This window comes from Hibiscus syriacus, unplaced genomic scaffold, assembly GCF_006381635.1.
Source record: "Hibiscus syriacus cultivar Baekdansim isolate YM2019G1 unplaced genomic scaffold, ASM638163v2 tig00110458_pilon, whole genome shotgun sequence".
Lineage (NCBI taxonomy): Eukaryota > Viridiplantae > Streptophyta > Magnoliopsida > Malvales > Malvaceae > Hibiscus > Hibiscus syriacus.
The window spans coordinates 1276981-1349069 of record NW_024062745.1 but is presented as its reverse complement, the minus strand read 5'-3'; the positions used below and the strand labels follow the sequence as shown (position 1 = coordinate 1349069).

The 72089-nt window shown below is 32.6% G+C and overlaps 4 protein-coding genes, 1 non-coding gene and 1 pseudogene across 6 annotated transcripts; 3 read left to right on the top strand and 3 right to left on the bottom strand.

Annotated features, from left to right (window-relative positions):
* Window positions 1-17130: 17130 nt before the first annotated feature.
* Window positions 17131-20972, bottom strand: LOC120126460 (probable ubiquitin-conjugating enzyme E2 16). Its single transcript, XM_039144650.1, has 7 exons — window positions 20943-20972; window positions 20763-20802; window positions 19359-19422; window positions 19142-19244; window positions 18976-19039; window positions 17471-17559; window positions 17131-17387 (listed from the first exon to the last, which is right to left on the bottom strand). Exons 1-7 carry the CDS (start codon window positions 20970-20972, stop codon window positions 17289-17291), a joined length of 489 nt encoding a protein of 162 aa, XP_039000581.1. The 3' UTR covers window positions 17131-17288.
* A 16037-nt stretch (window positions 20973-37009) lies between these two features.
* On the top strand, window positions 37010-39528 carry LOC120126459 (annotated as a pseudogene).
* Window positions 39529-40364: 836 nt separating this feature from the next.
* On the bottom strand, window positions 40365-41213 carry LOC120126586 (bZIP transcription factor 44-like). The gene has a single exon (XM_039144753.1). It carries the CDS (start codon window positions 40872-40874, stop codon window positions 40416-40418), a length of 459 nt encoding a protein of 152 aa, XP_039000684.1. The 5' UTR covers window positions 40875-41213; the 3' UTR covers window positions 40365-40415.
* A 6314-nt stretch (window positions 41214-47527) lies between these two features.
* On the top strand, window positions 47528-47601 carry TRNAK-CUU. The gene has a single exon. It is a non-coding gene; the product is annotated as a tRNA-Lys (tRNA).
* A 1348-nt stretch (window positions 47602-48949) lies between these two features.
* On the bottom strand, window positions 48950-49678 carry LOC120126458. The gene has a single exon (XM_039144649.1). It carries the CDS (start codon window positions 49676-49678, stop codon window positions 48950-48952), a length of 729 nt encoding a protein of 242 aa, XP_039000580.1.
* Window positions 49679-61191: 11513 nt separating this feature from the next.
* Window positions 61192-63553, top strand: LOC120126585 (proteasome subunit alpha type-1-B-like). Of its 2 annotated transcripts, XM_039144752.1 has the most exons (3): window positions 61192-61710; window positions 62922-63299; window positions 63357-63553. In XM_039144752.1, the coding sequence occupies exons 1-3, from the start codon at window positions 61360-61362 to the stop codon at window positions 63411-63413; spliced, it is 786 nt and encodes a 261-aa protein (XP_039000683.1). In that variant the 5' UTR covers window positions 61192-61359; the 3' UTR covers window positions 63414-63553. The 2 variants fall into 2 exon arrangements, with proteins under 2 accessions (XP_039000683.1, XP_039000681.1); XM_039144750.1 differs by having other exon boundaries at window positions 62922-63553.
* Window positions 63554-72089: the final 8536 nt, after the last annotated feature.

The following is a 72089-nucleotide window of genomic DNA, read 5'->3' as shown; positions in this document are numbered from 1 at the left end:
CTATAAGTCCTACAGTGCATGATGTTTCCAAAAAGCCTTCGGGAGCTTTTTGATGTTTCAAAACCTTCGAGTCAGCTGTAAGCCCTACAGTGCAGAATTTTTTTTTCTTTCTTAAAACATTTCCAGGTAGAGTTCATAATGAGAAGAACTCATCTGAAGAAGGAAGAGGAAGTTCATAATGAGAAGAACTTGTTTAACCTTTTGTTCAAATCCATCACTTGATGGATCAACATTTCCAGGTAGAGTTCATAATGAAAAGAACTCATCTGAAGAAGGAAGAGGAAGTTCATAATGAGAAGAACTTGTTTAACCTTTTGTTCGAATCCATCACTGGATCAACATTTCCAGAGAAAATTCATAATGAGAAGAACTTATCTGAAGAAGGAAGAAGAAGTTCATAATGAGAAGGAATTGTTCAACTTTTTGCTTGAATTCATCATTCGATGGATCAGTATTTCCAGAAGAGTTCATAATGAGAAGAACTCATCTGAAGAGGAAGAATAAATTCATAATGAGAAGAATTTGTTCAACCTTTTGCCTGAATTCATCACTTGATGGATCAACATTTCCAGAGAAAGTTCATAATGAGAAGAACTTATCTGAAGAGGAAGAAGAAATTCATAATGAGAAGAATTTGTTCAACTTTTTGCCTGAATTCATCACTCAATGGATCAATATTGCCAGGAAGAGTTCATAATAAGAAGAACTCATCTGAAGAGGAGAAGAAGTTCATAATGAGAAGAATTTGTTCAGCCTTTTGCATGAATCTATCACGAAAGGAGATAGATCAGCATCAACATTTCCAGAAGAAGTTCATAATGAGAAGAACTCATCTCAAAAAGGAAGAGAATTTGTTCAACTTTTTGCTAGATTACATCACAGAAGATGATAAATTATCATCTCCAGTGGAAAAGTTCATAATAAGAAGAACTAATCCAAAAAAAAAACTTGTTCAACATTTCCGAGTGAAGTCAAATAAAAAAAACTTATTGTCTTTTCGTCTTTGCTCTATTCTCGTTAACACAAGAATGAGCAAAGAGGGGCAGCTGAAGACACTAGTTTTTTTTCTCTCTCATTTGCTTATATTAATTATTATTATTATTATTATTATTATTATGTTATATTATTATGTTATATTATTATATTTATTAAATAATTAATTAATTTTAATACATTGCTGGCCCAAAACCATAGGCCAGATTACAAACCAGACTGGCCCAAACAGACCGGCCCAAACCTAATAAAAAACTCTAAACCCTCTTAGGGTTTCAGCATCATCTCTCAGCCGCCTTTCTTCTCAACCGTTGGATCTGGCCTTGATCCACGGTCCCCATATGTGCTAGAGGAAACCCTAGGGTATCATCACCCTAGGGCCACGTCGTTGCTTCCCTTACTGCTACCACCCCGCCGCCTCAGGAAGCTGCTGCCACCGCTTAAACAGAACGCTCCAGAAGATCCAGATGCCCCCCACACGTCGCGGCTATGGGGTGAGTCACCACATAGCTCGGTGACTCACCGAACTTCCCCCTCTGGACCGGTCCGAGCATGGCTCCGTGGTGGCTATAATAGCCACCGGATCCTGCAAAACAAAAAAAAGAAGGGAGAAAAACAGAGACGATATCAAGAACTACACCAACGATCCCAGACAACTACGGAAGAGAAGAAGACGAGAAGACTTACCACCGAGGAAACTCCGCCGTCGTCAGAATCTCCACGCACACCGCCAAAGAAACCGAAATATCGTGGGTATTTCTGTAGATCTAGGTAATTTCGGGGCTGTTTAAGGGAAAAAGAGGTCAGATTCGATCAGGGGAGGTTCAGAGCTTCATTTTTTCGGCCACCATGGGTGGTGGTCGGCGGTGGTGACCGACGCCGGAGCTCGGCTGCCGGCCGGTGGTCTCTCTCTCTGTTTTTGAGGGAGGCGAGAGAATTAAAACTTCTCTCTCAGTTAGAGAGAGAAAGAAGAAAATAAGAGACTGGCCCGAAGGGCCGGTCGTTTGGGTTCAAATACCCTCCACCAAACGACGTCGTTTTGGTGGAGGGGTATTTGTGTAAATTCATGTATGGTTAAACCATACGCATAGTCACCAGAAGTTTATAAACTTCCATTTTAGCCACTAAAACCAATTTATATGTCTTTTAATTTGGTATTTTAATTTTATTTTATTTATATTTTCGTCACTAATTAGATATGTTTACATATATATTTAGAATTATTAATGTCCATATTACATTATTACTTAGAATTATAGTTTTAAGTTTTAATATTTTACATTTTAATCCTGATTAATAATTTAGGGTAAATATTATAATTAGTCCCTCAGATTTTAATATTTTAATACCTAATAATTAATATAGGTTAAATCACACTGTTAGCACTTAAGTTTTATAATATTTTGAATTAGGACTCTAGTTTTATAATTTTACATTTTAATCATTAATTTTTATTTTTGACTATAAAATTTTAATATTTTACATTTTAATACTATATTTTTAATTCCTTTTATTTTAATCATTATTTGCAATACTATTTTATTATTATTATTATTTTATTGCTTTAATTATTATTTCATTATTTATATAAATATATATATATATATAATAAATAATATTTGTTTATTTATTCTATTTATTTTCTATTAAAATCCTATATTACTTTTAATAATCATATTTTAATATATATTTATTTTTCAATATTAAGAAAATGACTGTCTTAAAGCACCTAGAAGTCCGTTTTCTGATATTTTTACTAAATATCCTATTTTTATAAATCATATATTAACTTTTAATAAATGTTTTATTTATTTTTTTTATCAAAGAAAAGAGCTGTCTTAAAGCACCTAGAAGCCCTTTTCTGATATTTCTAAATAAATAAATATTTTATTAATATATTTTCATAAAAATAACAATATTATAAAATAAATATATCTTTGAATTTTTAAATTTCTAATAATAGAGACAATTTATAATTAAAAAGTATCAATTTTGGGCGTTGTAGGAGTGTTAATCCTTCCCTAAACGTAACCGACCAAGAATCCCTTTTTATTATTAAAAAGAACGAATTTTTGGTTAAAACGCAGACTAGTTTATCTTTTAAATGATGTTTTCTTAAAAACTCTTTTAAAAGATGATTTTTTAGGTATTCGACCTACCTGACCCAAAAGGCCGATGGCGACTCCCAAAATATTTTTTTAAAAAATCAAAATCATTAATTTATTCACATCACTTTTACCGCCAAGAAAAAAAATTCGTACCCGGGCGAAAACCTGTTACGACACCAAGGAATTTCTTCTCCTTTCAATCTGGCCCTTCTATCTTCAACTCTTCTTTTCATCTTTTTGTTCTTTTGTTGAAAATTAGGCTTAAATCCAAGCCCAAAACGATATTTCTTGATCTTCATACTTACAGGAACTGAACTCCCCTGAAGATTCTTTCCCAAACCTTTCCCAATTTTAGCTCCTATGCCTAAAGTCTGTCGTACAGTCATTTTGGTGCAATCGGACAATCTGGGATATGGAATTTTGCTTCCCTCAGCAATAACGGTTGCATTAATAAATTCCAAAGCTCGGAAAGAGCATTCGAGAGCATTATCATTGGTTTCAATATATGGAGCATCACTTTTCACAGACGCAATGATTTCTTCCTCAGCTATTACGTATATCAGTTGACCGTCAACAACGAACTTCAATTTTTGATAAAGCGAAGAAGGAACAGCTCTTGCAGAATGAATCCATGGCCGCCCCAATAAACAATTATATGTAGGGTGGATATCCATTACCACAAAGTCAATATTGTACACTACATGACCTATCAACAGTGGTATTTCCATTTTTCCTAGCACTTTTTTATGAGTGCCATCAAAAGCTTGCACTACATTCTGATAATTCTTCATGTGCGATTTATCCACCGGCATCCTTTGCAGTGTGACCAATGGCATCAAGTTAAGAGCAGATCCATTATCAATTAGTACTCCTGGCAACACATGGCCATGACAATGTGTGGTAATATTCAAAGCTTTCACTGATCCCATTCCACCTTCAGGTATTTCATCATCAATGAACGTTATGTAATTATCAGCAGCTATGTGCCCCACAATCCTGTCAAGTTTGTTGAGAGATATATCTTCAGGGATAAATGTTTGATTAAGAACTTTTATCAAAGTATTTCTGTCTACTTCTGAATTCATCAACAAATCAAGAATTAAAATTCACACTTGCTGTTTATGTAGCTGTTCAACCACACTATATTCGCTATGTTTCATAAATTTCAAGAATTCTTGTGCTTACTTTTCTGTTACAGGCTCATTGACTATTGGCAGGGATTCATCATCAAATACCTTTTGGGGTATCACTATAGCTTTTCCTTTTGCCTTTGCCTGTTCTGATGCATTCAATGTTTCGGGAGAGTAACATCTCCCACTTCTTGTAAAGAATCCGACTTCACTTACTGCTTCAGATGTCGAATCTACACTCTGTACTTTCTCTTCTACTTTTTCCAGATAAACAAATCCTTCTACCATTGAAACATTGGTAGTATAATTCCAAGGTACCCTGTGGGTATCCTTGTATGGAAATGGTAAAGGAGTTGTGATAACCACTTTCGACTTTATTGGTGCATGATTCATTGTAGATGATTTCACAGTGATGATTACGAGATCACTTGTTCTCTGCTTAGGTTTAGAATCTTCTGATGCGCAAATATCATCTTCTCTTTTTCCTGGTTCTTCTTCAAAGAACTATATCTCTTTGTCATTCATCAATTTTTGCACCAAATCCCTAAATTCTAGGCATAGTTGAATTCCATGTCCCTTTCTTGATGATATTCACAATAATTCTCGCGTTCATTATACTTTGGCTTGAATTGTTACTGAATCATACCAGATAGGGAGAGTTGTTGAAATATCCAACTAAAAGGAGATTTAATCTTAGAAACATCTGTTTTTGTTTTCCTTCCATTATCTTCCTGGATTGTGTTCACGTTTATATCTCAATGATTTGGCAGTGGATGATTTGATGTAGCTGGTGAATTGAATTCCAATTTTCCAGTATTAATCAAATTTTGGACCACCCTTTTGAATGCCAAACAGTTTTTAATAGAGTGACTCGTAATTTCGTCATGATAAACACAGTGTGCTTTCACATCGTACCATGGAGGGAATGGTGGTTGCATGGGAATCAACGGATAGGACCGTATAACATCTGCCTTTAACAACGAATCATAGATCTTAGCATATGGTACTAGTAAGGGTGTAAAGGAAAGCTTTTCATTTTCCCTGTGAGATCCTCTGGATTCCATTCGATTAGTGTTTGTTTCCTCCTTCTTAACCCTTGGTTGGGTTATCGTAACACTTTTCGAGGTATCCTTGTTGTAAGCGTTCGCATTGTTAACTTCATTCTCCTTTTTTCGGTACATGGGTATTTTGGAACTAGACCCTTCACTTGATTCAATTTTACCACTTTTCATGACATTTTCAATGAGTTCTCCAGAAATAACCAGATCTGCAAAATTTCTGGTTGCGTTCCCCATTAGATGGCTTAAATATGGAGCCTTTAAAGTGTGGACGAACATAATTGTGACTTATTTCTCTGATAAAGGTGGTTGGACTTGGGCTGATGTATCACGCCATCTCTGGGCATATTGTCTGAATGTTTCGTTGTTCTTTTTCTCCAGATTTTAGAGAGTCCATCTATCAGGGACCATATCTGTAACGTGGTGGTACTGCTCTAGGAATGCTTTTTCCAGATCATTCCATGATCTAATATTGGCTTTGGTCAGTTGAGTATACCTCTTAAAGGCTGGTCCTGTCAAGCTATCTTGAAAGCAATGAATTAACAATTTCTCGTCTTTTACATGACCAGCCATTCTGCGGCAAAACATGGTAATATAGGACGAAGGGCATGTAGTACCGTCATATCTCTCAAATTCAGGAACTTTGAACTTGATAGGGAGGATTAGGTCCGGGACCAAGCTCAATTCACTAGCGTCAAACCCATAGAATGATTCAGTTACTTCTACGAATTTTATTGTTTCCTCTAAGCTCTTGATATATCTGGTCAATTCTTCATTGGCTTTTTCTTTCTCATTCAATTCATTCAAATCTGGAATTAGATGCTCAGCATTAAATTCCCCTATCTTCACATCTGATATAAGCGGATTTTTGCTTGAAGAAGCATGATCCACTTGTTGATTTTCATGTGGTTTGTTCTCTTGAAGTGCTGATGTGCGGGCATGGATTTGTACATGTGTGATGCCAGAGTGGTAAACTGGTTCCGGCGGGAAACCTAAAGGATACATAGGTTCCTGGTCAAAAGATACATGATTTTCATGAATTTTTCCAATGGTAGCCTGCTTCCTGAGCATATCTTCTATTTTCTGCATCATACTGTCTTGTGAGTTTGCAATTCTGGCTTCAATTTTCTCTAACTTCATTCTCATCTCTTCTTGTTCTTTATTAAGTTGTTCTTCGAGACGTTGTATTTTATCCTCCATTTTCTTAGTAACTTGTCTAGTACCGTAGTGATGTTGAATTTCTCGTTTGGCCAGGATAACTGCTATTGAAAATCCTTTTTATATTAATTTTTCAAATTTTAATTAATGAATGTTTACCTTAATAAAAATTATACATAAAGAAAATAATGCAATGAATAATGAATGTATGCAAAATGAATGTATGCAAAGGTATTGATCCCAAAAAGTTTACTATCATAGAACAACTTTCATTGGCATACAAAAGTTTCTTTATAATAGTTCATAACTACAGATATGACATAGCTTTCCTATTAAGCTCTATGATTTCCTTCATCAGCCATGACATCTTCTTTCCAAACTTAGAAATTGGATCAACGTGATGCTCAATAATTTTTGCTTCAGCAGCTAATTCCCCAATATATCTGGCAACTTTGCTCATTTGTACCATGGCCTCGAACACCATACTGCTTCTTTCTTCACTTCTTTCTTTATAGAAATCAGTCGATTTTTGCCATTGTTCATTAGTTCCCTCGAGAGTCTACTCTAATTCAGTGATTCTTACTTGACAATTGTGTAGAATTTTTTCAAGATCTCGGATTCGTCTTTGTAGCGAAGCGTTCTCCTCATAACTTTCTTTAAGATCACTAGGTCCTAGACGAACCTTCTCTTGGAACAATGATTCTTCAAGTTGCAAGATATAAGCATTAAAATTTGAGTTTTTGTTTCTACATTGATCCAAATCCTCTTCAAGTTTTGTTCGTGTTTCATGTGTCCTTTGATTAAGCTTCTGGATTTGCACATTCTTGTTTCTACATTGTTGCATCCAATGGCTGGCCACTTCTTGCTCAACTTCAAGTCTGGTGTTGAAATTCTTTCTCTCCAATTCCCATTTTTCCTTTTCAACATCGAACTCTTCAATCCTTTGGCCCCTGACTTCAAGTTTGGCAATCATATTGTTCAATTCAGATTCATATCCCTTGAACATGGTGTTTTTCTCATCTTCAAATCTCTCAAGTATGTCGTTCTTCATCTCTTCTAATTCTTTAGCTCGATCTTTTTCTTTCTGCATTTCATTCATAATCTCGCGATTTTCGGCTTTGTGCTTTATAATTCGCTCCTTTTTGTCAACCTCGATATCCTTCATTTTCTGCTTTCCTTTCTCAAGGCTTTTGAGTAAACGACTATTCTTTCCTTTCAAATCTTCAACTCAACATTTCTCAATGTTCAATTCTTTGGTCATCTGTATTATTGCTTTGCTCGATCCTGATGTTTTCTGGGATTTGTGTAGCTCGTGGTAATTATTTTTTAAAGTTTTGAACTCACCATCAACTTTTTCTTTGTTTTCCCTCAGTATTGCATATTGTGCTGAATGAAAGTCAACGTCGACGCCAGTATAGCCTTATCTCGTCTCATTTGCTCTAATTCTTTCGACCAACATTCTCTTTTTGCTTCAAACTCAGCTCTTAGAATTTCAATCTCTGATGGAACTGACCGAATGCGATCTTCCATAGAGATATCCTCATTTTGATATGGTAGAGGAATATTTTCATTTTTCCTGACAGACCTCCATTCCTCATAATCAGGAGTTAACATTACCTTCGCTGCTTTGGCTCGAATACAGAAAGTTGTTTTCCAAGCTGTAACGACATCCATGATGTTTCTTTTGTAATTTTTGCTATGAAATGTGAAATCAAACGAATGTAATCCAGTAGTAACATGAACAAATTAATGACCCTCGTACTGCCTTATAACCAGAAGTGGTAGATATCTAATTTCTCCCCACAAACCGAGCAGCATCACCCAGTTGTAATCACCATATTTGTAAAAGAATTCCCTTTGAATTTGCCACGGGGCACGCCAAACGATATCATCACTTTCTAGATTTCGAAGGGCATTGATCCACATATCTTTCGTGACTTCTTTCGGCCATTCATGCTCCAGAAACTCTTTCAATGATGAGTAGTCCGCACTAAAGCGATGGTATAAAACCTTTTCTGTCCTCCAAAAATGGCTACGGATCCATACATATAACAATGGTGCACATCCCGAAAATCGTCCACCTCCTAGCCTTCTGCAAGCGCTTAATGATCGAAAAGTCTCTGCTAGAATTACAGAAGCAGGATTGACCATTTTTTGTAGCTGCTGGAACAAATCTACTACTGCGGCCTTAATGTATCCCAATGCTTTCGAGAAGATGACCATACCATATATACCCAAAGCAAAAAGATCAAATCGTACTTTATCATCTGGATGACTCTGAATAATTTCTTTGATGTTGGCCCAAGCAATGCATTCGCCCTCGCCTTTTTATTTCGTGCGGGCTACTACTCATTCCTCTCGTACTCCTGCAATCTTTGCTAATTTAACTCAGAAAGGTTGAGTTTTAACTGACCTTGAATAAATTCGATTCTCCAAAGCCCCTTCTATATGTAGCAAAGTTGTATATTCTTCAATAGTAGGAACTAAATCCTCCTTATTGAAAGTGAAACAATTATAACCTGGATTCCAAAATTGAATTAGGGCTCGAAGCAAGTCACCATCAACTTCGACATAGAGAATGTAACACCCTCAACCCGTATCTGACCCGGATACGAGTCTGAAGTGTCACATTGACTTTTCAAACATTTATTCGTATAAAATAGTGAGTAATTTAAAAACTTTTATAAAATTTAACTTATTCAAAACATTTACAAAACTATTCAGAGCTTATACAATATATTCTTTTGATTACATGCCAATTAGAACTTTATATACAAAAATACATATTATTCACCTCTCTTCTGATCTAACATTCGGTAAGGAGAACTGACTTGTCTTGTTCCTCTTTACTTCTCTTTTCGCTTTCCAAACCTACGTGTGAAACAATCACACGCTAAGTCGATGACTTAGTGAGGCATATAAAACATATAATATTTCATATAACATAAAGCATACATAAACATATACCATCATTATCATAATCTCTATCATTATCATTAAGAAACACACATAACATCATATGGTTCATGTAACACATTTCAAACCACTTACCTTTGATAACCATTTATAAACCCATCGTATACATATCACATTCAGTATGTTTGTTTAATCTCTTTATTAGCCCATGTACACTAGTGAGAACTTAAGGTATGTGAGTACATTGAGGTTGTGCACACATATGCTGTCACCACAGCTCGATCAATGTCCCGAAGGACCTATCCAAAGGTCATAAAGATCCTCGGTAACTATCCAGAGGTCATAAAGATCCTCGATAACTATCCAGAGGTCATAAAGATCCTCAATAACTATCCATAGGTCCCGAAGAACCTAGGTAAACTATCCATATGTTCTTTAGAGCATAGGTATAATGTCCATATGTCTCGAAAGACATAGGTAGTTCTTTGACTCTTGGCATGCCAACTATACCTATAGTTCTCATAACTCATAACATGGGCATTATCATTATGAATACATTTCTCATCACTTGTTCTTTCTCTTCTGTCACATACCACATGTATGTGTAACCATGTATTTCATATCATATATCTTATAATAGATTATTATATCATCATTTGTTTCCTTCCTACCTATTCACAATCACACTAACATGTAATGCAAGCAAGATGTATTAATACATACATGTAATCACATAACTTATATCATATCATTTCTCTTATAAACACATATCTCTTTTTTTCTGTCACGTATCACATATACGTGTAATCATTGATCTTATAATCCCATGTTCATTCTCTTCTGTCACATACCCTATGTATGTGTAAACATATATCTCATAAACATATATTTATGAATCTCATATCGTATCTCATAAACATATATTTATGAATCTCATATCGTATCACATATTCACATAAATATGTAATCCACTTTCACATATCACTTAACATATTTTCTAATATGATCACATAACTCATATTATCTATCTCATGTCATATTCTCATGTATTTACTTAATTCAGTTTCACATAGCTAGTCACATAGGCATGTATTCTCATATATTATAATTTCATATAATTCAATATCACATATCACATATACATGTAATCATGTACTCATACACACATAAGCATCATATCATTCACAAATCAAATAACATTTTAGGAGTCACTTCTTACCATAGTAACTCCATCACTGGCTCATCACAAGCCAATGTTTATTCGATAACATAAGTACAATTAAATTGCACTCACCTTAGCTTTGCTTTGATTGGATTCTAATCCTTCAATTGTTTCTGAATGGGATCACGTTCTATATCTACATAATCATTCATAGATATATATATCAGTATTATAACTAATATACTCTAATGGTTCACTCCTTAGACTAAGAAAAATGCCAATTTCATCTTTCAATGAAAGTATGCATCGATGCACTACTGATGCATCGGTGCATAAAATGCATTCGATGTTGTATTATCACTGGGATGCATCGATGCATGCCTTATGCATCGATGCACTAATTGCATTCGATGTTTCTATTTTAAAAGAGTGCATCGATGCACTACCTGTGCATCGATACACCTTCAAACAAATTTCTGGGTTTTAACCTTGATGCATCGATGCACTATGAATGTGCATCGATGCACTCTGCCCATAACCTCTTTTTGAACCCGAAAATCATCAACTCTTCACTCAAATGCTTCATATTTCATCCCCTTTCATATTCCTAACTTTCATATACATGTTTAAACTCGTTTATAATCAATTATCTCTTCTTTAACCTTAATATCCTCTCCTCTTTATTAACTTCAAGAATCATACTAGATTTTTAACATGTTTTAAATCTAATTCTAACACTCCATATTTCTTAATTAGATTGATGACAAGTAAAATTCCTTCTCAAAATTCACTTACTAACTCTTTTCCAGAATTTCCTTTAGAAACTCATTTTCTTTAATCTTTCATAACTTCTTTATCTTTTGATTTTAGGACAACTTAAGCTTTCCATAAGCTTAAATATTACCTAATGATCAAAACCCACTCTTAAAATTAACAAATAATCAGCTAACAAGGAATCTTACCTTTGCAAGCTTGGCTTTTTCTTTCTCTCGTACATGAAGAAGAAGAAGAAGAAGATGAAGAGAATATCTCTTCATCCTTATCCCCTCTAACATATATATCCTTATCATATCTATTTTTAATTCATTTATTAGTCAAATGACCATTTTGCCCTCTACTTCATTTGATAATTACTAACAACTTTTAGGATTTATTTCCAGATAAATCATTGAACTAATCCATTCTTCTACTTTAATCACCAAATTCTGAAAGTTTACCATTTAGTCACTAACCCATAGTTTGGGGTGTTACAGAGAAAATATGGGATGTCCCCGTAAGACTGATAGAATTGCAGCTTTCTGTTTGAGTCCCAACTCTCCCAAATGCCTCGCAGATCTTGCAAATCATTTCTTTTTAGCGAAACTGGAGCATAACTTGCTAACTCGGGTACATAATCATCCTGCAGACTGTCTCCCCCTTGTCTCTGTAAGTCCTCAGCCCACTGTCTTACTTCTGAGTTTGGAACTATTTGATTTGAACACTTTTTATCCATAGATGAAGGTTTTCCAATGAGACGATTAACTCGAAGATTAATACCTTTAATCCTTCATGATTATATTATGCAAACAAAAATAAAAGAAAACATAAAAAGAAATGAATTAGTTCAAATAATAAGGAAAAAATTTAATTTAATATCTATCCAAATAATTCTATTTAAACATGCTTTCTACATACTTTAAATAATCTAAATTCACTTGCAATTTATTTAGCAGGGTAATAAATAAATTAAAAGAAAAAAGCTAGAATTCATTTCTCCTTCGTGTACACCTATTTTGGACAAAATTTCGGTATGGCTTTAGATCGGAAGAGTTTCTAGGGTTTATTTATATGCAGAGTTTCAGTTCTAAGAGTAAAGGTACCCGAATTGTCCTTGTTAGTGCCCCCTTGGGTTGCCAACCCTCAATCCTAGTCCATCACATACTTAAGCGGATTGAGTTCAATTCGAGGGGACATATTTCTCTATGCCTGACACAGAGATTAAATTCTCACGAAGACATAGAGCATATGAACCTCGAAAACTACTTGCTAGGTCTGACACAGAGAATAAATTCTCACGAAGACGTCGCTTTCACTCCCACTTAAAAGGGATAACTCTCAAGTATAAAGATTATGTTTATGCAATGCAACTGTTGTGTGTGAGGAGAAATGTTCAAACCTCAGACAAATAAATAAATAATGAAATTTAATACTTGAAAATAAAATAAAAATATTAATAAAAAATAATATATATAAATATTATGAAAATAATAAGTATATATAAAAATTTTAAAAGGAAAGAATTATAAATTAAATATATGAATTTTTAATTTCGAATTAATAGAGACAATTTATAATTGATTTTAAAGTTTGACCAGTATCCCCAGCAGAGTCGCCAAGCTGTCGTAATCGGTTTTCGCCCGGGCACGAATTTTGTACTTGGCGGGAAAAGTGATGTGAATAAATGGTTTTAAAATGTTTTGGGAGTCGCCATCGGCCTTTTAGGTCAGGTAGGTCGAATACCTAAAAACAATCCTTTAAAATAGTTTTGAGTAAAACATAATTTAAAAGATAAAATTGGTCTGCTTTTTAACCAAAAATTTGTTCTTTTTAATAATAAAAAAGGATTTGTGGTCAATTACGTTTGGGGAAGGATTACACCCCCACAACGCCCAAAGTTGGTACTTATTAATTATAAATTGTCTCTATTATTGGAAATTTAAAAATTCAAAAATATATTTAATTCATAATCATGTTATTTCAAATTTATTAATATAATTTTAAGAAAATCTATTAATTTATATATATATATATATAGGATATTTATTTACTTAGAAATATCTAAAAATGACTTCTAGGTGCTTTAAGACAGCCCCTTTCTTGATATTAAAAAATATATTAATAAAACATTTCTCTAAAAATAATTAAAATTAATTAAATTAATATATATATATAATTTATAAAAGTAGAATATTTAGTTATTTAGAAATATCATAAAAATACTTCTAGTTGCTTTAAGACAATCATTTCCTTAATATAAAAAATAAAAAAATATTTAAAATATGATTATTTTTCCTAAAAGTAATTTATATAAAATTAAAGCAAATATGTATTATTAAATAGGATTTTTATTTGATATAAATAAATAAATAAATAAATAAATATTATTTATTATATATATTTATATGAATAAATTAAAATAATAATAAAATAATAATTAGAATATTGAATTAAACATATTGAAATAATAAATTAAATTAAAATATAAATAAATAGTGACTAAAATAAATAAAATTAAAATTATAGTATTAAAGTATAAAAAGTAATAAAACTTGTAAAATAAATGAAAGTATTAAAATTAGTGACTAAATTAAAATCAAATACCTTAATTCGTAATTAATTATCTAAAAATACAGTATCTAAACATGCTATTTTACCTATTTATTAATTTAGTGACTAAAATAAAATTATATCAAATTTTGAATATCAAATTAAAATAAATTAAAACATGCTTTCAGGATTAAAATATTAATTAATAAAATTATGAGGGCTAAATCGATTATTTGCCTAAAATATATATATTTTAGGCAAAGGACTATATTATAATAAATTAAAATTCGAATACCAAATTATAATAAATAAAAACATGCTATAAGGATCAAATTGCAAGTTTTTAAAATTACAGTGGCTGCAGGAATAGTTTAGTCGTGCGTGAAATTACACAAAGGCCCTCCCTTAAACGACGTCCTTTAAGAGAGGGTATATATACCCTGTTATAGCCGGCCCTTCGGGCCATCCTCTCATTTTCCTCTTTTCTCTTCTCTCTCTAAAATCGAGAGAGAGATTTCTCTCTCACCTCTCTCTAAAATGGAGAGAGACCACCGGCCGACAGTCGGGATCCGGCACTGACCACCACCGCCGGCCACCGCTTACGGTGGTCGGAACTCCCAAATTACACTAAAACATAGATTTTGACCTCCTAAGGCCGAATACAGCCTCTGTTTTCCCTAAATCCCCTTAAATTTTCGTAGATCTAGGAAAACCGAAGCTTTTACCTCGGTTGAAACAACATCTCCGGCGACGATTGGGCTCTCCTCGGTGGTAAATCCCTCGTTCTCACTCTGTTTTCTCTCAGTTTTTGGTTTGCTGTTGTGTGGTTATGTTTGCTTGTTTTTGGTTCGTGTTGTTGTACTCTCGGATTCTTCCTCGTTGTTCTTTGTTGCAGGTTCGGTCAATGGCCTTTATAGGCCCGCCGGTGTCTTCTTCGGACCGGTCCCAAATGGTGACCCTAGGTGACTCACCATAGCTATGGTGGTGACTCACCATAGAGCTCGACATGTGGAGACGCAGCTGGCCTTCTGGAGGCTTCGACGAGGGCATTGGCGTGGCAGCGGCGGCGTGGATCAGTTGGCAACGAGCGGCGACTGTGGCTTCTGGAAGCTTGAGGCAGCGGTTGTGGCTTCTGGAAGCTTGAGGCAGCGGCTGGAGCTAGGGTTGAGATGATATAAACCTTAATCAATTTAGGGTTTCCATTGGGCTGGCTAGAGTTGGGCTCTTGTAACTGGGCCGGTCTGGGTTGGGTTTGTAATTTGAGCCTGTAATATAAATTTATTATATTAATAATAATAATAATAAATAAATAAAATATTTATAATAAATAAAACTAATAATAAAAATATACATAAAAACAAATGGATAAAAATGAGTATCTTCATATGAGATAGAGTAAAGTTTAATGACTCATGGTGTAGTTTACCCTTTTTCCCAATGACTCATGGTGTTTGTATTATTGCAGAGTGTGGCCCAGGATTGGGCTATTGAGGCAATGCCCACTTTTATCTTCCTTAAAGAAGGCAGCATAGTTGACAAGGTTGTGGGTGCCAGGAAAGATGAACTGCAGCAGAAGATTGCCTTGCATTCTTGTGCATGAATCGTTTGTTTAATTGCAGCAGAAACTAGAATCTTATGCTATGTCTGCGTGTAGAAGAACAGATATTAAATAATTGTGGTGTTGTATTTATGTCTGCTTACTCTCTGGTTTTATTTGAAATCTATCTTATATTACATGCTTTCTTTACCCGTGTTTGATGTTTCACTCATATTCTGCGCATCGCCTCACCCTAAGGAGATGACTGAAATAAAGAACCCAATCACATTGTAACATCGAAACTTCGTGCCGCACCATCGGAGAAATTCGATCCATATCCGTTCCTTGCCGCAGCAGCTTCAGAACCTCCATGGAATCTGCTTCCACATGCAATCTTCGAATGTTCGTAGCTGATCCATACATCCCCACAGTTCCACGTCGATAATAGAGTAGGCTCCAATAGTCTTTGCATGGTATCCATGCCCCATGCTCATCCCGAATTACACCACCACAAACCGATAATTCCGATGTAGGTTTCTAAGCACCATCCGTGCTCAGTTTACACCAACTTAGCAAAGGTGGAGACCACTTTACCTTGCGTCGATCAATCACCGCCCCACAGGGAACCAAACTAGTATGTTCTTGCATTGCATGCAACGCTTCTCGTTGAAAATGTCGACTTTGCTGGAGAACGCTTTCAACTTTCACAAAACCCGGATCAAAAACGCATTTATTCCTTCAAATACAGAGACACCATACAATTAAACCAAAGAGGAGATTTCACGCCTCTTCCTGCCTGGAGAAGTAACCCGGTTGATGGAGATTAATATACATCCACTCAACTATTAGTAAATTCCAAAACTCAACAGCCCGATCTGGGTGAATTAGTTCGCTCCAGACAGCACGAGCAGGAAAACAATCCCGAAAAATACGTGCAGCAGTCTCCTGGCCAGCTCCACACACTTGACAGCCCTCATCGTTAGAAATATGTCGGCACACCCTTTCCACATTTGTCAACAAACGAGTCCGGATAATGATCCAAAGCAAATTACGGTCTCGGGGTAGCCCTTTATACTTTGTTAACAGCTTCCAAAAACTAAACATTCAAAGCGGGTTGTGCCCTACAATCCTCATTATAGAAATACGCACTCCAAACCGAGAACCTACAATGAAACTCCCAACGCCAAACTGGGGAGTCAACACCCCCATTATCAGCAGGAGGTTTCGCGGCAGCAAGGGCAAGTGCTCTTGCAGAAAGAACAGACCTGAGCCGATCCCATCGCCACTCACCCGGGGAAATAGGTATTCCAACAGTACGTAAAACCGGAGCAGACCTAAATCAGCCAACCACGAGTTATTCCAAAAATCAATTTCTTTCCCACCACCGAGATTCTAAACAATTCCTTCCATGACATCCTTCCAAACCAAACTAACACCCGCCATAAGTTTGAACAACCACCTCGTACCATAGTATTTTGCAAAGGGGTCAGAACAACCACCTCGTACCATAATATTTGGCAAAGGGGTCCAAACTTTATACTTCGCTCTTTGGACACGTCGAATTTTAAAATTAAATGATAGTTGTACTGGACAAATTTTGATGTTGATTCTAAATTAAACTTTCCATTACTAAAACCAGTAAATTAGTCGTTAAATGAGAAAACAATTAAGGAAGTGCGTTTATTGAAGGATAAAAATAAACGGCTCCGCCTTACCTTAGAGTTTGTAATTAGCTGAGGCACCTTTGCCTCATTTCGATTAAAAAAAGGATAAAAATAAAAGAGAAGGCTTTATATTTGTTCAGCTTGCTGCTTGAATTAGGAAACCACGTTCATAATTTCATACACAGCAAGACAAATGTAGAAAAAGCTTACCATCCCTCAGTTTTTATACACAGACACTAGATAATAGGGTTTATTATCAGCATACTTTATCATCATGGAACCACCATCTCGTCTCCTTGGGAGAGCTGCCATTGCGACAATTCTTAACGTATCGGTCATTGTCAGCCGGCCTTTGCTGCATAATTACAAAGTGAATTCAGTATTCCAGATCTTGGGGAACATAAGGAAACGATCAAGTTCCTAATAACTCAAACAAACCTTCGCAGTTGAGCTTGATAACATGGAGAGAATGCTGATGCAGATGGAATTCACAGTCATGGCCGGGGACCAGCTATCATACAGAATATCTGCATAATTAGAACACGCGTTTCTCACTGTTGGTCAACTAGATAACTGACGTGTATGACAACAAAAGGTACAACATGGACATTAATGATCAAGCAATCCTTCCTGTTGCTGTTGTTCTACCTTATACAGAAATTGCTGACTTGCTGTGCCTAATTTTGGTCTAAAATGCACACCAGAAAAATTGCTGAATGACATTTTCTCCATCAAACATTTTCCAAAAACTGTTATGGTTCATGTTATCCATGGCGTTGCAAACCACCAATCAAATAATCATGAAGGAAACAGAAACCATACTCAAATGAAACTCGCACACAAACCAAAAAATACCAAGAAAACTTGCCAAATGATTGATGCATGAGATTTCTTAAAGCGAGAAAGGTTACAATTAAGCCTTCTAAAGGAAGAACTGGAACCAAAAAGCCATTGTCAAATGTCTTAGTGAAACTTACCTAATCATCAAAACTACGAGGATTAAGTAGAGCCCACAGATACAGAAGACAATCTTTTAGTATGAACCATATTTTACGTACTTGTGTGATGCATTCAACATTCTAGGGACTCACTTATCGCTATGATGAGTTAACTGCTCAAAACAAACATTTAACTCACAAATTAGTTGCATTAAATACAAACATCTTTTAGAGCCAATATATATATTTTTTACTAATAAATATTTCTATTTGGTGACCAACCAACTTCTCTCAGACTACAACAGGGTGTCCCCAAGCATAGAACAGTAGCAAAAACATTTCATAATATCTCTATCTAGTCACTTCAGGAAAATAAACATGGAGAAATTTATCACAAATCACATTGAGACAGTATAATATACTTGACAGTTTTCAGCAAAGCTTAATGTACTCACAGACTCACAGCTAGAATGGAAAAAAAAAAAAAGATGTAAAATGGAAACATATCAGCATAAGTGAATAGTTCCAGGTATAAATAATTGGCTCAAGAGCTACTATTAACACAGATGTAAGATGCTGTATCAATCATATAGTTACTCTTAAATACAATGAAAGAGCCAAACATTTGCTATATCATTGGCACATTTGATGACCTCACATTTAGGCAGTATGCCATTTCTTAAAATCTATCATGACAGTCAGGATTGTACTTTACAAATACTGCATGACTAATGACATCAATTTCTCCATAAAGGTGAGAAGGTGACGGTGAACTGATATGCCAAAAAAGAAACACTACAATTATGGTTACAAGTAAATTAGAACTTGTTCAGGAAAAAATCATAAACCACACTCTATCATCCGTAAACATCAAACATGCTTCAAGCAACAAGATTAAAAAACTAGTTGTTCAAAATATTTGTAGCTAGCACCAAGTAGAACAAATTATCCTTAATAAATCACGAGTCCAGCAATGATAAAGGAAAAAATAATGACATCAAATACCTAAACAAACATGTCCATTGCTATAAATATGAGGATGCAGAGGGGCCGGAGGAACAAAAATCACCTGTTCAATCAACATACGATTACTACAATCTTCATTCATAAAACTTCACTTTGAATATACTCAGTAACAAAACGATAAGCAAACGAAAAGAAAAAGATGTACCTGGGGCGCCTCCAAAGGATAATGCTCAGGAAAATCAACCTGAAGCTGATAAGTTTCATTAGCAAAGAGCGTTCCAGGAGCTCCGTTGACTTCGATTATCCATCTTTGCATCAAGAAAACAGAAATCCAACAAATTAAAGACAAAAATCACAAATTAATCCCTCGATTACCAGAATAATCCACAAAAATCAATTAAAAGAGTAAACTCAAGAAAAACCTTTGGAGATTATCAGTAACTTTATGCTTGAATCCAGCGGGTGGATTAACTTGCCACTCCACTAGGGGTGTTCATTCGGTTAAAACCGAACCGAACTGAAATACCCTAAATCGAATTAACCGAATTTTTTTAAATTGTTAACCGAACTAAACTTTTTTATGAAAGTATTAACCGAACCGAATAAATTTCGGTTAATTTTCGAATTAACCGAAATTTTTTAGAATTTTAGAATTTAATATTTTTTAATTAAAAAAATAGTTTATAATATCTAATTAATTTGATTCAAACATTATATTAAAATAAGATATTTGTATCTATCAATTTAGTTCAAACAAACCAGCAAATTTGAAATTCTACAAAATAAATGGTGCATGAAGATAGCTACTATTGCTAGGTGAAATGTTTGATTTTTCTGATTCTATAATCAAGAAGATAGCTAGCTCTTTATGTAGGACTTACTGCACAGGCCTCTTGAACATGAAGTGGATGAAGAAGGCAAGAAAATTGTCATCGGAGATGTCATAAACCTGGGTTTTGCAATTGATAAAAAACTCAAACCAAAACACATAAAAGTTCCCAAGATTTGACTCTGTAATTCAAGTAAAGTATGAACAAAAAGGCTATTTCTCCCAAGAGAGTAAAAATAAAGAGTTTCAAAATGAAGATAGATATAGAAGCAAACAAAAGCACCGGGACAGAATTGTATATATTAACTTTAGATAGATATATAGAAGCAAACAAAAGCACCGTGACAAAATTGTTTCATTACCAAAATTAAATGATTAAAAAATATACATATTTCATTAATTTGTATTATTAAACATGGTATGATGGGTTTTATCATTTTTTAACCTACATTTAAAATTTTAAATAGTAATGAAGTATATATATATATAAACAAATACTTCATCCACTCATAAAGAAATGTAATTTTATATAAACACTTGATGAATTATATAATAAATACTTGCCCGCATGTATATATTATATAAAAGAATATATTAAGTAGTAGCAGTTTGAAGGAAACCCTGAATAGAGAATTGGAAAAGGAGAGTGGAGGGTAGTGTATTGCTCATGCAGAGTCATGCTCCACGCCTCCACCCATCTTGTGCCCATAGCCCCATACCTTACACAAATCGAGGTAAAAAAATTGATAACCGATGAGCAATTAAAGAAAGTGGGGACAACATATTATGGGATGAAAAAAATATTAATAAATATTTAAGGGTTAATTCGGTTAATTAACCGATTTCAAACCGAATTAACCGTTAACCGAATTCTAAAAATGTTCTTAACCGTTAATCGACCGAACTAATTCGGTGTCCAACCGAATTAACCGAACTAATTCGATTCGATCGGTTAACCGAATTAGTTCAAAAATTTGAACACCCCTACACTCCACTAACTCTTTCTGGAGCCTATTACTAGCGATCTTGCTTAAAGCCTACGTAAAAACATAATCCAAACAGAAAAAGATAAAAAAATCAAACAAATTGGAAAAAAGACAATAAATCAATACAAATTCAAAAGACGCAACCTCAGCTAGGGAAAATAATAAACAAAAAAGAACTAAAAAAAAAAAACCTTGCGTAAATGAGCAGACGAGCTAGTCATGGCTTCCGCGCGAGATAACTCAGCGGAGAGAGTTAAAAAAGACGGTTGCCATATGCTATAATTTATACACTCAATTATACTGGAAATATGAATTGTTATTGGTGGAGAATGTTGATGAAACCTAAACTTTTTAGACCGTATCTTTTTGACCCCTTGAACGCGATTATGTCATCTGTTTCACCGATAGATGCTTCAATCTTCTCAAATCGATGATTGACTCTTCAATTTTTTCATCCTTCAATCTCCATGGTCTATCATCCGATGAACATGAAATTGGACTATGTTGTTCGACTCGTCATTCTCTCGTGGTCTACCGTTCGGATTGGTCATACATCCACTGAATTATGCCACATCAACCCATTCGTTAAGTTTTAAACGAAGAGTACTAAAATAAAATAAAAACTAAATGTGGGTATGATTTAAAAAAAATAAAAGTTTAGGTACTAAATATATCAAATTTGATAGTTTAGGTATTAAATCTGTAGTTTATCCATTTTTTCCCGAACTTATCCCCTTTTTTGTCTTATTATATTTTGTTTTTAACTATTAATATCATTATTATATTAATATATAATTTTTTTATATTTTGATAGTAAATTTGGCGTTAATAAAATAAATTAATGTTTCTAATTGCATTATCTGCAAAATTGAATCATAATGCAAGCAGATTAATTATTTGACCTAATATGTAAATCCCAACATTAATTAGCAATCTACGATATTTGTTAGAGTGTATGATAAATTCGTCACACTCACATGGTAAGTTTGTCAGAATATTATTTTTTAATGTACCCAAATCTATGGACCCTATAAGACCTTATTGTTTAAAATATTTCTTGGAACCCGTCATGTTCATATAACGAGTATACTATTTTTGTACTTAAAATAATATATAATAATTATAAATTTAATTTTTTAAATCATGAAACTCGTCATGTGGGCGTGACGAGTTCCATTTCAATTTAAAAATTATAACCGTTAATTGAATGTAGGGCAACATGTGGGATTTTTTAAAATTTCATTGGAACTCGTAGGCTTTTTCTAAATAAAAATAATTTCATTTATTATATTTTTATGTTCATATCATTTTAAAAAATCATGTTCATATCATTTAAAATTCATGTTCATATCATTTACTCAAGAACGGAATTCTTTTTTGTACAAATAAATATTTTCATATTCATATCATTGAAAAAAGCCTTTAAGTAATAATTAAAAATAAATATTAAAATTTGAAAATTTTATTTTATTTTGGAAATACTTTATTACAAACTAATAATTAAAATTTATTTTACTAAATACAACTACTAATAGAATAAATTTACTTATATTTTCTTAATTCTTGAAGTCGTCGATGAGTGGTTAAATGATAATGATGTGGGGCTTATCGAATTCTTTGTGGTCGGCCGTCTTCATCAAGTTCTTTTGTGTTTGCTTCTTGTTGAACTGGTGTAGTGTACATCAGTCCACCACTTTAATTTTCACCTTTGTGTGATAATGATGCATTATTTAAAGTATTTGACTCCATCATTGACGTTATTGAATCAAAATGCACACCAAAATCACTAGGTGATTGAGTATATCGAAAATGATCACATGGACCTGCAACTTCTATCGAAGGTGGTTGATAGGGTAGCACTACATCCCATGAACCTCCTCCCCACTTTGGTCGACTCTCCATTAAAGCATGATATGGAGAATATTTACAATAGCTTGCTTAAGATAAAAAATAATCTGCAAAACCAGAAGAAGAAGATTTTGATGATGATGATTTCTTGGCTTTTACATATTTTGTCTTCATTTATTCTCATTTGACCATGTCTTCGAATGTTGTTAAATATGATTTTCTATTTGCTTCATAATTTTGGAGGCAGGGAGATCTTGTGAAATCCATATCATCTGGTGCAAGTTCAGAATGAATAGGTATATATAAATTCCTATCATTCCATTGTTGTATGTATGCAACATGCTTCCTCAGCCAATCCTCATTATGCTTCCTATGCACATTAATTTTGTGGAGTTCAAACTGTCACAACACTCTATTTGATGGATCTTAACAATGATGAAATGAAGCAATAACTTTACAACACACCACGTCTCCGCTTATTAAAAAAAGAATGTCAGTAGACAACGTTGGATCTCTGACTCATAATTCAAAATATAATTAAACTATAAACATATACATTAGTATAAATAAAAATAAATTCTCTTAATTTAAAAGTTATAAAAAATTTAGAATATTTGTCGCATGTCTACCAACGATTAGGGGTGTTTATTCGGTTAAAACCGAACCGAACCTAACCGAAATACCCTAAATCGAATTAACCGAATTTTTTTTCTTTAACCGTTAACCGAACCGAACTTTTTTATGAAAGTATTAACCGAACCGAATAAATTTCGGTTAATTTTCGAATTAACCAAATTTTTTTAGAATTTTAGAATTTAATATTTTTTTAATTAAAAAAATAGTTTATAATATCTAATTAATTTGATTCAAACATTTTATTAAAATAAGATATTTGTATCTATCAATTTAGTTCAAACAAACCAACAAATTTGAAATTCTACAAAATAAATGGTGCATGAAGATAGCTACTATTGCTAGGTGAAATGCTTGATTTTTATGATGCTACAATCAGGAAGATAGCTAGCTCCTTTATGTAGGACTTACTGCACAGGCCTCTTGAACATGAAGTGGATGAAGAAGGCAAGAAAATTGTGATCGGAGATGGCATAAACCTGGGTTTTGCAATTGATAAAAAACTTAAACCAAAACACATAGAGTTCCCAAGATTTGACTCTATAATTCAAGCAAAGTATGAACAAAAAGACTATTTCTCCCAAGAGAGAGTAAAAATAAAGAGTTTCAAAATGAAGATAGATATAGAAGCAAACAAAAGCACCAGGACAGAATTGTATATATTATTGTATATATTAACTTTAGATAGATATATAAAAGCAATCAAAAGCACCGGGACAGAATTGTTTCATTACCAAAATTAAATGATTAAAAAATATACATATTCCATTAATTTGTATTATTAAACATGGTATGATGGGTTTTATCATTTTTTAACCTACATTTAAAATTTTAAATAGTAATGAAGTATATATATATATATATATATATATATATATATATATATATAAACAAGTACTTCATCCACTCATAAAGATATGTAATTTTATATAAACACTTGATGAATTATATAATAAATACTTGCCTGCATGTATATATTATATAAAAGAATATATTAAGTAGTACTAGTTTGAAGGAAACCTGAATAGAGAATTGGAAAAAGAGAGAGTGGAGGGTAGTGTATTGCTCATGCAGAGTCATGCTCCACGCCTCCACCCATCTTGTGCCCATAGCCCCATACCTTACACAAATCAAGGTAAAAAAATTGATAACCGAAGAGCAATTAAAGAAAGTGGGGGACAACATATTATGGGATGAAAAAAATATTAATAAATATTTAAGGGTTAATTCGGTTAATTAACCGATTTTAAACCGAATTAACCGTTAATCGAATTCTAAAAATGTTCTTAACCGTTAACCGACCGAACTAATTCGGTGGTCGTCTGAATTAATTGAACTAATTCGGTTCGGTCGGTTAACCTAATTATTTCAAAAATTTGAACACCCCTACCAACGATATTTGTAACACCTCAAAATTTCAGTTACCTTTTGTAAAGAAAATAGGGTTTTGAGCCCTTCATAAACCCTAGGGAGTTTAAGGACTAACTCTGGGAATTCCCCTTTTTTAATAACACAAACCTTACCTTTTTTTTATTCAAGCGTGCCTCACCCATCTTCTTTTTCCATCTTCATCCTTTTTCTCTTCCACAAACGTCTCTAGTCACTTCTCATCCTCGTCACATCATCGTCCACGTCAGAGTTAAGTCGTTGATGTTTCCAATTGATGCACGATCAGCTCGCGTCACAACCCTCTCTTCGTTACACGTCATTGGCCAACATCGGCCAACATCGACCTTATAACATCCTTAACCTGCATTGATATCTAAATATAAGTTAAAGATGTCACATGTTTCTGTGTTAAAAAATTAGTTAATTTAATTTTTTAATTTCAATTTTGACTTATATAATCAATGTAAATTCATAATGATGTATTTTAATATCCATTTTATATATGATTTTGCGTATCAACTGGGTAGTTTAATACTATTTAATGTCATAATTAAAACGACCTAATTTAAAATTCAATCGATTAATCATTATATCGTAATTTATTATTGTATTCATACAAAACCACTTAACAACTTGTCATATTTCACCTTTCTTATTATATTTTCTCATACTATATTATTTCGCATTTTAGCTCAACTCTTATAATCTCATTTATCTCACTATATGTAAAATGTTTGTATCATTTATAATCAGATTTATTCAAAACACACCCTTTATAGTTATTGGCTACCGCCACACGACTATCCACTGACAACAAATAGTATCATAATTTCACGTCCTACACATCAACTTCCTTAAGATAAGTAATTATCTTTTAACCTTAGTTATTCACAATTTGGATTAAACATCCATTATATATGCATGAGATATACTAATTAATATAAAATTTATCCTAAGTTACCACTTTCTTCTTGATAAGGTACCGTACGGGCATTTCATATTTTTTTATTATATCTTCTTTGTTCTAGTTTTATATATATAAAGAAACCATTGTTAATTATAAAATATACTTTCGTATTCAATCTATTTAACTTATATATATTAAATCACATAACAATATTATGTAACTTATACATTATTATAAACATCGCATAACAATATAATATAACTACATTTAATTAAGATTTGTCCAACTTATTTTATGTACAAACTAATTTATAATGTAACTTTTTGACTATAACTTTTCAGTGTTAAATCAAACTTTACGTAGATTTTTTTATTAAAAAGCATAATAATCAAACCAGTACTGTTTATTTTTTTCTATAAGGTTCATTTTCTTATATTTTTCTCTTTTTCCTTTTTCTTATACTATTACTTTATCTTTAATTTTATTTTATAGTCCGATACATAATCATGAGAATGTATGATACCCGAGTCTCATTGAGTGTACATTTGTATGCACTTAAAGGTGCCTCATAGATATATTTGCACTCGAAAATGCCTCGTAGAATTGCACTCGAAAATGCCTCATAGAATTACACCGTAGGTGCCATATAAACATGTATCATGTAGTCACTCCACCTTATGCACCCTAAAGGTACAAGAGTCTCGTTGAGTGATCTGTACAATATTTAAAAGAATAAGAATTTATTATATTAGTTAAAGTATAAATATCTGATTAAAATAGTATATAAAACGATAACTATTGATTTATAATAAAAATGATATAATAAATTTTTATTCGTATAAATATTCTAAAAATACCATTAATGTATATTTGATACTAGATTCTTTAATCAAAAACTAAATTTAATTCTATCAAATTAACCCACCAAATCTCTTAAGTAATTATTTCTTACATCATTGAATTAACTTTTCAACATTTCACATTTAGCCACTGATAAACTTTTCTTTCAATCATAATCCCAATGTTTTCAAATATTCCAAAATAGTTCCTTAATATTCAATTTAAATCCATAGTAATTATTTTCACATCATATCCAATTTAATGCATTAACTTTACATAATTATCAATTCACCACTGACTTTCCTAAAACTTACGGATTGATTTGATTGGATCTTTATCTTAAACAATTTTCCACATTGATCCAAATTCCAATTTAACCATTCAAGTCCCCCAATATTTATTTAAACGTTACACGTCATCTCATGCTCAATTTTTACTTTAATCTATAATTTATCCATATTTACAATTTAGTCCTTTAACTTATACATTCTTCAAATTCTATTCTAATTCCATAATACCATAATTTTAACCATAGGGTAAATTATTTTAGAATTTCATCTCAACTTTTATATTTTATTCAGTATAGTCCTTTTTGCCATTAAATCCTAAATTCAAGCATCATAAAACAAATTCAATATTCCAACAACATGTTCAATTTCTACTCATTAACTTATACCATTTTCCATTTCAAATCGACAACTTATACAATTTATAATTTAGTTCTCAATCTTAACAATTTTACAAATTTAACTTCAATTCAAACTTTAATTAATATAACAAAAATTCTATAATTTTATTTAAAACATAATACATCCATAATTACACAATTTTCACTTAAGTCCCTACCTTTTCCATAATGTATGATTTGGTCCTCAAACTTTATCAACTTTTCAAATTAGTCTAATTTTACATTCCAACATGAAATTCAACATTCTAACTTTTAAATTCCAGCATATTACATCATCTATTAAATAATTGCACTCCATTCCCTAACTTTTCCATAAACTTCCAATAGGTCCTTATAATTTCACAAAATTTCAATTTAATCCAAATCACCATCTAAACATCAAATTTAGCACTCCTATTTTTAATTTCAACATAATACATCAATTATTAAACAAGTGCACATAAATCTCCATGTTTCTCAATTTATACTATTAAATCTCTATACTTTCACAATTTTCCAATTTGGTCCAAATCATATTTTAAGCATGTAGAATCACTCCTACTTCATTTCTAGATCTTGTATAATTTTGTTTCCATAATTTTTCTTCATTTATTTCCCTTTGGTCGAATTGATTAAAGTTTCCCAACATAGTTTCTATTTTGAATCAAGCATGAATTCATCCTCTAAACAACATTTTCATGAAATTATTATAATTTCATCATATGATAAATGCCATAATTATTATTCTAATATAATATATTTGGCTCATTTCAACCAATTAAAATAGCATATAACATAAGAATATCATAAAATGCATAATTTACCTCAATTTCATATTCTGACAGTTTGCACTACCCTCAAAGAAATATTATCCTATATTAATCTAGGCATTAAAAACTTATTTCCTTTGTACCTTTAGAAACTAGACTTGGATACGAATCTAACCATATAAGGAACTTATTCTAGTTCAACTCGTACAATTTATGGAAATTTTTCCAATCTAGCTTACAGAATCTGCTGCCTAAGTTTCTAACCTATCATCGGTTAAAAATTCATATCTTTTTATTTACACTTCTAAATCAGTAGACGTTTATTTTAAACAAAACTATATTGATTTATGAATCTAACGGTATAAAAATCATCTTATAATAGTTCTTGTAAAATTTATGGTGATTTTATAAACTAAATGTTCAAATTACCAAATTATACAGATTTCACTAATTTACATTTCTTAGCTTATTCACTAATTCTATGCTTATTAAATGAACACATATACATAAATTCAAGTTCCTATCATCATTTCAATGCAATCTCAATCAATTCCATAAACTTTAACCTTTACAATTAAAATGCAACTTTGTAATACCGACAACATAACAATATATCTTTAAATCATTAAAATGCAACTAATTCATCATCCACTCTAACAAACAAACTAATGATTCAAGCATGGAAACAATGAAATATTATCACCAAACTGATAGAGAATTTAATATGAATCATTTTTCTATTTCATAACATAATCCAAAAATCAAAGGAAAAAGAACTAAAATGAAGAGAAAAGAAAGAAAACATACAAATATAAAATATTAATGGTGAACGAAAATTATAGAGAGAATGAGGAGTTTTCTTGATTTTTCTACAAAAATATATATGTACACTTGTTAAAATATTAATTAAATGAATATAAAATTCACTTAATACATAATTACAACTTTATCCTTTAAAAATCATGATAATTACCATTTGCCACCATAATATCTTCTATTTTAATAATCAAAAAGTCAAAGATGAACAAATATAATTTACTTTCCACCTTTGCCCTTTGTAATTTTTGAAAATTACAATTTAGTCACTATAATTTACAATTTCAACTTATAATGGAAAATCCATCTAAATTCCAAGGATCCATGAAATTTCAGATTTGATTATTCGAATACTTCTAACCTTTTTCCATCATCCTTCAAGTTTTTGTAAATTTCCAATTCGATTATTCGAATAATTTACAGAACTTTATTGCTTCATTACTATTCATACAAATTTTGGATCAAAATATGAATTTAATAGAGAATCCATTATGAAGGAAAAACTATTTATTTGTGGAACAATTTTTTTGGAAATATTACTACTTTGGTCCTTGAAGTTTTCCTTAATTTCTACTTTAACCACTAAACTTTCAAAAATTGCATTTTAGTACTAGTCAAATTTTGGTGTATTACAATTTTGGTAAAAGGAAAATTGTGATTTCCACTGCCATTCTCGGTTGATTGTCGGCTATCGCTTGGTTGGGCTCTCGTGTGGGAGGTTGAACCTGCCTAGTGAGGTCGTGTTTCATCGTCGTTAGCTATGGGGGCTGTTGTCGCTGTTCTGCCACCCTATACCAAATGTTTAAGCCACAATTATTTGTTCATGCACTTAAACCATCCTCTTTGGCTTCCAATGTGTGCTCTCGTCACCGATAGCCTTGATATGGTAGAACCAAACCACCTTAATCGGACCGACAGCTTGCTGCCACGATCTTATATTTGAACCATATTTATTTTTCAATGTCGTAGTAACGTTATATTCTTGTAAAAATTGAGTGGTTGTCTTTTAAATTGGATGTTATATTTTTATAGGAGACATCTAACCGGAAATAGAATTACCGCTTCCTCTACCTTTACTAGCTCACTTTGAACCGACTCGGGTTACGAGGACTAATCGTGATTGTTAGTTGATACATTGGGTTTAGTTATGGTTCTGATATTAAATTAGGTTAATAAATTATTATTAAAGTATTCTATTTGAATTGATTCGATCCGACCCACTATTTAAGCTGATCGTAAGAATCGTTACATTTGTCGTTAAAGTTATTTTGTTGAGGTGTGTCTGTCTTGTGCTATAGTTTGTTTGTGAGTTATCTGATTACTTGACATATTCTTTGTTGATTGTGAACATGAATTGATGTGACATTTTCTAATTAACATGTTATTCAGATATTATTTTGTGATATTTGTTATTGTACCAAATTTTGGATTGAGATGCATGTGAATTTATCAAATACCTAATTATGTTTTATATTCAGAAAGTAACAATTATACATATTGTTCGGATCAGATTGAAAACCATATAATCTATTAATATCTCATTGGGTGTAGGATTTTTTTTATTAGGGAAGTTTAGTGATTTCACCTTACGGGATGAATTTCACTTTAGATTATCAGTAGATTCACCATTCTAGATGAATTTCACTACAAAATATCAATGAATTCATCCTTCATGATTAATTTCACTTCGGATTATCAGTGGCTCCTCCCTTCGGGGCAAACTTCCACTTAATATGGTGTTAGTACAAAGTGGTTATGGGGAACCTATCCGTCAGACGATGTAAGGTGTTTGAGTGCATTTACATTTGCATATGATTTGCATCGCGAGTATTATCGATTTGGATTGTGTTTATATTTTGTGATATAAAACTTGTATGTCTGATTGCACTTTATACACATTAAGCTTAATAGATTACACCCTTTAGTTCTCTTTCAGATTTTCAAACTTAGGTGATACAATACTTGGAGGGTTATATCATTTATTTTTTAAGAAATTATTATTTTCAATTTGGATTTTATTCATTTTTTCCTACATCAAATATTTATTTATTTTTGGAGTTATTATTATTTATGTGTTGCAGAACACTGGACATTATTATTTTGGCATTGTTTTACTATTGCATTTAATGATTTATATCATTATTTATATTATTTTTTACACTTCAACTTTTGAAATCAATAAATATGATGGATATTTTCAATTAGTTTTATTTAAGTATGGTTTGCCTTGAGAGACATGTTTAAGTGGGCCTTCAAGATTTGACCCATTACTTTTAGGTTAGATAAAGAACATTACAGTTAGTAGTATCAGAGTCTGATTCAATTATCAAGATGTGATGCTCAACCACCTAAAATTTTTAACCTAAAATGATTTTTGCTTGCATATAAATGTTTTTGGGTAAAAATGAAATTTACAAAATAAATAATTCCCTTTATTTTATCTTTTTGTATTTTTAAAAGAATAAATAAATATTTTAATTTGAAACTCTAAATACCAATTTTGACCTTAGGATTTTGCCTCTTGTAGATAGTCAACTATGCCACCTCGTAAGAGTTTTCGATTAGTGATTAATCAAGGTTAAGGTCGGGGATGTATTACTACGATTGAAATTGACCCTCCACTCTCAGCAGGTCAGACACATAATCAGAATGAGAATAATAAAATTAACATAGATGAGCAGCCTAAGGATCAAGCTGAAGTTCAGCATACCAAAGGTGGAAACCCACTCGCACATTAGACTTGGGGGATGTTTCCCGAGATTTCGTGTACAATAAGACCATAAGTGTTGATAATGTTGTAGTAAATTGAGAGTTACTTCGCTATCTCCGTTAGGATGAGGGTGCTAGGAAACTCATTTTGACTGAGTTTTTTTGCTGACGTGGTAATAATATTTATGCGTAAAATTGGATCCGAGCCTACTGATGTTGATTATTGAGTATTGTTTGAAGAAGCTGCAATATATTTGTATTGAGATCAACTATCCCGCTAATCGTAAGTTAAGGGCCGCTATGTCACTGTTAGGAGGCGAACCTCAAAACTGGTGAGAGACTGAAGAAGATATTGTATCTTCCAGTTAGATCTCATGGGAGTATTTTTATCAGACATTCTAGGATCGTTATATAAGATATGAGTATCTGGTAAAGTATTATGACGATTTTCTGAATTTGAAGTAGAACAACATGTCTGTGAACGACTAAAAGATAGAGTTTCTAAGACTGATCAAGTATGCTTCATCATTAATTTTGAATGAGAAAGAAAAGTGTGATTAGTTTCTGAAAGGTCTCCAACCCTCAATCCACTCATGTGTTGCTTTGCATCATGATACAATGTTTAGTAAGTTAACTACACAAGCTAGGACTGCTGAGAGGATCAACCACTATCGTCAAGTCCCAAACCTCATAATTCTGATAGAGTCTGGAGGTAGCCAGAACCACCTACTCAAACTAGCTATATAAATCAATTTGGTAAGAAATCGATAGAATATTTGGATTCATAAGGATATTCTAGAGCTAGATCGGTGACATCTACTATTCTGATTGCTAATGATGAAGGTTCGACTAGTACTCATGGGGTGTTCTAGTGTTCTTATTGTAACAATTGCATGTGGGAGAATGTTGGAGGAAGATTGTAGGTTTCGTTGTGGGTCTTTGGAGCATCGTTTCAGGGAGTGTCCACTTCTGCATGTTGCTCCCTATGTTACTAAACAATCTCAACCGTCAGTTCAGACATCGACTAAAGATAGAGAGCAAGATACACCTACTGATTCTAGTTCGGTTAGTAGAGTTAAACATGTTGCTCCTTATGTTAACATGTTATTGGGTTTGAGATTTTTGATCGGGAAAGTTTAGTGATTTCACCTCACTAGATGAATTTCACTTTGGAATATCAGCAGATCCACCCTTCAAAACAAATTTCACTTCAGATTATCAGTGGCTCCTCCCTTTGAGGCAGACTTCCACTTTAGATGATGTTTGTAGAAAGAAGTTATGAGAAACCTACTCCATAAACGCTATAAGGTGTTTGAGTTCATTTACATTTACATTTGCATATGATTTGCATCATAAATATTGTCGATTTAGACTGTGTTTATGTTTTGTGATATGAAACTTGTATATCTGATTATACTTTAGAGACACATTAAGCTTAATAGCTTACACCCCTTTATTTCTCTTTCAGTTTCTCAGACTTAGGTGATTCAGTATGTGTTTATGTTTATATTATTATTCATATTATTTCATACATTTCAACTTTTGAAATCAATAAATGTGAGAGATATTTTCAATTCGTTTTATTTAAGTATGGTTTGCCTTGAGAGATAAGTTTAAGTGGGTCCTTGAGATTCGACTCATTACTTCTAAGTTGGGTAAAGAGGGTTACAATATCGATCCTCATTCGTAAATCAATTTTCATTACACCCGCCAACTTTGTATTGATAATTTTATATTGTCATCTAAACAACATAATAAATACAAATTAACATCAACATTATTAATTCAAAATTTCTAAACATATTAATTAATAATATAAATTTACTACAATATAAATTTAAGAAATTACCTTGAAGTGGGAAAAAACTTAATCAGAGCTGTTGTAATTGACAACAAAAATAAAAAAAGTGAATCATGCCAATGATTGTAATAAGACTAGAAAACCAGATACATATGCTTTTGACCTTTTGTAACGATTGTAGCCTTGCAAATTTCACAATTTAAAAATGCCAAAATCGTAGAACCCCAATTATATTGACAACACTCAATAAAATTATTCAATGTCGAAAGATAATGAGTGTGCACCAAATACCTGAATTTATTTAGTAACAATACCCCTCAAATCAGTTGGAGAAGATATGATCAGACTGTATACATGACCTCTTGCCCGATAAGAAGCTCATCCACTTGAAATTCACTCTCCAACCACATCAACTGTGTCCGAAACCTATCTGTGACATATGCTTGTGGCACATTTCCCAATAATCACTCGTAAATCTCGTCTCGCTTGTAATTTTTATGTCTCACCAATGCCACACCATTTATTAAAACATCGAGTTGGTAATCCACATCTTCCAAAGTAATCACCACTTCACCACTAGGAAAATGAAACATATGAGTTTTGGGTCTCAAACATTCAATCAACGCCGAAATCAGTGTAGACATCACCCTTAAACCATGAAGAAACGTGGTAGGATACAATATGGATTGTTGTAGATAAATAACAGTCCGCTTATGTGGCTCATCATTTTTTATTCCTTGATGACGAATGCATTGTGCTTCTCCCTAGAAAATTCAAATAACTATTAAAATTTTCAAAACAACAACATTAATATTATAATTTGTACTTTTAAAAGTATAAGAAATAAATCTTACCAGATTTAGTTCAAGCGATGAAATATGAACATTATAAAGACATAACCTTTCTTTTTGGGTAGACATTTTATCGTAAAATCTTTAAAAAAATCTCTCTCAATCAACTGTTTTTCTTTTCAACAAATCACAATACAACCTTAAACCCCAAACCCCTATTCATAATTCCAAATCATGAAACTCGTCACGCCCACATGATGAGTTCCAATGGACTAGTCTTTATTGTCATTGGAATATGTGCGTTGTCCAACGTTCAATTAATATCTATAATTTTTAAATTCAAATGAAACTCGTCACACCACATGACGAGTTTCATGATTTAAAAAATTAAATTTATAATTATTATATATTAATTTAATTACAAAAAATTAATATATTTTAAAGTTACTCTTCATGTGGGCATGATGAGTTTCAAGAAATATATTAAACAATTAGATCACAAAGAACCTACAGACCTGAATCAATTAACAAATAATATCCGAGTAAACTCGTCATGTAGGTGTAACTAGGTGTTTTCAAATCCGGGTACCCGCATTTTCGGGTACCCGAGACTTTCGGGTCACAAAAATTTGCCCCATGACCTGGCCCATAAGAGGTGGGTACCTATAAAACTTGGGTACCCACATTTTTGGGTCACGGATGCCAAGTTAATACTTATTTTATTTTATTTTATTAATTTATATCATTTAAAAAAAGTCCACATAGAAAAAATCATAAAATTTTAAGTTATAATACGTAACACAAACATAATATTTATAAATTTAAATTATATAATATACAAATAAAAATATAAAATAAAATTATAAAATTACAACTAATTTAAAATGATTTAAGATTAAAATAAATAATTTAAGAAATAATTTAAATATTAATGTGAAATGATTTAAATATAGAGATTTATAATGTTAGGAAAAATAATTTTGAAATTATAAATGAAAATTTTAATTTAAAATAAAAATATTAAGGGTCGACGGGTACTCAGTTAAGGGTAACTTTGTGATCGGGCTCAACTTGAAAACTTGCCAAAAATAATAGGGTGGGTACCCGACCCCCAAAATCAAGTATTTGCCTCTAAAATATCAAGTAATTTTATACTAGGTCGACGGGTCAACGAGTAGTTTGAGTTTGGTATTTTTGAACATTCCTAGGTGTGACGAGTTTGTCCTACACTATAGCAAATGTCGTAGAGTACACATTAATGTTGGTATTGGCATATTGGGCCAAATAATTATTTCGTTTGAATTATGGACCTAATTTTACTTGTATTATTGATAAAAAATAAAAAAAAATTACAAGATTAAATATGTATATGAAAGGACACAAACTATCATCTCCCAAGTTTTTTTTTTATTGAATTAGGATAATTATAATTAGAAATATTTGTTTTAAAAATTCTTAATCATTTGATAATGAACATTATATAATGCAATTGTTGATATTCAAACATGTGACCTTTAAGAATAATAATAATCCTTTTAACTACTAAGGTCACTTGATTCGTACTATCAAATAATATTTGAAAGTAAAAAAATGCTTTTTTACGGTTTTCTATATTCTAAAATTACATAAATTATACTTTTAGAAAAAGTAATTTAATTATGTTAATTTTGAAAGTGATCAATCAATGATAATTAATCATCATTTTAATATATATATATATATATATATATATATATATATATATATATATATTAATTTTACATACTTATTCTTCTTTTTGTCTTTGTTAATCTTTTTTTTCTTCATTTTTGTAATTGGCAATGACATCAACCGTAGTGTTGGTTATCAATTGTCGATATTCATTATTTTTTTTTGTTTTATTAGGTCATATTTTATTTTTTTTGTTTTTAATTTTAAATAATTTTGTATTTATGACTTGTTTTCCTTTGCCTTTATGGCATGTTTTGTCTTTTGACATGTTTTCGGTCGTTTGACCTTTATTTTCGTTTATACTTTTTTCTCATGATTGAATTTAACATAGCTATGACTGATCAGGATGACATTAATTTGTTATCATGCTGATTTTCCTTGTTTGGACCATCAGATTGGATTTGGATATGCAATTTGCGTTCGTGAATAGTTTTCTCATGTCGTTCAATTATGATTTGTGATTTATTGATGGTCTTTCAATAGTTTGATCTCATTTTGTGATTGTTTGCTGATGCAGTCATATTTGTTCGTATCTACCTTTTATTCGAGATTATTTGGTTAAGTTTTTAACTTTTTTTTTTGTAGTTGGACCTTGTGTGATCTTAAGTGGCTAGTTTCTTGTGTTAATAATTATAGGAAAAATGTTTTTATTATATGTTTTAATTTATGATTGTAGTTGTAAACTTTTATTATAATTTTTTATATTTTTCTATTTTTAATAAAATTAACGGCTTCTATCTTGTCAAAAATAATTAACATGATAATAAATTTAACATTCAACATTTACATATTATATCAATTTAATTCTCAATATTAATATAATGTGTAAATAATGTGTTAAACTTTTTAGAATCAATATCAAATTAACAAAAAATATAAATATTAAGAATAAAAAAATATGTAAAATTAATTAAAAAAAATTAAAGTTGTGATTAATTACCTATAATTATTCACTTTTTGATACGACAGAAATTAAATTACTTTTTTTATACGAGAAATTAATTTGCTTAATCGAAATAAAACAAGAAACAGTCCTTCCAAATTGCAGTAAATTGACCTAGGAGGCTTCACTCCTAAAACAACAATTTAGAAAACACCAAAATGTTAAAATAGAATGGATGGGATTGAAGGACAAATTAAAGCATAGGTATTAAATCTCAAATTTAAACATAATAAAGGGTCAAAACAAGAATTTAACCGAAATTTAATTAACTGATTACTAGTTAAAAAAAGGTTTGAGCGGTTAGCTACTTAGCTTAGCAAGTTAAGAAGCACCAAAATGTAATTTAAGCCTTATAAAACCACAGATTATCCCATCTCAAGAAACCTTGTAAAGCTTTCTTCCAAGGCAAGAGACCATTCGACGTTCGAGCAGCGATGAACATTAAGAAAGCCCTTGACAGGGAAGACTTGGGAACCTGGCTTCGACTAGGTCTCCTCCGATCAGTTTCTCATTTCTCGACCGCTGCTTTGTTTTTCAATATCGACTGATAAACAAAAGAATGCTTCTTGCTTTGGCTGGCTACCATAATTACGAAGTATTTATTAAAATCTTTATGTTCTCGAAATGTAATTCGGTTCTTGACATGTATTTATGCTCATGAGTCATGAATGCTCAGCTATGGAGGTTCTGCATGCCGTTAAGAAGGAATTCGAGACGATGGAAGACAATATGAAGTATCTTCAGACTGCAGGCCAGTTTGTTGGAGAAGTTATTAGGCCTCTTGATAAAGAACGCTGTAACTACACCTTCCCTTTTTGTTTCAATATTATTTGACTCTTTTTTTTCAAGAACTGATAATGTCTGTATGATGTTTTAGTTCTTTTTGAAGTAGATGACGTTGAACGCTATCTAGGTGGTTGCGGAAGTGAAATCAATAAGACAACACTCACTTCAGGAACCAGAGAGGTTGTGGTTCGTTGCCGAAGCAATGTCGATACTGAGACACTGACGTCAGAAACCAGACTGGTTCATGACAGGGCGACTCTTAAAATCACACCTAATCTTCCACCTGAAGTAAGCTATTTGTATCCGAATTTTCGCAGAAGAAAATTATTGTTGAGTTCTGATATCTTGGTGTACATTTTTGGATCACAGGTCGATCCAGGTCTTTACGACATGGTGCAAGAAGATCCAGGCAACATTAGCTACTTGGCTCTCGCTGGTTTATCTGATCAAATTCAAGAATTGAAGGATTGTGTGGAGCTCCCTCTCCTGAGTCTAAGCTTTTCCTCAAACTTGGAATTAAACCTCCCAAGGCGATTATACATTCCTTGCCTTTGGATTGACGGGTGAAGGGTGGTGTGGTTGAGTGGTGTTTTGATGAGGTAGCAGGGTGTCCTCCTTTATGGCCCTCCCGGTACTGGCAAGACATTGTTAGCCAGAGCAATAGCAAGTAATGTTGATGCTGCCTTCTTAATGGTCAGACTTCAATACCATATTCGATTTTTTGTATCTTTGTGTTCACTTGGAAATCCTTGAATGAATGCATTTTACCTTGTGCTCATCTGAATTCAGGTTGTTTCGACTGCAGTAGCCGACAAGTATATTGGAGAATGTGAAAGGCTGATAAGAGAAATGTTCAGTTATGCACATGATCACCAAGTAAGAGTCTTGAATTATGCGTGTTTCTATTGGTACAAGGCATTAATGCGTGTGTGTGGGCGTGTTTCTTTTTTTTTTCAGCCGTGCATCATCTTTATGAATGAGATCGATGCCATCGGTGGATGCCATTCGAGTAAAGGGGCAGGTAGCGACCGTGAAACCGAAAGAACAATGATGGAGTTAATTAGCTTGATGGATTTCATAAGCTTGACAAGGTTAAGGTGATCATGGCCACCAACAGGCCTGACGTTCTCGACCCTGCGTTTCTTAGTCCGGGACGGCTGGACAAAAAGATAGAGATTCCATTGCCGAACGAGCACTCGAGATTGGAGATCCTCAAGATTCATGATACGGCTATGGAGTGGCGTGGTGGAATCGACTATGAAGCTGTAGCTAAACTCTCTGAGGGTTTAATGGTGCCGATCTACGAAATGTTTGTACGGAGGCTGGATTGTTTGCCCTTCGTGCAGGTCATGATGATTGGAGATCCTCAAGATTCATGATACGGCTATGGAGTAGCGTGGTGGAATCGACTATGAAGCTGTAGCTAAACTCTCTGAGGGTTTAATGGTGCCGATCTACGAAATGTTTGTACGGAGGCTGGATTGTTTGCCCTTCGTGCAGGTCATGATTATGCCATTCAGGGTGACTTCATGAAGGTAAGAACCTTGAGACTTGATGCATGGAATATTGTGTTATTTTGGTGATGATATGATTCACTTGAAACTGCGGGCTGTGAGAAAATTGATGGAGGCCAAGAAACTGGAATTATGGAATTATGGGAGAAGTAGACCTTCAACCTTTTGAATCTGGAATTATGGATGATTTTAAGCTTTAGTTAGGGTTGTTACAATAAAGTGGTTGTGAATTGTAGCTTGTGTACTTTCATATCTGAGAGAAAATATTAAAATTCTGATTAAAGCTTTAAATCATACCATAATTCCAGATTCGGCGTGGTTGTGTTAGTTCCGTCCTTCCTGGCAGGTCTCCAGTTGTTGCTAGCCTTGTTGAACCGCAAGCACTTTGTCATGGTGTTCATATGGCTATTGAGAAGGAGTTCCCGATTGCCTTAGTCGAGCGCGACGCTTTGAATGTGATCCAACAGTTGCAGAATCACCACGCTTATCTCTCGGTTCTGCGTTTCTACCTGTCCAAGGCTGGCCGGCTTCTTGATGCTCATCCGCGGGTGACTGTCTGCTACACGCGTTGTGAGGCAAATGCCGAGGCACATGCACTAGCTCTAACTGTATTTCGCTTACTGCTAGACCTTTTCTATTTCGCTTACTGCTAGACCTTTTCTATTTCGAAACCGTAGTTCCTCCTTGCATTTTTGCTATTGTAATTGCCGATGCTTATTTTAACGAATTAAGGAGTGATTTAATTAATTTATTTTATTTTAAAAAAAAAGCCTTTTAAAACCACAAATTATCCCAACTCGCACTACCGTCTCGCTCAAGAAACCATGTAAAACTTTCTCCCAACTCAAGCCATTATGATCCTTTGATCAGAGACAGCCACAATGTGCAACAAGGAAGAACCCGAAATACAAAGAATTGTTGACATTGAAAAGTAGGACAAGAGAGCCCTCCGAAAGAAAGAAAGAGGTCGGATCCCGGCTTCAATAAAGTCTCCTCCGATCGGTTTCTCATTTCCCGATCGCTGTTTCATAATGCTTCTACTGATACAAAATATGCCGCTTTGAGAGTTTTCTCGTTGGTTTGTTTTGTATGGTCATATCATATACAAAGTTGAAATCTACCTTGGTGGTTTTCTGTGACATGTCCTGTAGAATGAATGCATATTTTACCTTCTGCTCATCCGATTCAGGTTGTTTCGAGTGCAATAATTGATGGAGAAGGAGCAAGGCTGATCAATGAAATGTTATATTTTTGGATCATGGAGCCCTCTGCATGTAATGTTATATAGGAAATTATTTGCCACCACTATTGCCTCATTCTTCCAATATTGTTGCGGTTGTCAACTGCCATTAGCAATTATTTTAGACAAAAGATGCTTCTTCCGTCATTAGCAATTATTTGCCATTTTTTTTCAACCAGGAGACAACAACAAAGAGAAAACACCATAAATTACGAAAGATTGGAAGGAAGAAAACAACAAACAAGTGGAGGAGTTTAATATCATTGTAATAAACCAGAAACACCTAATGTCATATGAAGATCAGTACTGAAAGATACCTCCAGAGACCACAATTGGTTGGTAAATGCATGACAAACTTTCAGCGCTTGTCTCAAAAGCTTCACTTTCATAAACCCCATTGCTTATTGTGGGATTATTGAAATAATTAAGGATCTCATTTAGAGAATCTAATCTTTGGCTTAGTTCCATAATCTGAGCTCCCAAAGCTGAGTTCTCAGCCTCCATGTTCAAGTACTGATGGGTGGTGAAGTTGATGCTTGTGAGGATTTGATGATTTTCTTTCCTCAGGCGACTCAGTTGGACCATTAAATCATGTAAATGCTTTTGTTTTCTCATCCTGGACCTCCTTGCTGATTCCCTGTTCGATTCCATTCTCCTCCTTTTCCTTTGATCCATCAACTGATGCAAATCATATTCAGACCCTGAATTCTGGAGCAGAGTTGAACCTGGAGAGTTGGAGTTTCCACTAGACGAAGCCATATTTATATATTTACACCAAACTCACCGATGAAAGACGACAGGACCCGGATTCTAATTATTTTTAGCTGATTTAGAGATTTATATATTTGATTTTATTATGTGTTAGATGCATATGAAATGAAAGTCATTCTATTACAGAGAGTTTAATTATGGAAAACATAGAACCAGTGGAGGAAGACGACTGAGAAAGACTGAACAAGATGGGTCCTGCGTCTGAGTGAGGAATTTATCATAAACCCAGACCGGAGGATTTCACTCACAACCGGAGACATGAAATCTCAAACACCAACAATTTATGTAGCATCAAGATTTACAACATCAAAAACGAAAGAAGAAAAATATAAAGATAGGCAGGGGAAAGAAAACAGAAAATCTCAGGGAAATCAAGAGATTTTCTTCCTTTGTCAGAATTTTTCTTGAGTTTGGATTTCTGGGTTTTTTCCCTGCAGAATCTGGAATGCATTAACAAGGAGAACCCTCCATTGAAGGGCAAATATGATGAAATAATGAAAAACAGAGGTACAAGAAATGATGAAATAAAACCTAAAGGGGCGGGAGGATTGAAAGTGGAAGAGGCTTTTGAGAGAATTGTTAAGGCAATTTATAGAAGAAAAAGAAGGATCACACAATGTTAATCTATTGAAGCAGGTCTAATATTACACGCTCAAAGTGTTTACGTACATAATTAAAACACTCTCTGTTTTTATTTTTTCTTTGGGTAAACTACACTATTGTTCACCAATCTATTATCATTTTTTTATTTTAGTCACTAATTTATTTTTGATAAAGTAGTCACTAATATTACATTTTTCTATTTTGGTCACCATTTGTTAAAAAATTAAGAAGATGTTGATGTGATTTTTTCTCTCCAAATTTTATGTCGTTTTCTCTCTTCATCAACAATCTATATGTTATTTTTCTTTGTATTTATTCGATCAATCAAGTTTAACGTGTGTCAGCATTTTATAGGACAAATAAAATCATAGAAATACTACTATTAGCATTAGAGTTAGAGATAGGTATGGGTTGTTTCAGCTAACTCGACCGACCCGAAAATTTTACATCATTCATCCGACTTGATTCGACCCGATTTTTGAGATAAAATCTGAATCCGATCTGACCCGGCCCGAAATGATAAAAAATATTATTTTTATTCAATAAAAACAGTGATTTAATTGAAAAAATAATATACAAATGAGTATTATTGTAATTATTCCTAAATATATAAGGTAAAATTATATTTTTTTGGTTGGGTCGGGTATTTTTCACCCTAAACTCGAATCCGACCTGACCCGACCCGAATTTTTTGTTTAAAAAACTCGACCCGATCGGGTCGGGTCCCTTGCCCATCCCTAATTAGATTGAATGTCATACCTAAGAGAGAAAAATAATAATAAAAGTGAATCATCTTTAAATTTAAAAGTTTTAATTTGAACCATCAAATTTAATTAATCCAACTATCCAAAGAAATTGTATAAATGAATCCCCTCTATCTCTATATATATACATATACCCCCTAATTTATGAGCTTTAATTTGAAACTTAGGGGTTGTTTGTTTACTTCAGAATGATTAAGCGTTGAATGATTCAAATGCTGAATGATTCAGAGGCTCTGAATGGTTTGGCTTTGAATGTGATATGTTGTTTGATAACTAGCTCTGAATGATTCAGAATGTGCTTATGTGCTGAATCATTTAGCACTGTTTTGCTGAATCAGTCAGCACTGAATCATTCAGAGGTGCGAAACAAACGCGTTGAATGCTGAATAGTTCAACATTCAACACTGAATGGTTCCATTAAGAGGCAAACAAACAGCCCCTAGTTTTATTGCCAATGCAAATTTTTAATTTGATTTATTTAAAATTTGAATTTAATTTAAATTAATATATTCAATTTGATTCTATTAAAATATCAAATAAAATTTTAATAATAAAATACTATAATTTATCGACTCGATTAATTTTAAAAAATTATTCAATTAAATTCGACCGATCATGTTTTCCCATTATGTGAGTGAAGTTGGGAAGTCTATGTCACTGAAAATGACCCCAACCAATCGCATATGCTTTGCTTTATAACACACACACACACAAAATGAACAAATCAAAGTTATATTATGATCTGCATGTTTACCCTAGTAAAGTCATGAGATGGAAAAGGAACATCAAAGTTCTCCATATGCTTTACCCTCTTTAAATTAAACTATTGATAATGCAACCCAACTCAACACAATGCTCTCATGTATATAAACATACTTGAAAACATATGTTTCTTGTTATTTAAAACGAAAAAAGGAATGATCAAACATGTTAATATATTTCTTATTAATTCGGCATGTCGTATTAACTCTAAATCTGATGCGGTCTTGGTTTTTTAAATCCATCACGAACTCTCGAAAATATAGACAACAAAATCCTGATCCAAGAGAATATAAATTGTTTGAAGTTCGAAAGTATAAAAAAAGTAGGGTTCTCTTACCCTCTTCCTACTCATTTTAGGGAAATTTGTCATTTAAACCAAAGAAATTGAAAATGGTTCAAAATAGAGAAGGGTTACTAAAAGTAACCTCAATTATTGTCCTCACATGTTGAAGTTTCTCAGTGTTCATATATGTGTATTTGTTGGTTTGGTGATTTATGGGGTCCCTCCAAGATAGTGGAAATTACACACAAAGGAAGTGCAACGATCAATTTGCCTGAAGGTAAAATCACATGACATATACATAGCTAACAAAATATAAAGGAAAGTTGGTTGCCAGAGAGAGCAGGCATGGATAGAAAGATGAAGCTTGCTGGTTTTGGGACTTTGATGATGTGCTTTGGTCCACTTTTGACAGCTTTCTCACTTTTTTTGGTTGTTGACAAATTTTAATATTTTTAAAATTTAACGTTAAATTTTTAACATGTACTAAAACGAAATAAAAACTAAAGTTTTTAACGGCGGTCCGTTTTAATATCTAAACTTTAAATTTAATACCTAATAGTTATATTCTATAGTTAGTAACAATACTTTGTCCTAAATATTAATGTATAAACAAAATATCAATACCAAATTTAGCATTAATTTTTAAAAATGAAATATTTAGGCCCTAATCTTAGGTATGATACGTAAAATTAGGTATCAATAAATGGCGACAATATTAATGTTTTAAACTCGATTCATCACTTTTATTAAGAAATTTATTCATAAATTCATAAGATATCGATACTTTATATAATCAACACTTGAAAAAAAAAAACACAATTTTTAAGCATGAAAATATACCAAGACTTTTAAACTTATTCTATCCACATGTCATATAGATATAATAACGTATTTAGGCATGCTCTACACACCACCACATGTCAATTCATTATCCCAAAATTCAACAAAGACATTTCAAAGTTAATAATGCATTACCTTAATTTCTAACAAAAGAGAGTTTATTGTCTAATTTTCAATCAGTTTTCCATTTCCTTCGACTTGAAAGGACTCTTCTCTTTCTTTTGTTAACCAAGACAACAAAAAATATTATTTTCGATCACCATAGTGAATGAAATAACAAAAGGAATGACAACGGGTGCTATGAGTTTAGCAGTTCGTGAGCTCTTCGAACTCGATTCGGTGAAAATTTTATTAATGTTTGACTTGGGTTGATTCAACTCGAACTCGAGTTCGAGTCGATACCTTAATAAATTGAGTCGAACAAAATCCAACTCAACTCGATAAGTTTGCGAGCATCTCATTAATTTTTAATATAATTTTTTAGTAGTATGGTGATTGCAAGCAACAATGAATGGAGTGAATAGATGCTAATTTTCTTATTTTTAAGATTGGTTATGTATCGTTGAATTTCTATTTTTTTAAGAATGTTTTTAATATGCTATTTTGAAGTATTTGTGGATTGTTACTTTAGTTTTAATATGTTAGTTTGGTGTATTTGTGAATTATTATCTTGGAGTTTTGACTTTGAAGTTGCTTCATACACTTTTTTTTAATTATATTTTTGGTTAATTTTGTTGATTTATGTTTATATTAAACTCTATATAGCATTAGTAGATTTATCTTTAGCTAAAAAGCAAGGTAAAATTTCTAGTGAACTTAACTAACAATGAGCAACAAGTTTTTTTTTAACGAGCACGAGTTGATCAACAAGTTTTTTTTAACAAACACGAGTCGAGTAAAATTTTAATGAACTTAACGAGAAACGAATCAAGTCGAACAATAAATCTTTTTAACAAACACGAGCACAAGTCGAATACAATCCAACTCACGATTGACTCTCTTAATAACCATCCCTAGGAATGACTTTAGGAAATATGATTTGATGTAACTTAAATAAATCAAATGAACACATCATGTTATTTGAAAATATCATATCATATTATTAAATTTCATCTTATAAAATTAATTATATTTTATTATTTTAAAAACTAATATTTGTTTACAATGATAAAGAGTTTAATATTTTTTAAATAACATCTCATATCCGAATTTGCTTAAAATTTCGAAATTCAGTAATAAATAATTTTATATTTTTTTAACAATATCTTAGAATTTTGGGTATGAGGGCAGTTTATAAGGTACACCTACTGGAATTAATCCACTTTGTCCTAACCTTACTCAAGCAGGACAAGGCCAACTCTTAATCTAAGGGCAAAAGCCACGGCTGCCATTTTTGACCCTTTTCCCTCTTCTCTCCTCTATATTTTTTTTCATATTTTTTTTAAACAATTATTATCTTAGGAGAAAAAAATGAAAAATTCTGATACTGAATATTGGATTTATAATTAAAGAAAGAAGGAAGATGTTAATTAAGAGTTTTTAACCACTTATTCTAGAGATCGTTGACTTCGTATTAATTTTTTTTCATTTCAACATAATTATAAGAATCTACCATCATATTAATCGTGTTATAGCGTATCAAAATTTTTACACATAATATTTTAAAAATAGTTCCAACATTAAATTTATATAAATAGAATATTTGAACTCAAACTCTCATAAAAAAACAAAGAGATTGTTGACTATCCTTCCCATACCTAATTATACCATAGTCATATACTTTTTTCTTTGTTTAATCAGATGTTTTTAATCTATTGATCGATTATTCTATATTTAATTTTGCAAGAATTCGTAAATGTCAATATTTGAACTATTAATTTTACTTAAAAGGTTTAATGACTCATCATGTCAGACCAACTAATTGTTGGTACTAGTTCGGGTTCTTTTGTGACCAATGAATACTATTATTTCAAACAAGGTGAAAAATTTGGAGCAAAGTTTGATCATGACATGTTGACGGACCATTTCCAGATGTTAATTAATGGCTAAAATCTTTAGATGGGAAAATTTTCAAGGAGTTTAACAAAATAAAAAGCACAATTAAATATGTTTGGCCGACAACAAAAGTATAAATAAAAATACTTGGAAAAAGTTTGGCATCTAATTAAAAAGTAGTAGGGACAAATATTTATTTTAATTAAATCTCAATGTGGATTAAGTTTATTATCATCAATCATGTTGTTGGCCATTGATTAATCAAATAATGCAGTTTTAATTATTTGCTTAATAAAAATAAAAACCCTTTTGATTCTCATGGATTTATTGTAATCTTTGAACCCTCTTTGTTGTCTGTAATAAATCAGTAAATGTCTTTGTCATTTGCCTAAAACTATTTTTTTAATATTTCAAAATTATCTACAAAGTTTAAATAATATTTAAGTAGTAATTAGTACGTGGTTTCTTATTTATAGGATATAGTTTGAAGTTTTATGAAAATAGTCAATCTCTCATCACAACATCATATGTTTTTTTCTTCTCTTTTAAAGCTTGCGCTTTTTAATTCCATAAAATATTATCAATCATTTTATCTGTATATTTATAAATTTTTTAATATTTATCATTCGTGTAATCGTGTTTTCACTTTAAATGGTTAGAATTAAATTCTTATTCTTCACAAAGAAAAAAATAATAATTCATTTATATAATTATTAGTATATAATCTATCAATCGATCAATTTAGGTCAAATATCATAAAGAATCATAGTATAGATGAGTTTTTAAATTCAAATTGTTCCATCTAAACGTTAAAATTCAAATCCTAGATATTGTTTAAAAGAACTAATGTTTCTATCTCATTAGATAAACTAATAATTGATAAAATTAGTAGAATCATTGGTTTAACTATTGATATTTAATTTTTTTTTTATAAATTAGCATGAACCAAACTATTTCAGTGGTTAAGAGATTATTGTTTTCCTTTGAGATTTTGGATTCGAGCATCGCGTATGCAGGGGTATCATCGTTCATTGTTAAATGATTAAGAATCTTTAAACATATACTAACTTATATTCACCCGATAATTATAAAAAATATTATTGATAAATTAGTCCTACCTTACAATATTGTTATGAAAAAAACCAAATTAACTCTTTTTTATTAAATTGTTATGGAAAACGAATATTATATTTTTATCTATTTAATTTATTGGTGTATTAATGCATATTAGATTATATAAGTCTATTGTTCCATTAAAACTAGGAGTGTGTATTTTTTAGCATCGAATATTATTGGATCCAAGAATTTAGATATTCAAATATTCGGGTTTGAACATAAAATATAATTTGACGAAAACTATATTTAAATTTTATATTATGTGACTTTATGGAATTGCCCGTTTAGTTCAGTTGGTAAGAGCTCAAGGCTCTTAACCTTGTGGTCGTGGGATCGAGTCCCACGGTGGGCAATTCATAATTCTGACTGTCGGAGGTCTCTCACCAAAGCCGCTCTCAACCTGACGTTGGGGGCAGCCTACTATCCTACCTCCCCTTACCCCATTTACATATGGGAATAGGGCCAGCTAATTTTAATTATGTGACTTTATACAATATCATCTATACATCTACTATATTCTAATTATATATATTTAATTATTCACACGCAATAAATAATTATACATCCTTAATAAAAAAATAATAATTAAAAGTCCTAATTCTTAGGTTCAACACTAAAGAGATTCAAGATAAACATATTTACTCGGCTGAAGGCTATTTAAACTCTAAAGGCTCAAATTTTATTAAGTTTTAGATAATTCAAAATTTGAATTTAGATTATATGTATCAATTATCCATTTTCTCCTCAAATATCCAATTTGAATTATTCAAAAAGAAAAAGAAAAGAGATAAAATATCTAAATTTTTGAACCAAATCAACCGATTTGATTAATATATTAGAATTGCTTTGCACAATTTTTTTTAAAAAAGAATTTCTTTGCACGCCCTTAATTAAAACATCTTGTTGTTTATAAACAAATATCATTTTTAACTTTGTTATTAATGAGTGGTTAAATTGTATAAAGCATCTACAAGAAGCCGCCATTTTTAGGGAGTAAAAAGGAGAAATAAATAGTTTATACGGTTGCCGGTGTTGACAAGCTGATCATAAACAACAAAAAGTGGGAACAAAATGTTGGTCATTACATGATTGGGTAATAAACAATGGGAAAAACCCTCTTTTCTCTCTCTTTTTTTAACCCTTGTTCTGTCGCATAATAAGAGCAAAGTGGATAAGTGCTGGGCTGGGTACTTCACTTCGACGAAACCTTATCCCAATCACTATCTTCCATCATTGCAGCTTCCGAATTTTGGTAAGTAGAAAATGAAACAGTCAAACACGAGTTTTAGAACAAGAATCAAAATTGGAACTTGGTGGACTCCATGAGAATGACATAATTGACTTAAACTCTAATGTAAATCTATGTTTTAATCATGACTATGAACAATGAAAGCAACAGGGAGTCGAAATTACGTTGAAATAACCGTACATGTTGGAAGAAAATTATCAGATAAAATTTTCAATTATTTAGGCTCAAAATAATCCCAGGAAAAAGATAACTTTCCTAGAAAATCTGGGAAACCTTAAACTGTACATCGCTACTAACTCTAAAACCGAAGTAGATTTTCCTATGAACTCACTGAAAGATTCTGTGTACATCTCTTAATTCTTAACCACAATCGACTTGCAGTTTTCTTGGATCAAATTTTTCCTTCGTTCAGCGATGAAACTATCAACTATTAACCGAAACTCATCGTTGCTCATCTCATCCAGCGATTTCCGTGGCGGCTCAGTCCTTGAAGCCACAAGCTCTCTCTGCCCATCATTGTCGTCTCCGATCTTTTGAACTCCCGGCGGGGACGTTGGTTTCCGGGTTCCGTGACCAACGATCGTGTTCTTCGGTACTCTTTTTGCTTGACTTTATCGGTTGAAGTTATTACAGGATTAGGCTTTGTCAATGTAAGGCTCGTTGCCGTCGAAGGAGGTGGGTTTTGTAATGGTGAAACGGAGCGTTTTGTCTCTGCAACAGTACCCGCATTTTCCACCGGGACGATTTGTTTGTCCACCGTGGTCTCCTCCGCGGAGGGACGTTTTGTCTCCGTAGCAGCAACTAAATTTTCGGCCAGGATAATTTCTTTCTTCTCAGCAACGGCGGGTGTAGGTATGATACCCCGGCAAGAGCGGACGTACTCGTCATAGATATCAGATTGTTTCTGGATCTGTTTGTGGCTAGACAAAACATAAACAACGAGGATGATGATGTTCAAAACGAGAAAAACCAAAAGAGGCTCGTCGAGAGTGTTGATGAAACGTAGGCGAAGATCTCCAGCAACCTCGAAGATGTCTGGAACCAAAGACCAAGACGTCAAAAACAAAGCCAACAAGAAGCCGATGAATTGAAGACCGAACCTTAGGTTCTTCTCCATGTTGTATCTCCATAGAGCATCTTCTTTCTCTGCCTTAACGTTGTTGAATTCAAAGGAATCCATGTTTGTTTAAGGAGACAATGAGGAGGGGAAATGGAGGAGAAGGTTTAAGGTTGCTTTGGAGAAGGTGGGTACTTAATAATACTGGTTCTTTGGAAGATGAATGATTTGAATAGACTCGATCATTGGCTTTATATAGACGTGGTTGGGTTCCCCATACTTCGGCATTAAATAGAAAATAATAGTGGGAAATGTGTATATTTTAAAAATTAAAATTTGTATTCGTTTCTAATTAATGATTATTATATTAAATCATAATAATTAAATACTAAAACATAAAACTTACGAATTTAAATTTTATATAATAAATTTTTTTGTTATGCCTCCAAAAATGACTTCTAACAACTATTAATTCTCCTTTAGCAATGATTCTTACACTAACCTCTCTACTTATTGAAATCTTCAAGGAACATGTATCCTCCGGACATAGACCTTTGAGTCAACTGCAGTGTATAAATAATATATTTGACAGATCCACATAATTTACAAAACGAAATTTAAAATCTGATGATTAGATATGTTTAATTTATTGATATACAAATAACTATAATGACTTTATACCTGACACGACCAACTAAAACTAGAAGTACTTGAATCATTATACAATTTCTTTCTTAATCTTTATGACTAATCATCTCTTATAGAAAAACATCATTTATGTTCAAACTAAAAGAATGTCACCTATCAAGATAAATTTAATTTCATCAATAATTTTAAATTTTGATATTTATCTTTTAATAAGTTAAATTTAAGTATTTATCGAGTACAAATATTTTATTCATACGTATAAAACAATTAGTGAAGCAAAGGGAACAAGGTCGGGGACCAGACAGAGCCACGAGTGTGGGGTGGGGGAGAGTTAGGTAGCAGGTGGTGCACATAGAGGGAAATGGACGGCCTCGAAGGGGGTCATATGGTAGCACCATACTATTATATATGTTCTAAGCTGTGTCGTATGTCTACCTTCCCAGTTCCACTAAGAAAAGTAAAAGTGGGTCATCGCTTTGTTATTTTTTAAAATTGTGAAATTAAATGAGAATCTAATAATATAGATTTATTATGCATTTCTCTTATGAAGCATGAAAGAAACTTCCATTATATGGCCCCATTAGGAGTAGTTGACATAGTGTTCATGGAACAAAGATGGTTGTGTCAATTCACGATGATCTATTCATTTTAATTTAGATAAAGATGTATAATTAACGATTGATTTGTCATATAAAGATATCAATCGAGGTATACTTAGGAAAACCACTTTTTAGTTTTGAAGAAAATAGTTTTAGTTTTATTTTTTATTGTGTTACTAGGGTTTACATATTGACTCTTCGTATTTAATAGTGTTATATTTAAGATTATGATTATTGTTCGTACGCCAATAAAATGTTCAATGTAATTGTTTGTTAGTAGATTTGGATTTTATCAGATTTTTTGGGCTTGCTAGTTGTCTTATCAAAAGATGATAGTGAATCAAATTATTTGATTAATTCCGGAGGTACAGTCTTTCATATATATAAAGCTTAGTTCCGAAGGTGTAACATAAAGCGTAACTCTGAAGGTTAAAACTAGTCTCTTTTGTCGGAAAATGTGACCTAATATTTTTGTGTCAGTATAAAAGATAACTCAACACCTTTAAAAACATCTTCGATTAATGGGCAAAGACTTCTTTATTGTGGCATAAACAATAGGATGTCTTTATCTTCCATTGCCGGGGCTTTATCCTCCATTGTCAGGGCAAAGTAATTTTTTTATTAAGCTAAGGTGTTTATATAGTAGTATCTGTTGTAAGTACTCTCAATCATTTGACAATGAACGCTCAACCGTCCTTGCTATCGTTGGTGCTCGAACCTGTGACATGTAAGAATAACAACAATTCCTTTAATCATTGAAGTAATTTGGTTCGTGCTCATCTACAGACTTATAATAATGTTGAATGGATCCTTATTGCTTAATGGAGGCATCCCATAATCTTTGAAGGATTTGTAGATCTGTCTGTGTGAGAGTATGAAACAAGTTCTTCCGATATAGAGCCATGAATTAAGCGGAGATCTCTCAACGCTTTCAAGTAGATGCCATAATTTTCAAATGGGTAACTGTAGAAATGGTGACTTTTGTAACACCCCTCAAACCGGTTTAGTAATTTTTTTCTGATTTTTTCTGATTGAAAATTTGTTATTATTTTATAAAAATCAAGTTTTCGAATAAATACATTTAAGTTTGGAATAAATCCTAAAGTAATTTAGGTTAATCTTAAAATTCCATGGATAAGGACCAAAATAAAAGAAATGTGAAATTACTAGTTTTAAAGTAAGTAAAGTTTGGAAACCCTTTCCTTTGCATGTTAAAAGTTCAAGGACCAGTCTTTAGTTTACCCAAAATCCTCTAAGTGACGACTCATCTAGGTGTCACCAAATGTCATTTTTAAGATATTTTTCTAATTAAAAAAATATGAAAATTGATATATTTTGATGTAGTTCACGCCAACTCCATGGGATATGAGAGAGAATATATTTTTCCTCTCATGTTCAACATCTACTCTTTTTACCATTAAAGAATATTCATTAAGAATTCATAGCTTTCTAAGGCAAATTCTTCACAAATTAGACTTTGGTTTTGAAATCCAAATACATATTTGATAAGCCCATGATCCTAGATTTCTTTTAGTCTTAATTTCATTAAGTTTTGAGTATATTTGTTCTTGGTCCATAAACTCTAGCTTTGAGGGATTTTATAATTATAAATCATAAGTTGTAATGGAAGTGATTATAAGCTTCATGGTGATTTTTCCATGATTATTAAGGTTTTGGAACATCAAAGCCTAATTCTTTGAAAAATTAGGTTCCATGTTAATTAGTTAATTTGATCTAAATTGTTTTCAATGTTCGATTGATTAATTTTATATTTGATTCTATGCTTGACATGAAATTGATTGAGGAAATTCCTAATTGAAAGAGAGAATCAAGCTTTCAAGATTGGTAGGATGAAATAGAGTATATGGTGAGTGCAGTTTGTGTGTGTACAGGTGACTCGGTGTCATTTTGATTCGATATTTTAACATTTTTTTATAAGTGAATTCAATTGATGTATTTTGGGCTAACATAGAGCATTGAATGTCAAAGTGAATATCAAGAAAGGTTTAGTAAGCTTGGTAGGCTTGTTTATTTTATGATGTTTTTCATGAACAAGTTATGTTAAGTTATATAACTAGGATATGTGTGATATGAAAGCATGTAATAAATTAAGTTGGAATGTAAGTATGAAACAAGATATGTTATGATGAGTTTCATATGTGCATGATGTTTGTACTAAACAAGTATGTGTTATGTGAAGATCAAATCCTATTTGATTTGTAAGAATAAAAGTATGATAAAAATGTGTTATGAAAACATGACTCACAATATATTATGATTGATAAGGAGCTACGACTCGTTTGGTGTTCCAAGATAAGAAAATGTATGAATGATAAGGAGCTACGACTTATTTAGTGTGTAAAGCTAAAAAATCATGTGAAAAATATATTAAGTATCGCCCTTGGATGATAAGTTCAGTTTTGATATAGTTGGCATGTCATAGAGTCCATTTGAGCTCATGTTGGGGTTTGGATTATGATCCATGGATTAGGATACTTATTTGACGATGTTAGAGGGAAGTTGTTGGTCATTAGCGATGTTGAAGGGAAATCATTCTTTGTTATTTGACGACGTGTTGGTTGGGGATTCATGTATCCATATCTACTTAGATTTTAATGGGCCAAATAATGACTTTATATGATATAAATTCTTGTTATAAAAGAAAAAATGCTAAGTTAATGAATAAATATAATTTGATTATGATTATTTGATATTCTAAGTTACAAAAAGCTAGTATATGATAAAAGTTCTTGCCATGAAAGCTATATGTTAAACTATGAATTTATGATGCAAGTTCTTGTTATAAAAAGTTATACGTTAAATTATGAATTGATGATGCAAGTTCCTATCAAGAAAGTTATATGTTATGATATGTTCATTATGTGTCACTTGCCACTCAAGTGTATTAAGGATAAGTTGCCATGTTATATTTAATTACTTTGCATTATGTTAACTGCCTCACTAAGCTATATAAGCTTACAATACTCTCTTTGTTTAATCATTTCAGGGTAATAAGTTTGACAACTCTTCGATTGTACTTAGGACGTTGCAAGTTACTTTCGAAGTAATTAGTGTAATTGTGTTTTTGTCTAAACTCCTAGATAGTGGAATATGTTTTTTTGTGTAATTAGTTTGTAGTTAAGATTTTATGATCTTTAGTTGTTGTTTTTAATAGGGTAGATTGCATGGAAAATGCTTCTTGATGAATGAGATGATTTCAATAAATTTCTTATATATGATTTCAATAAATTTCTTAGATCATAATGTCATATATGTTGGGGGATCGTTGGTATAGCACGTGACACAGTGAAAAATATATATTTGATGATCCAAATCAGTGATTCAAGTACGATTAATCAAATTCAAGAAGAGAGATGTGAAAATTACCTTAATTCATCTAGATTGTGGATGTAGAAAAATGAGATGTGATCACGATCACACAATTCAAATACTATGTAACAAAAATGTCTCGACCTCTACTCAGTTCACCCAGTTGTAAGCAAAAATCATATTTCTCTAAATTGTTCAAAGAAATTTCGTAGGAGGCACAAAATGGCCGCTAGACCATTATGTTGCTTTTATAGTCTGTGTGACCCTAATTTTGGGTTCACACTTTAATCCAAATTATATATTGCAATTACATGTTAAAAGAACTATAATTACAATAATTATTTCATTTAATATTTATCCAATATTATAGTTACAATAATTATAATGTTTTTTTGGTATAATTAAATTCATTTATATATATATATATATATATATATATATAATATAATATAATATATATTAAATTTAATTATATCCATGTGAAACAAATTTACCTATATATAGTTCATTTAATATTTGTTTGGCCCAACCATAGGGTGTGACCCTATAGGTTCTTGTAAAAATATTAGAACAATTCTAATATTATAAATAATGAGTGACATCTAACAATGTATCATTGTCACCTAAGCTACAAGAAATCAATATTTTATATATATTACATCCTTTTATTCTTTATATCTATATCGAACACAAGTCATTGAATAGTCACACTTGTATAGTTTATCTAATGTTTCTTGATATCTTGGATAGACTATTATAACAAATAATTTATGATATCACATATCAAATTATTCGATCACGACCATTTGTTTTTAGTCTTGTTCAATCAAGTGGTCTGATATATTACTCCTAGTATGTAGGAGGGATAAATCCTCTGTTGATAAACTATATCTCACTACATAAATTAAGACATGCCCAATAACAATCTTTATGATGTAACCAGCTACGTCACATGTTTAACTTTATCAAAACATGTGACAATAAATGTTGAGATAATGATGACCTCAAGTTATAGAATCATATATAAAGTTATCACCATTAACAATGTCGTGATTGTCACATAATAATCTATAAGACATGCTCATAGCGACTCAATCTAATATGTTGTTCGCAAACACATACTCATGTATTGATTTCTGACATCTCTATGTCAGTGACAACACTTTGCCACTTATAAACTATACATTATCCTCAATTGTATTATTGTTTTCCATGCTTGCAATAACACTTAGCCAAAGACCTTTTAAGAATAATCATATCATTCTATGGAATTTATTATTCTACAATTTATTTAAGCACACATAAAATGACTAAAAATAATAATGACAATGCCTTGTTCAATAAACTCAATAAAAATAAGTATGACATTACAATCATCTCATGATTGGTCTTTGGGCATACTCTAACAATATAAGCTTGCATGAAATGTCTATTTGATACTTGAATATTGTTTGATGGTTATATGTTAAGAATATTAAGTGTTTTGTACAAAATAAGTTGGTTTGGTTTGTAAATCATGTCTTTTGTGTGTATGTTGAGTTGCAAGTGCATGTTGAGTGTATTTTGATGTTAAATATTGATAATTTGAACTTTTAGGTGAAATGGTATGTAACACCTTAATCCAGTCTGACCCAAAGATCCATGAATTATGATGTCACTTAGGACCACTGAAGTGGCTAACCCAAAAATTTCCTTTTGAAATCTGATTTATAAAACATATGATAAAGGTTCATCCATGGGAAATAAAATAAAACATCGTAATAAGGTTTTCAATACGGGGGAGCTCCCAAAATATCCACAATAATACAATATTAAGTTTAAAACAAAATAGAGTTACGACTGAATGCACAAGGGTCTATATAATAGTACATGCCCTCTACAAATAATCCAAGATATGCTCTGGGTGCCTCGGTTGATTTTGAATTGTTGTCAACGATAATACCCTGCTACTGATCAGCTATGAACCTGCACACTGAAACATATTCCATATGATGAGCTTACAAGCTCAGTGCCTCACAAATAATTGTACTATAACACATGCATTCAGTAAATGAGCTGGCTAGTGGCACATGTATGAAACATGCAAAATACTGATATAAACTACTGAGTAGGTATCATGGTACGACTGAGGGTTCTGTATCTCGGAGCTCACGCACCCATCTAAATTTTTTGAGATACCATCGGGTATCTAGGGCGAGATCTGGAGCTGCATCAGAAATTTACACCTACCAAATTATTTCATCGAGTCTTGGGGCATCTGCGCCCAGTTGGCTACTGAAGTGCCTTGGCACTGACTGGATATCCAATTGACTATCATTTTCTGCTAAAGACACTCGTGTGTCTTGATTGTTTCTCGAGTGTCAAACAATGCTAGTTTTATATAATCCTAGTTGTTATTATTTCTAATTGTTCTGATATTAATTATTATTCTCACTTGTAGTTTTATCTGCTGTTATACTGATATATTTGGGCCCCTCAAGTCTAATCCCTTAACCATTGGATTACTTATCTAAAACTATCTATGGGTACCGATACTGACCCTTCAATATCGATATTGAACCTTGAGTATCGATACTCACTTGTTGGTATCTATACTTGCTGACTGAGATGGGCTAATTGGGTAAGGAGGTATCAACACTCCTAGATGAGTAACAATACTAAAATACTGGGTATCGATAATGGACTGCGTATCGGTACCAAAATTAGGTTTGATGTTTTAAAAAATAACTTAGTATCGATATTCCTATTTAGAGCATCAATATTCTACCCTTAGTATTGATACTCCTTTGAGTATGGATGCCAAAAATGGCCACTGAAATCTGATTTGTACCCCGAGTACCGATACCACCCTTTAGGTATTAAAACTTGACCTATAGTATCGATACTCCTGGATGAGTATCGATACTTCCTTCCTAAATCTAAGTTGTTTTTACCCTGATTGAAGAACAATATTGATATTGTTCTTCCAGTACCGATACCCATACTAAAAAATACATGTTTGGCCATGAAAGGTACCAATTTTCCCCCCAAAATATCCTATTGAGGTTCCTAATTGTTATTAGAGTGTTATGTCTAATAAAAAGTGTCATAAAGAGTCCATAAACATGCTGAAAACACCCTAACACTGAAATATACCATGAACATGCTTTATGCTTATGCAACTTAACAAAACTTACTTAGTGATCTAAATGTGGTAGAGATGAGTTACAAGGGAGTTACCTTGATAATCTAGACTGCTAGAAACGTCCAAAATTCAACCCAAGCTAAGCTTGTCCTTCCCTTTAGCTTTGAAGCTTTCTCCAACTTCTCTCACTAAGCAAGAAATCAAAATAAGGGTTACTAACATTATTGGAAAGTTTAGTGGAGAATTTAAAGTGTTTCTAGAAGTCTGAATCTTACCAAAACGAGCTGAAATCGCTTGAGTTTCTAAAACTCCCATTAAACCCATATTTGGTAACTAAGGTGGAATTAAGGGATTATGTGCTTAATTTAAAGTTATGAAGATGGGGATTATGAATATTAGCTTTAGATCACCAAATTAAGATTATAAGGCCTCCAAGTTATCACCTTTAGGTATTCAACTTGAATGAATGAAGAAGAGAAAAGATGAAGGCTTGGAAGAAGAGGAAGAAGACAAATGATATGAAGAAAAAGAGGTTTGTTACGTGACCTCACCCACAATTAAACAATTTCATAATTTCATAAAGAAAATGGGTGAATTGCACTCTTGGTCTTTCAAGTCTTAGTCACCCATTGAAAATACCCTTTTTTAGTTCATGATAGGCTCAACCAAACCCAACTCCATTTAAACTTGGGTTATGGCTTTCTTACAAGCTAATGGGTTTGTCTATGGTAAGCAATTTACGGTGTCCTAAAGCTTAAGAAAGGTGATTTTAATGTTTCAAGGGTTTTAGTATCGATACCCAACCTTTAGTATCAATACTGATAATATAGAATGTATTTTTAGTATCGGTAATGTAACTCAATACTGATACCAATCATATGGTATCGATACTAGGATATGAACTTTGAAATTTTACAGTTTAGTCCTTCATTTATAACTTTGTCATTTGATGTCAGAGTTAGTCACCTTCTTTTTCTTCTGAAAATCATGTTTTTGGATGAACAGTTGATTAACGCAAATATATTTATTAAAACTTAATTTTTAATTATCCTCATAATTTTTAACATTTATATTTTAGTCCTTAAACTTTTGAAAGATTAGTAATTAATCCTTGATCATTATTTAGGGTTAATAATGAATTACTTATACTTATTATGTTTAAGAATATCATGCTTGTTATAAGTCCAAAGTATGGTTTGTTAGTATAAGTTTAAATTTTGGTTCTATGAAATGATTAAATCTGATGGTAATAACCATAATATGCTATGTCTTAATGGTGTGGCTAGGGGTGAGCAAAACTCAAATCGAAAAATCGATTTTTTTCAATTTCGAGTTATTTAAGTCAACTCAAATTATAAATTCAGTTTTCGAGTTTGAGTTGAGTTGAAAATTTGAATTTTTGAGTTACCCAAAAAATCAAAAATTTGATGAAATATTTTGATAATTTTACGATTTAGTCATTGATTTCATTATTTCTTCAACTCTTTCATTTTAAGTCTATTTTTTTACCAAATTTGAACCACATGCTCCTAAACCATAGTAGAATACATGTTTACTTTCAATTCATATTTTTTATAACAAATTTTTATTTTTTAATTTAGTCCTTCAATTTTTCATAATCTCTTTATTTATTCAATTCGTCATTTATTTTAAGTCCATTTTTACCAAATTTGAGCCACATGATTCTAAATCATAGTATAATAAATGTGTACTTTCAATTCCTATTTTTGATAATAAATTTGTATTTTTCAATTTAGTCTTTCAAATTTTCATAATCTCCTTATTCCTTCAATTTGTCATTTATTTTAAGTTCGTGTTTTACCAAATTTAAACCACATACTCATATACCACAATAGAATACCTATGTAACTTCAATTGTAATTTTTTTTACTAAATATATACTCTCTTTTTTATTTAGTCCCTTAACTTTGGCTTTTACTCAATTTGGTCTCTTGACTATAATTGTTTGCAAATTCTTTCTTCTCATCAATTCTTTAACTCATTTATACTCTCATCAATATTTTACCCTCAAAATACTTTCTTTAAAATATAATATTATGAATATATTTCATAATTTTAAATTGTATTTGATATATTAAATAACATTATAATATTAAATATATATATATATATATATATATGGTTAGATAAAGTCAAAAAATTGGAAAAACCATTGCCATAATACTATAAATAATTATAATAAAATTACTATAGAAACTCGAATAAATCAACTCGAAAATATTTCAAGTTATGTTCAAGTTGTAAAATACGACTCGCCAACTCAAATAACTCAAATTTTTTTGACTCGACTCGATCGAATGTTCACCCCTAGGTGTGGCAATGTTTAAGTGAGTGATTCTCATACTTCCAATATTTAGAGATAAGTCCCTGAATTTTTTATAAGTTTGAATATAATCGATAAGCATGAATTTAAGTTATAGTGTGATAATGTTTGGCTAATAAACAAAAATGTTGGAGATGAGATTTGAATCATGATTATTCAATTTTTGTTTTGATGATTTTATGTTGATGCTATGTATCATTTATGAACATTTCATTTTAGTTTAAGTTTAGTTAACATCTCTGATTTGCTTTTCATCTAGATTGGGTTGAGGATGTTACAACTTTCATTTGAGTTTTATAAACTTTTCCTCATTGAATTCCAAAAACATAAGTTTTGGTCACTTTCATTTTGTTTTAATTAAGACGCAGTCATTGAAGGTTAACGACCGTTAAACCTTTAAAGATTTGTTGATGTGGCCCGGTAAATATATAAAATTAAAATTACATCATTTATACATAGATAATATGTGGATTAAATTTTGGTCACTTTCCTTTCACATTTGTACACTTTTGGTGATTTAAGATATCATTTTATTAAGTTTTGGTCACTTGGAAATAAGATACTTGGAGGCCGGCACGATGTCAGTGGTGTGACAAATTACACATGTCACAGGGGTTTACGGTGATTCATAGGAATCTAGAATAAAAAATTGCTTGTTCTTGAGCAAAAACAAAGATTCGACATTGAAGATCATGAATTTTGGATTTAGTTCAGTGGATGAATTCACAGATCCAGTTATTGGGTTATTTGAATCTATTGATTATGTTTCACCAGATGTGCTTTCTCAGGTAAAATCTCCACGAAGAGTGATATTTAGTTATCGGGTTATTTGGATCCATTGATTTGTCTTTTTGTTCTTTATTGTATTTGAAATTCTACAATATTAATCTTTGGAAATTGAATTTTAATTTGTATAACTGAGATTACTCAGCTTTATTTTATCTCTAGTGCTACCCTATTAGTTTTCTCTGGATTTGTAGTGTTGTTATTTGTTATCGAAAGTTGAAAATATTTCATTATTTTTGAAATGTAGCATGAGTCCTTGAAAGACAGCAAATGGAGCAATGAAGTAGAGATGTCTGAAAAAAAGCATGGAGAAGATGAACAATAATGAGGTTGGGAATAAAACCTACTAAAAATAGATAAATTGAAATGTTGTCCCTAAACTAAGTTGAATTTTAAAAAAACGCATAATCAATATTTTGTGTATAGTGTAGATGATAAAATAAAAAATTAACTATTTTACTAACGGGTCATGTCATAAAACTAAAGTCATTCAACATCCAAGCTACCAAAGCTTAATAAAATGATAACATAAATGACCAAAAATGTACAAATATGAAAGGAAAAATGATCAAAACTTAATCCACGTATTATCTACGTGAAATTTATGTATTTTTTATTTTATATATTTATTATATCACATCAGTAAATAACTAAATATTTAACGGTCATTAACTTTTAACTTTTAATGATGACATCTTAATTAAAACAAAACAAATGTATTTTAAGATCCAACCTCAAAACCGATATTAAATCTTCATGAGGCCTATCGGCCCATTCGCATGTCGAATGACCCAATTGTATCGTCATAGAACCGAAAGCCCTCAAAATGGCTTTCGTTTTCCACTCTCTACCGCTCTCAATCTGTTTTGAAGAAGAAGAAACCCCTCTTAAAATATCCAGAGGGAAAGAGAGTTGAAAACCCAGTTTTTTCAATTGAAGAAAGCTAGTGATTGAGGCGTTGGCGTAGAGGAAAATGTTCAGGAACCAGTACGATACAGATGTGACGACATGGAGTCCGGCGGGGCGGTTGTTCCAAGTGGAATACGCGATGGAAGCCGTGAAGCAAGGCTCAGCGGCGATCGGCCTTCGATCTAAGACCCATATCGTTTTGGGTTGCGTCAACAAGGCCAATTCCGAGTTGTCTTCTCACCAGAAGAAGATCTTCAAAGTAGACGACCATATCGGTGTCGCCATCGCTGGTCTCACCGCCGACGGCCGCGTTCTCTCTCGGTATATGAGAAACGAGTGTATTAACTACAGCTTCACGTATGAGTCGCCGCTACCTGTGGGCAGACTTGTCGTCCAACTTGCCGATAAAGCTCAGGTATTTTTCATCTCTTGGAGTGCTAACTTTTTTATAAAAAAATCTTAAAAATGAGCTTCATTTTGACTGTTGCTAAACTGATGGGTAATGCTGATTTTTGGGTTTTCTTTGAGAATGTGCAATTTAAAACCCTAATTAGTGAGTCTCTTCTGAGGCATTGAAGTAAATAGAACTGCAAAATTAAGCACAAAATGATCATTTACTCAACCAGAATATGTTCTTAACAAAGGTTACCTCACAGTTAAAGCTTTTGTATAGGAAACATTGATATATCAAACAATGTGGAATTACAAGTAAACTGACCTCCCATTTGCTTTACTGCTGAACTGATCCATGACTAAATTAATATCCAATGTTCAATTTGGAATAGAGGGAAATGAAATGGGTAATGAGGATTAGTATGATACAAACAGAAAAAAGGGAAAAAGAAAAGTTCAACTGATGGCTTGACTGTTCTTTGCATCAAGTGACTCAGTCAGATAACAATCTCGAGTGTGCTTTTTGCTTCTGAACTAAAACCTCGGGGTGTAGAGCAGGCTATAGACTATTCCATAGACAGGCTGATTTGAAAAGATTGTTGGAGGTTATGAGTGTATTCCAATTACCGTTTTAGTACCTTGTTATGCTTCTGTTAATCAAATGATTGAGAGTATAATCAGTAGAAGTGCAATCGAGGTTTGAACAGGCTAATGGTTTCTCTGCACCCAACTGAGAGAGCTTGGCATACCTTTGTGTGCTCGGTTTTAGCTGTGCTGGTGTTATGTGATCAAGTAGCAATTTTTTTTCAACTTTGTTATGATTACTTGATCTGTATATTTGTTAAAGCTAAAGTTGAGATTGAATGATGTCAAGTCTTTGATGTTGGTTATAGTCGGTGGCCGTAACTTGTGATAGACTACCTATGTTTCCATGTGCCTCTATGATAATAATATAAAAGTTGCGGAAGCCTCTATTTTTCAATCTTTTGCTTTGTTTCCTTACTATTCTATGCTTGGTCACTCGATTTGCCTCTAAATTTTGTATACTAAACATTATCAAGGGCATGACCTTAATTCAATTGCATATTTGGGGGTTACTTTTAACCCCAATTTAAATGAAATGTAGTTGATGCTAAAGATGGCAATTCCGTGTGGAACACCAAACCTACAAACACAATAGTTTTATTTGTTTTGTACAAATTGAAAAGGAAAAATGCTTGTGTTTGGTGGCAGGTGTGCACCCAGCGCTCTTGGAAACGACCTTATGGCGTTGGCCTGTTGGTGGCTGGCCTGGATGAATCTGGGGCTCATCTCTATTACAACTGCCCAAGTGGAAATTACTTTGAGTACCAGGCTTTTGCCATTGGATCCCGCTCCCAAGCTGCAAAGACATACTTGGAACGCAGGTTTGAGAACTTTGCGGATTCCTCTTGGGATGATCTGGTCAAAGATGCTCTTATGGCAATAAGAGAAACCCTGCAAGGAGAAACTCTAAAAAGCTCAATATGTACAGTTGCTGTGGTAGGGGTTGGGGAGCCGTTCCATATTTTGGATCAGGAAACCGTACAACAAATGATCGATGCCTTTGAGGTTGTGGGAGAGCAAGAAGGATCGGCTGCTGAACCCGATGCTGCTGCAGGACAAGAGGCTGCAGCTGAGCAAGGTGCTGCTGCTGCTGATCAGGGTGGTTCTACCGACGAATGTGTGGCCCCAATGGATATTTAGGGATACTTGCCATCAGAGCAGATCCTCGTATTTAGATAAGATTTTCTAGCACCTGCTTGTGGATTGAAGTGAGTTGTGGTAGACATTATTGTGATGGATATTTCTTTCTTTATTTTGCGAACTATCCTTTTACCATTGCTTTAAACATGCAAATGAATTGATATTAAGTTTTACAGTTGTACTCGAGATACAGTCATTGGTGTTAGCACATTTGAGTGTTGTTACTTTAAATCTCTGAAATTTGATGCGGACATGAGCATCTGTTACTGACCAATCTTTGTATCAATGGCACAAAGACACCCACAAACATGGAAAATGTATATTTTGATATACGCTACATCTTAGTTGTAAGAATTCTTGAAGTATAATGATGGGCATTTTAGCAAAGCTGAAGTGAAGATTGTTCCATTGAATGTTGACCTTCTTTTTAGATTTTAAGTATTTAATCATTTACATAATTATCTTATTAAATGAACAGAATTTCGAACGTTTTTGAGTTACGAAAATATTCTGTGAATCTATCCAATACAAGGATAAACCTAAAATTTATTGCTACCCAAGTTAAATTCAAAATGCTTGAATTCAAGAAATAAGTTGTAGCAGGAAATTGGGATGCAATTTGTTTTACATTTGGGCATTTTATTTTATGGCTAAAGCATGCATGATCATTAGCTTTAAAAGTGAAACCCTTGAATTTATTCACCATTGTTTATTTCCGTGGCTGTTCAAATTCGGTTACCCGTATTTTCGGGTAGCCGAAATGCCGATTACTCGAAATTTTCGGGTTACAAAAATTTGCCCCATGACCCATCCCGTAAGAGGCGGGTACCCCTAAGTCAATTATACATAAATTCAGATACCCATATTTTCGGTCACGGTTATCCAGTTAGTATTTATTTTATTTTATTTTTCTAAAAAATTCAACACAGAAAAACATAAAATTTCAAACTTAAAAGTTTATAATACATACCATAAACATAAAATTTATAAATTCAAATAAAATAAAATAAAATAAAATTGTAACTAAATTTAAAATAATTTAAGATTAAAAGAAATAGTTTAAGAAATGATTTAAATGTTAAAGTGAAATAATTTGAAAAATATAGATTTAGAATGTTAGGGTAAAATAATTTTGAATTTAGAAATGAAACATCTAATTTAAAATAAATAATAATAATAAAATAAAAAAAGAGAACCGAGTCAACGGGTGCCCAGTTAAGGGTAATTTTGTGACCTGGACCCGACCTGAAAGCCCCCCAAAATTAATGGGCCAAGTACCCGACCTATACAATCGAGTATTTACCTCTAAAATACATAGTGATTTTATATCGGATCGGCGAATCGACGGGTCAGGAAATTTTAAACACCCCTATTTATCACAATTACCGGAAGCTCTGGGCCTTGAACCACTTATCATCATCTAAGCAAACATAGAAAAAGAAAAAGAAAAATCATCCCTATGCATATAGTTTAACATAACAACAAATTTTCCTTAGATGCCAAATCTCAAGGATTTTGGAACAAATAGAAAGCAACTTGTGAAAACAAAAAATCATTTTCGAGAAGTCTTCATTTCTGGTCAAAGGCTATGCACAAGTTTTTGGCGTGAACTATTCAGACACCTTCGCACCTGTTGCTCGTTTGAACACCATAAGACTTTTACTAGCTATAGTGGCTCAAATGAATTGAAGGTGTATCAACTTGATGTAAAATTAACCTTTTTAAATGACATTTTACATGAAGAAATTTACATTGAGTAGTCTAAAGGCTTTGTGATGAAAGGAGAGGAAGACAAGATGTTTTTTCTCAAGAAAGCTCTCTATAGACTGAAACAAGCTCCAATAGCTTGGTACAACAAAATAAACGATCATTTACTGAGCTTGGGATTTGAAAGAAGCCTATATGAGACTACTCTTTATGTCAAACGTCATGACAATAATGTTTTGATAGTCTCTTTTTATATTGACGATCTCTTGCTAATGGGAAATGATGCACGAATGCTATAGCAATTCAAGCAAGAGATGATGAAGGTTTTTGAAATAACAGATCTCGGGTTGATGTCATTTTTCCTTGGAATGAAAATTAAACAGGCTGAGCATGGAGTACTTATATGTCAGAAGAAGTATGTCAAAGAAATTTTGAAAAAGTTCAAGCTTGAAGATGCAAGGAAGTGAGCACTCCTATGAATAAAAAGGAGAAGCTTTGCAAAGAAGGTGGAGCTGATAAAGTTGATAAAGGATATTTCAGAAGTTTAATTGGTTGATTGATGTATCTTACATCAACACATCCTGATATTTTAAATGATGTAAATATTTTGTCTCGATTTATGCATTGTGCAAGTGAATTGCATCTCAGGGCTACTAAGAGAGTAGTTAGTTATATCAAAGGCACGAGTAATTTTGGTTTCAAATTCACAAGAAACAAGGAGTTCAAGCCTGTTGCCTTTTCTGATAGTGATTAAGGAGGTTCCATTGACAACATGAGGAGTACTTCAGGCTATTGTTTCACTTTTGGATCAGGTGTTTTCTTATGGAGCTCGAAGAAGCAAGAAACTGTGGCTTAGTCCACTATCGAAGCATAGTTTATTGTTGCAGCATCCACTGTTAATCAATCTTTATAGTTGATTTTTTTTATGTGATCTCAATCTTGAACAAAAAAAAAGCACAAAGGTCTTTGTTGATAATCAAGTTGCCATTCCAATTTCCCACAACCTAGTGTTTCATGGAAAGACAAAGCATTTCAACATTAAACTTTTCTTTTTGAGAGAAGTGCAAAAAGAAGGTGATGTTAGTTGATGTGCTTTAGGACTCTTCTATTTTTAGATTTATTTGTTATTTGTGTGTTGCTTAAGTTTAGGAGAAAGTTATTCATGGGTAGTTGCTTAGATTTAGGAACATGTTGTATTATTTGCTAAAGAGAAAATCGCCTCAGTGACCAAAAATGCCTTATAATATATGATTTTATTCAACTTTTTTTGGATTTGCCAAAATGACCAACAAAATCGCAATGCGAAATAAAAATCGCAACGCGATCTCCAGAATCACAAATCAGTTCCCAGAATCGCAATGCAATAGTACAAATTCACATTGCGATTTTCCAGAATCGCAACGCGAATATGAAAATCGCAACGCGAACATATAAATCGCAACGCGATTCTGACTATCGCAACGAGTATCTGTAAAATCGTAACGCGTATCCGTAAATCGCAACGAGAATACGTAAAATTGCAACGCGTATCCGTAAATCGCAACGAGAATACGTAAATCGCAATGCGTATCCGTAAATTGCAACGACAATACGTAAAATCGCAACGCGTATCCGTAAATCGCAACGCGATCGATAATTCGCAACGCGATCTCCGGTATCGCAAATCAGTTTCCAGATTCGCAACGCGATTCTGACTATCGCATTGCGATTTCCCAAATTCGCGTTGCGATTTTCATAATTCGCAACGCGAATACGTAAATCGCAACGCGATTACGTAAATCGCAATGCGAATACGTAAATCGCAATGCGAATCTGTAAATCGCAATGCGAATACGTAAATCGCAATGCGAATACGTAAATCGCAATGCGAATCTGTAAATCGCAATGCGAATACGTAAATCGCAATGCGAATACGTAAATCGCAATGCGAATCTGTAAATCACAATGTGAATCTGTAAATCGCAACGAGATTCTGACTATCGCAATACTGAATTTCAAATTCGCAACTCGATTTCTGAATTCGCAACAGGTTTTAATTTCGCAACACAAATGTTTTGGGTATATAACTACGCAGCAGCAGCAACTCATAACCTAAATCCCTAAATCGCAACTCATTCCATCTTCATCTATCACTCTCTCCGGCGACATCCGTTCCTATATCCAACGACAATCTTCCCCATCCGGCAACAGGTTTTAGTTTCGCAACTCGTTTGTTTAGTAAATTAATTTACAATAATGAAATCATCTAATGTTGATCATGTTTGGATAGATTTGTGTTTGGGAGGGTCATGGGAGAATGTTCATTGTGTTTTACAATATATGCCTTTACCCATGAATCTTCAACTAAAACTGTCATTAAAAAAGTTAACTTATGAAACTCTAATGTTACGTGTTGCAAATAAATTAAATTTAGAGCCCCTAAGTGGATTTAGACTATCTTATCATAGAAATGGTAAAGTTTATTTGTTAACCGACAATGAAGATGTTGAACGATTCATTGCTTACATTAGTGTTTCAAGTGATGATGTTACATTGTATGTTGTTAAACCTAGAAGTAGTGAAGTTGGGTCAGTAGCGGGTAGTAATCAACTAAGTTTTTCAACCCCAGTTTATGGTGCTTAAAATTTAATGGTTCCACCACAATTTCATCACCAAACAAATATTGTTTCACCACATTTCCAATACCAAACACAATCTCAAAACCCACAACCTTTCCCTAATCCAAATCCCAATCAACTTTCAGCACCAAATTCCGGTTTTCGTATTGACCAGTTAGACGATGATGAGCCAACAAAAAAAAATTGTGAATACTAGTCAGTATTCGAAATTTGATCTTGGTCAATACCCGGACTTTGATCTTGGTTAATACTCGGATTTTGATGATTTTTCAGAAGAAGAAACAGACCCTGCGTGTAATGATTTTGATATTGGTCAATACCTGAATTTTGATGATGAAACAGCCGTTGCCGAGGAAGATGTTGTTGATGATAATGAGGAGGAAGTTACGACTGTAAATGAACATGTTGAACATCCATTCTGTAATTCATATAACACTGAAGAAGAAAAAGAAGAAGAAATCCCCAAAGAAAAGTCCCCGAAGAAAATGCCACGGGAGTATAACTGGAATATGCCAGAATTACTTCAGATACTGGAAGAAGAGTTGGTAAAGATAGCAGTTGATTGTTACACAAAAATTAGTCGTATCAAGAAAGATGATTGTTTTGATACAAAGGAATACTTGAAGATAGCTTTGTATACGAAATGTGTGGAAGATGGCTATCAACTAAAAGTTAACAAATCAAGCAAAGATCGTTTCGAAACAAGGTGTATGATTGACAAAACTGTATGTAGCGTATGATTGCAAAGAGGATAAAAGATTGTGAAATGTTACAAGTTAGGAATTTTATTGATAAACATACATGTTCAAGAACCCAAGTTTTTCCTCACCATAGATAGGCAAACAAAAAGGTGTTGGGTGGTTTTCTGGCTGAGTTAATGTTTTTGAATGGTAGGGTATATCGGGGACATGAAATTATGACTGACATGAATGCTCAGTTCAAGATTAGTATCTCATATTCTCAAGCTTGGAGAGCCAAATGTTATGCCTTGGAATTGTTGAGGGGGTTGCCAGAAGCATCGTTTGCCCAACTGCCAGCTTATTGTCACAATTTAAAGCTGAAAAATCCTGGGTCGGTAACTCATATCAAAACAGATAGAGATGGACGCTTTGAGTTGCTGTTTATCGCTATTGGTGTTGCAGTTAGTAAATCAATATAATTTTGTTGACTCATTTTTGTTAGTTACATGCATTTCACATTTAAATGATTATATTTCTTGTGTATATGATTTTGTAGATTTGTTCATTTATTAATTGCATGCGCCCAATTATTATAGTTGACGGAGCACAATTAAAAGGTCGATACATTGGAGTAAACTTATTAGTAGTAGCCATGGATGCTAACAATGGGATATTGCCAATAGCTTACGGGGTTGACAAATCTGAAACCTCTGATTCATGGACATGGTTTATGGGGCATCTTAGGGATTGCATAGGTCCTATTAGCAATCTGACAATCATATTCGATAGGGCAAACTCAATTGACAACGTTGTTAGAAGGTGTTTCCCAGATGCTTTTCATGGACTTTGTGGTGTTCATTTGTATAGAAATCTAAAATCAAGGTCTGCTGGTATAAAAAATCACAAATGGACATACTGGAAGGCTGTAAAAGCTTATCGGGAAGTGGATTTTAATAAGCATATAAACTGTTTAAGACGTGTTTTGCCTCAGTGTGCTCAAACACTAGAAGATGTCGGGTTTGAAAGATGGTCAAGAGCACATCAACTTGGAGCAAGATATGGTTTCATGACGTCTAATAGTTCAGAATCAATTAACGCTCTAAGTCGTCATTCCCGAAAATTACCCATTACTATGTTAATGGAGTTTTTTCGAGCCTCTATTCAACAGTGGTACTACAAGAAAAGAAACCATGCATGTATTATTTCTTTAAATTCGTAACTTATCATATATTTTACTAAGTATTATTTATTTAAATTTACAGGAACATTGGAACATCGTGTTTCACCATGGACAGAAAAAAAGATAACGAAACGTGTTGTGAAGTCAACGTCATGGAGAGTTGAACCATGTTCAAACACTTTGTTTGAAGTACTGGATAATAACTTAAATGGGCTTGTCGATCTAAATGCAAAGACGTGTAGTTGTATGAAATGGAAAACATCTGGTTATCCGTGTGGCCATGTTATAAAAGTTTCTCTTCATCTAAACCAAGATGATTCAAGAGCATACGCTATGGATTGCTACACTACATAAGTATATCGACAGACTTATGACGAGATTGTCTACCCTATTCCACATCCTTCTGAGTGGGACATACCAGATGACTTACAAACAGTTTTGCCACCAGCCATGGACAGCAGGCTACCTGGCCGACCAAAAAGTCACGATCGTATACCGTCTAAGGGTGAAGAGAAGAAGAGATCGACATGTAGTCAGTGCAAGGAAAGTGGTCATACAAGGTTGACATGTGGATCACCAGTGCCATCACAATCATCTTTTCCTCTACCAAAATATGGATCCTCATCGAAATCCCAATCACAACCGGCTTCACCTTTTGGGACTGTTAACTTAGGTGATTTTTAAATGCAAACGTTGTATTATGTGTATATTTATGTGTGAACTTTTAACATTTTCAGTTAGGCATGTATTAGTAACTTGAGTTTGAACATTGCTATGATAAGTTCAGTTGTTATCACTTATTAGACATTTATTTGACTATCGCAACGCGGAAATCGCAACGCGAATATGACTATCGCAACAAGGAAATGACTATCACAATGCGGAATTGACTATCGTAACGCGGAAATGACTATCGCAATGAGAGAATCGCAATGCGAAATGAAAATCGCAACGAGTGAATCGCAATGCGAAAATGAAAATCGCAACGCGAAACTAATTTCGCGTTGCGATTTTCATTTTCGCATTGCGATTCACTCGTTGCGATTTTCATTTCGCATTGCGATTCTCTCGTTGCGATAGTCATTTCCAAGTTGCGATAGTCTGTTTTGCATTCAACATAATACAGATTGAAATTAACAAATCAACTATTACATTTCAATCAATTAAACAAGCACAAATATTATGTACACATCAATTAAACAAATCAACATTTACAAATCATCTTTTACAAATCAATTAAACAATAAAAAAATAATAATGAAATCAACTTTTGCACCCATACATCCATTTCACGCAGCTCACTTCAGGATTAACCTGCAGAAACCAAACATTGAATCAACAACACTTTCTACACATCTAAAACCTACAAACAGCAAATTATTGAATTCTAGCTACTTAACCAAACATTTTCAAACCAAAAAAGAGTAAATATGTTTAACAACACTTGCATTTGACTTACAAATTGTTTATGGACACTTTCATAACGCGGATGCAGGTAGGCAGCGTCTCGCATATATCGCTCTAGCCATAAAATGCCGAAACCACAAGCCTACTGCACCTCTATCTCTATCGGTGGGAGGTAGAAAATGTGTACTTCCTGTCGTCAAACGCTCCAAGCACATGCATACGAGAGGACCACAATCCCCTCTGGCTTCCTTCGTTTGTTGTGGCGCGGTCTTGTCTCTGATAACTGTAACATTGAACTTCTTTGGCTTCTTGTTTCCAGACTTAGTCCAATAATCAATTGCATCCAAGAATTTAGCCAAATGAGAGCTCCATCCCTTAATCATATCTCTCAAATCAGACAATGATATGTAATTTATCATGCTGTCATATACTATTGTCTTTAGGGATGGGAGCTGAAGCTCGACGAGAAGCCAATGAGTACGGTCCAAAACAGGGATAAACACCTGCATCAGAATGTAATAATTCAAATTGCGCACTTATTTATGAACACCTTTAAAATATTTAAACAAATATACTAACCTTATCGACCTCCCACCATGCAGGATAAAGTTTAGCTTGTCCATTAGCCAACACATATGATTCCTGTCGTTGATTCTTCAAGTGAACTATGTGAAAAGACGTCGGCATAATTGTATATCTCGTTTTTTTAATATTTTTCTTCAATTTCCTTACAATTAGAAGACGTGTCACCCATGCATCAATATGATGTTTTACAAAAAAAGACATATATTAGTGAATTACATAAATTTAAAAAAAAATTAATCAAACTGAAATATAAGAAATATAAGACTTACCCCCCATCGAAATAGCCGTTGTTTTCAATCCCTAATAATACACCCCACCAAGACCGTTCAATCAACAAATGCATATCATCGTTGAGTTTGTATATGTCAGCGTAACACCCTTGGTGTAACATCCTCAATACCGGGTTAGTGACCAAATTATAAAGTTTCAGAAATTGGTGATTAAAGTAGGATAATTGAATAGTGCAATGATTTATTGGAAATATGATGAAGGTTATTCA

Coding starts and splice junctions, on each gene's coding strand:
- LOC120126585 (XM_039144750.1), top strand. CDS start 61,360: ATGTTCAGGAACCAGTACGATACAGATGTGACGACATGGAGTCCGGCG. Junction 61,711..62,921: donor AACTTGCCGATAAAGCTCAG/GTATTTTTCATC, acceptor GTTTGGTGGCAG/GTGTGCACCCAGCGCTCTTG.
- LOC120126586 (XM_039144753.1), bottom strand. CDS start 40,874: ATGGCTTCGTCTAGTGGAAACTCCAACTCTCCAGGTTCAACTCTGCTC.
- LOC120126458 (XM_039144649.1), bottom strand. CDS start 49,678: ATGGATTCCTTTGAATTCAACAACGTTAAGGCAGAGAAAGAAGATGCT.
- LOC120126460 (XM_039144650.1), bottom strand. CDS start 20,972: ATGACTAGCTCGTCTGCTCATTTACGCAAG. Junction 19,423..20,762: donor TAATAGGCTCCAGAAAGAGT/TAGTGGAGTGTA, acceptor AATGAACACCCC/TAGTGGAGTGGCAAGTTAAT. Junction 19,040..19,141: donor ATCCTTTGGAGGCGCCCCAG/GTACATCTTTTT, acceptor TTGATTGAACAG/GTGATTTTTGTTCCTCCGGC.